The sequence below is a fragment of the Zingiber officinale genome, chromosome 1A (genome assembly GCF_018446385.1).
Source record: "Zingiber officinale cultivar Zhangliang chromosome 1A, Zo_v1.1, whole genome shotgun sequence".
Taxonomy (NCBI): Eukaryota; Viridiplantae; Streptophyta; class Magnoliopsida; order Zingiberales; family Zingiberaceae; genus Zingiber; species Zingiber officinale.
This window is the reverse complement of record NC_055987.1, coordinates 26,258,207-26,330,295: the sequence shown is the minus strand read 5'-3', so window position 1 is coordinate 26,330,295 and position 72,089 is coordinate 26,258,207. Positions and strand designations below refer to the sequence as shown.

Here is a 72,089-nt window from a genome sequence, read left to right as displayed (position 1 = left end):
CCAAGAAGGGTGACCGCACCACTGCCCCATGACGAGTCGGTCAAATGTATGGGAAGAGCTAACGCCTGGGCGGCCTTTAGACCACATCATGCCGCACCGGCACCTCCGCCAACGCGAGAAAGCCTTATGGAGAAAGGAACAGGCGAGCGTAGGCGAGCCCGAGACACAAAGTCGCTTGACCGGAACTCGTAGAGGATTGAGGCGAGCCCTTGGCCTTTAACTGCCTGACCAATCCTTGGACAGACTTTCCCAACGCATTGCAGACTAGCTGTGACGAAACCGCCACTCCTGCTGCAAACCACCATGGCAGCCGCAGCTCTGATTACCAAAGCGCCACCGTTAGCACGCTTCCCTTTCCGATGGCTTCACTCTTGTTTGGAGTTTCACAAGATCAGTCTGCCTCTGTTGCAGGCCGGCAGTGGCGTCGACCAGAGTGTCGACTAGCAGAAGCGTTCGGGCGTCGATTAGGAGTGAACTGCCCGTCGTGAACATCTTGAAAGGTTTATCGATGGGCTTCAGCTATACTCGCTGCCAGAGGCCGCGGCGAAGACATGATAAAGCCGATGCCCGGCGATAAGCATCCAAGCCTTCGCGGAGAAGGCTCGGGAAGAAAGCGGAGAGAGCCGAGTGCCCAGCCTTCTCACGAAGCTTGAGCTGCCGCCTGCTGCTTTGGCTCTGTGAGTGTCTCGGTTCTACCTAGTAGCAGCTGCCGCACTGCAGACTCCCAATAGGAAGAAGAAGAAAGGTCACAAAGATACACTAAAGGAAAAGAAGAGAGAAAAGCTACCGCCACTAGACGAGCATTTGATCAAACTCCCCATGGAAACGGCCCCATGAAACTGCAGGTGCTGCCGTGGAGATGGCTGTGTCCCATGAAATCAACTCTGAAAGATGGACGATGAATCTCCCACAGCCGGGCGTCATGACAAGGAGCAAGAGCCATGACGGCAGCCTCAGAGGGCAAGGGGATTGGGAGTGCCTCGCAGCATGCCTGGTGACTTGCATGGCAGGCGGCCGATAAGAGAGGAGCGGAGGGCAATCCTAAGCCTGATCGCCGTGGGACAAGGGCTGCGCAAGAAAGCAATGTACTCACAGATCAATGGCAAGGCAGCAGTCAGCTCAGGGGTCTGCATCACTCGACGGGAGGCTTCCCGCCAAGCTTGTCTCCGGCAAGCTCATGTCAAAGGAGACTGTGGGAGAAGAGATGCTCATCTGCGCTGACCAAGGGGAGGTGGAGGAGAGGTTGCAGCGCCGGTTGGCCGTCCTGTTTTCCATGTGTCAGGACGTCGCGCAGCCTAGTCGAAGAAGACACTTGTGTCGCCTTGGGATGGTTGGAGAGAGCCGAGTTCCGAGAGATTGGTCCGCGCCGATTATTCGCTTCAACAAAGCAGGAGCCTCCTCCCGGGTAAAGCGACCGTTACCGCCGTCTTGGACCGGGACTGATCATGCGTAGCGGAAGTAATAAACCTCATGTTAGATCCTCATTCGGGTAGTAGCCACCAGCTGCTGTCTCTCTGTTCGCGGAATGGAGGATTATTATGCGCGGCCAAAATAAGAAGAAAAAGCACTTCAGTTAGCGAAGAGCGGCATATGAAAAATAACTTACCAAAAGGAGCTCCAATTTCGGTAGGGACAAGACTAAGGCCAAAAACATGCGCGGATGCGGCTCGCCAAGCAGCGAACAGCGAGCGCTTTTCTCACTTCCTTATCCATCCGGCAGAGTTCATGGAGATCTAAGGAAGTCCGGTTGACGGGCGCCATTGGAAGGCCAAGGCGGGGGCTTGAGGAAGAAAAGCGAGACCTCCACTTTATTGGAAGAAGGTAGTCATCAAAACCTATGGCCCTTACTAGCAGACATTGAATACTTCAGCTAAGGAATAAAAGTGATGGAATAGTCTGGCGGTCAAGGGAAATGTCAATGCAAGCATTAAGATGATGAACGAAAAGATGGTTGTTTTTTAAGATACTACACCACGAGCTATACCTCCAACGACAACATCATTGTTTGGGCGAATGACACAAGTATGCAATTCATCAAGTCTTTCTGTTGCTATGAGAATTCTGTTGTAAATCATACATGGTTACTGAAACAATTCTTCTGAAATTGTAAAGTTCATCAACTCCATTTCTTATGAAATGTGTTGCAGGGGTTTCGCTCTTCTTCAAACCAGAGCAAGCAGGCGAGGGGGATGAAGATAAGAAGGGTCACAGGTCAGGCGTAAGCAGAAAGATGCGCTGCTAGAAACGGCCGCGAACGAGAGGAGGATAACGAAGCATTGGAAAGAAAGCGACAGATTGCCTTTAGGGTTTATAAAGCCCATTCATTCCTAGGAAATAGAGTTGAGTGCCAATATCTTGGATGGGGGGTCAGCTGCCGCCTTGAGAAACAGGCGGGTGCAAGAGGGGCAAGGGGCATGCCGAACATATCTTTGGCGTCGGCGCAGCCAGTAAAGCGCCCAGACGGTGTGTCATCGCGAGAAGAAAAGCGCGATTAAAGGTCGAAAGGTAATCATGAAAGGTGTGGCCTCGAAAGAAGTTCTTCGTCGTGAAGCTCGAGCTCGAGCTCGTCTCGTCATGAAGTCCTTGTGAAGAAAGGCAACCAACCAAAGGTTCGACGTAGACGAAGCGAGTACTCGAGTGCAAGTAGCGTTTGTGTGTCTGGGGATGTTCAGCAGCAACTGACAGGACGACTCTGCTCTGCGATTACACGAAAGTGACGGTAGAACCATGTCATCATCATATAGATGGCAAAGGCGGCTGGCCCAAGGGTGGAAGTAAGGTTTTCACGCTCCCCTCTTATTCTTAATTTATCTGCGCATGATGCAATTGCAGTGTGAAAAAGACCTTGAAATGAGTAAGGCCAAAGCTATAATAGCTACATTAACAATAAAGCAGAGAGAGCGGTGCCCGCGGAGACGATGATTTAAGGAGTACATCTAGGCCTCTGTTGTTTGAGTCTTTCTGGTCTCGACATCGCCATCCCGGTCTAATGTACCGTCTCGAACGTAGCGCGACGAGCCATTGCACGTGCGTATATCGCCTGCTGATCTTAATACACTTGAGATCGGTAGGCCGGTCTCGGTCTCTTCAGAGTTATAGCGAGGCACGCCGGCGCACTCCAGTTCCATGATGAGTTATAGTGAGCTCTGTTCTGCACCCTCAGAGCGTTGCTTCTCTGCGGTCACGGTGGCTCTCGCCTCCTGTCGACGACCTTCGCCTGCCAGAACTGATTATAAGTGAGCTCTGCACTGCGTCCCAAAGCCTTCGGTGCCCCCGTCGAACTGAAGCTGAAGAGCTAGCAGGTGAGCTGCACATGTCGGTGGCTTCAACGCAGCCGTGTCACGCCCAACGATGAGCGGTAGCTCCCATCGAGCGTGATGAACTTCCGTGCCACTGCCAGTTTCACAACGCTGCGCTCATGAAAGTGAACGTTATAACCACTCGGTCGCGCACGGCTGCGAGGTCACGAGTTAAATGAGCTCTATACGCTCATCACCGACCTGAGCGACCCACTCTACTGCCTCGAAATTGAAGAAAGTGAGTTCACCTTCGCTCGGCGGTCTCGCTATGACTTCCCATGACAGAGTATTCCTTCACGGTACCACTTCTTCAGACCAGCCGGGCATCTTCGGTAGTCACGCCATTACCCTTCTTCCAGCTGTCGAGTTATAAGAGTCGAGAATTAAGGAGCCCGTCGCGGCGTCAACCACACCTTCTTCTGTGCTGGCTCTCCGAAAACGGAGCTCTTCGGCCTACGACTACCTTCAGTGCCCCACGAGGTCAACCCAGTAATGTTTGTGCCCTATCACCGACCCCACTGAGCCGGGGATGTGGCTTGCATGACGGCCGTCAGGTCCCCTACCTATGAGACTCCGCGCCCAGTACTACTACCCTAGATATGATCTGCAGTATCTGTTACAGCTCTAACAGCTTTTAAGCACCATTTCGATTTTATTATCCAAAGTTCATACATGAAAAGGAATCATGATGCGGATCAGTTCCTAAAAAATACTTGCTAGATGAAAAGAAAGACCATGTCTAAAGGAGATGCATGATGCAAAGGACCCAACTTAAGAAGGCATAGGCTGTACGTGGCAACACTGGAGCGTAGCCGTAGACAGCCCTGACCGACACTAGCGCACCTCGTGGAGGAAGGAGCCATGAAGAGCACTATCACACGGGAGGACTCCGCATCGCAGAGAGAGCGGAGACTTGGCGGGCACGCCAAGGCTTCTCAAGGTCAAGGCACGCGTGAATTGGCGCGATTCGTGCCTTACGGTCGCTGTGCCGAAGCGAAGCTATCGCTCTGGCTCTCTGTCAAGCGCTCGACATTCTTTCGCTTTTCCGCTCCGCTTGTTCCGCAGCCGAGCGCCGGCCTTCGCCAGATGACCTGCACGATCTTCCATGGCACTATACTGTCCGCATCCGATCCCCGACACACCTGGCATGGCAAGTAGCGAGGTGAGCTGATTTATCTGCATTTGGGAGGGCGGTTGATCAACTTCGTCAGAGGAAGGAGAATGCATATTAAGGGGAGAAAGAAAGCAAGTAGGAGAGCCAGAATGGAGATGGATAGGGTAAAAGAGTGACCGTGAGGCTCTTTATAAAGAAGGTGGGTGCCCGAGTCAAAGCAAGTGTGTGGGGACGGCGCCCCAGGCGACTGCCGATGCAATTAAGGAGGCATGGTATCCCAGGCGACACGACACAAAGGTTGATGTGAAAGCCCAGGCGACGCGACACAAAAGTTGGTGCGTGACACAGGAAGCAGAGCGCGCAGAGATATGCTGAGGTCACAGAGATGCGCTGAGGTAGAAGCACGGAGATATGCTGAGGTCTCAGAGATATGCTGACGTCGTAGAGAGGTGTGAAGGTCTAGCTAGTCAGACTATCGTCCTCCTTCGACTAGACTTGTGAGGGAGGCTTGTGATACGGTTGGTAATGGAGGGGCCCATGAGGAAAGGGTTAGAAAAGTCAAGGCCATATAGTGGTCAAAAGTCAAGAGGACGTGGTGGTCAATAGTCAAGGCAGACGGGCAAAATGGACAGTCGGAGACTGATGTGTTAAAGGCAAAGTGTGTGATGAGGTCGTATCGGCCGATCAAGGGCAAAGCTAAGAAAAAGAAGACGCCGAGCGGAAACAAGTCTGCCCAGAGCTGGCCGGCCCAGGAAGTCCGAGCCATGCCTGATTGAACTGAAGTATAGGCCAATGGGTGACGGAAGCGTAGCTACCGTAAGGCACCCGCCATGACCGAAGCTCGAAGGCAGGGATGCAAGCCTGGACTGCAGAAAGCAACATGAGGCAGCTCAACTATGACTCAGATGACAGGAAATACAAAGCGCAGATCAAAGTGCAAAGGTGTAGTTCAGACAATAGGCCCAGGTCGTAGTCACAGTTGGAGGTCTTCAAATGCGAAACCATGGGTGTGATTGCGGCAGAGCATAATGGTTCTAAGAGCTATAAAGACGCAAAGTGAGAATCTCAACGGTCCATAAGGAGAGTCAATACATATCAACAATGCAGTAAAACGAAGGTTCTAAAACGAAAAGATGCTCTCCTAACCAAGAGTAGCCCCGCTGGCCTCCCACTACAAGACAAAACCCATGTGCGGCGGCATGAGGTTCCTAGAGAAAGATGCTTGTATGATAATAGTGCACGACAGTGTGTGTCCGAAGGAGGCGACAAAGCCTGGCCCATAACGATGGAGTGTTCCAAAGGGAGGCATAAAGGCGAAATCCATGCTGCAGTGCAGCGTGCACACTCTCGCCACTTTTTCCACAATTGCTTTCCTTCTTCTTCTTTTTTTTCTTTCCGGGAAAAAGGACCGACTCGCGCCTGAGGGCCCGATCGGACTTTTCCCCTGGTTCTCCCAACGGAAGGGGAGATTGTCCGGTGTGGTCCTCAAGAGACAACCACCCGTGGAGTCGAATCATCTTCTACGACCTTTCACAACCATCGTGACACACTGACCAGCCTCCGTCTGACCCGACGGATCAACTCAACCGCACCTCTCTTCTTCTCTTCTTTCACACCTTCTCTTGCCTCTTGCCGCCGGCCGACCCTCCACAACCACCCTCCTTCTTCTTGATTTCCAGCGACGATGGCAGCAAGCATCCTTGGCAGAAGCTGCGAGCGACGACAATGATCTTCACCTCGTCGGAGAGGGTTTCTCCAGCTAGACCTCCATCTTCCGACCACCTTCCGACAATTTCTTCTGACTGGGGTTCAAGCGACAAATTTTAGAGGAGCGACGGTTCTTCCATTTCACAGCAGTCCATCTTCATTTTCAATCCACTTCCAACAAAGGGGTTCTTTGTTGGAAGATTCGTTCACCATCACCATTGTCGAAGTGTGCAGCAACCATCAGAGTGCTACTGTTCACCAGAGTTCGGGGTTCAATCGTCGGGTCTTCGTGTGACGACGAGGATAGTCATTAGTAATTGAGAGTTGATGGGTGAATTGTGGTTGGATTAGCTTAGTTTTACTCATGTTAATGTTTGTTAATTGTGTCAAATTACTTGTGTTGAAGTTTCTTATTGAATGTTTGTATTGAATATGATTTTCCATGTTTGAATTGCACTTATTATGCTTAATTAGATTCACACCTACAATGTGTTCGATGAATTGCTTCAACCAATAGTTAGATTTAATTTGATGCATTTTAATTTGGTTAATTCTTGATTTATCTTGTTCTTTCAATTTATTTAAGTTCTAACTTTGATTTAATGCAATTAGGTTAGGTTAGATTAGACTTCTTTAATGCTTTAGGGTTCGTTAATTGCTTACTTTATTTCATGTTGCCTTTTATTTTCTGCAATTATAGTTAGGTTAGACTTAGCTTTTACTACTTACATTGTGTTTCATTTGCTAGATTATGTTTTATTTAATGCTTTGTCATTTCATTCTTTAGTTTAATTGTGTTGATAGTTAATGAATAGCATAGTGTGATAATGCGTTGTGGATTAATTATTCGCACTTAGTTAGATTTCATTCCAGCATTAGATTAGTTTCGTACTTGCTTTGCTTTTCATTTGTTAGTCTTATAATCAAAAACCCAAACCCCCATTTCCATAGGAATAACAAATAGTCCTAGATTACCATCCTATCGTTGCTTTCATTGCTGGACGACCCGAGTCATTTCTATGCTACATTATCATAGGAGAGGTTTGGTACTTCATTGTTTGATGCCCAAGTCACGATAAAATTGGGTCATAATCAACGATCAGGATAAAGTTGGACCTTCTCTCAGGGAATGAGTTCTTCCGCTATAGGTCAAGGCTCCTCTTGAATAATGTGGATTCCCCCATCCTGTGTCTTCTGAGCTTTGCGGGACTCGACCTTCTTCATGTCCACATAACACCTGCGGGAGACCAGTTGTTCGCCTCTAACTTCCCTAACTTGGTCTCCCATCAAGAATTTTATCTTTTGATGAAAGGTGGAGACTGCCGTTCAAAATTCATGTAGGGCGGGTCTCCCTAAAATAACATTGTAGAAAGATGGAGAATCCATCACGATGAAGGTGCTTCTCTGCGTCCTCACCAATGGCTCGCTACCTAAAGATATGACTAGCTTAATCTAATCCATTGGTCGTCGCACTTCGTTACCTGTAAACCCGTATGATCCTGTCCGAAAGCTGAATCAACGGACGCTGGGCACGTGACGCCTCCAGTGGCCGGGATTTCCTCGGCCCGATCAGACGGCCTCCTTGAACCGAAGCAAGTCGGGCCAGGTTCCCAACACGACCCCTCGACGCCAAGTCGTAAATGGGAGCAAAAGGTGGTTCAATATCAAAGAACGCGTACTGTGAAGTGCAAAGCCCTTATAGAGATTGGGAGAGCTGCACACATACCACCACACAGTCCTCACCATACCCCAAGAAGGGCTCGCCAAGAAGCTCACCGACACCATACACTGCCATGGGCCTAAGCATATCTCTTATGGACATCGAACCCTTTGTCGTAAGATTGAGTATGGGATTATGAGTATGCCCGGCACGAAGATGTCCTTGTCCTTTCTCCTCACTCGCCGGAAGCCGACATCACCGCCCCACGTCCACCATAGCATGACTCACTTGGGAGATTCCTGAATGTGCCTGTGGAGAGACCACAGAAGATTCTACCCAGTTCTCGCCGAGCTGCCATCCGCCCCTACGATCCCCTCAACGAAGCGCCGAACTCTTTACCCGCCGGTGGCTTTTGCCATCGCTGACTACGGCCGCCGTACGACCACCATTCTCGTCATATCAATCCAACCTTTCTAAGGCGTCCCGTCGCCATCCTTCTTCGACGGCCACCGCGACTTACCGCCAAGCGTTGACTCTGTGACGGGGTCCCTCTCATCACGGATCACTTGCCTCCCTTCAAGTCTAGTCGAGCGATTAGTCGACCATCGATTGCGATGGCGGCTCCCCATGCAACCACCATCCGCTTCGGACACAAAGGTAGTTGCCGAAATAACGCCAACATTTTTGCCCTCTTCAATTCGATCTCTCCTCATTAAGGTCGAGTCGCGCGCATCGTGCGCTGGTGAATGCCACATGGCGCCGCAGACGTACGGCAGCAGCGTTCGGAGATCAGGCGTTCTGAATGGACGGGCTATGATTCTCGTGACTGAGAACCGGCCGCCTCCACCCTATAAATTCTTCGCCTCCTGCCTTCACCGATTTGCGATTTCACTGCCGCCTCGTGTGTTTTGGTGCCTGCCATCCCGCCTGCCCTCCTCCGCCCCAATCCTGCCTTCCTCGATCCTTTCTCGTCGAAGACTCCTCCTTTCTTTTCCGCCCGCCTTTGCGCCGCACTTCTCACATCGCTACTGATACTATTCCGCGCATCTTCTTTGCTTTCTCGCCGTTCGGTGGTTTTATCCGATCGGACAATGGCCCAATCTTCCAAACCCAAGATGAAATCTTGCCCATGGTACCCACCACGGAGTCACACTTGATTGATCGCACATGATTGATGTTTTGATTAATAGCCGACATCCCTCCAACCTTGAAATCATCCAGCCTCGACTCTCTACTAAACAAAACTCCAGACGAGTGCTTCATAATTAATTTGCACAAATCGCTTCCCATCTATCCATTCTCAGAAGTTTGCAACTTTTTACATCTCGCTCGAAGCCTAGTCCCCAATACTTTCGCTTTTATGTGGTGTAGTCGTCTCTTCAAAATCCATAACATTCCCTCTCGAGTAGAGTTCTACTATTTCTACTACTCCTAAGCAATACCGAAATGGCACTTATATGTTCCAAGCTCGGCCTTTACTTGGTTTTCTTCAATAAACTTCCTTCTTCCAATAAGCATTGAAAGAATTCTTTTATTCGCTTCCTGCCCTTCCGAACCCAATGGCGTGTCTGGATCGAAATCCACTCTCCCGAACTCAAAAGATTCAAGACCGACCGGATTACTTCCACCGCCAACATGTCAGTCCCGCTTGACATCAACAAGTTTCTTCCGTATAAGGGTTATGTACATATTCTACCCGAGTCCGACTTAAGAATTCCACTTGGTAAATTCATTTTAATTACTAACTGATTTTCTCTTCCGTTTTGCAGCCGAACACCGCCATGGAGCTGTGATGGCTAGCATCCCTAAGAGAAAGCTAAGGCTACGGCTGGGCATGAAGGAGATGGAAGCACTCAATCCATCCGGCCGGCTCTGCATGAAGGGGAGAGCGGACTCATGAAGGTGCCGCCAGCCTCTCATCAAACGAGGAAAGAGGAGCCACCCCCAGCAGAGGACCAATTGTCCAGAGGAAGGTTCCGCTAGGGAAGACGGCAACCTCACCACAAAGAGACGCCGAGTGAGACTCCTCTTCGATTGTCCAACTGCCTCGGAAGCCACCGTGACGTGGGTAAGCTCCAGAGGTCGGTTTGGCTGGCTCGACCGCCTATGAATGGGATCACGAGCCGAGCACTATCGAGGCTATTCCACAAGGACCTTCCTTCCGCCCAACCACCCGTGCTCAACTATCCTATCTCAATTTGTGCCGACCTCGAACATCCTCTTCCGCTACGGCTACCCCTGGCCGGCCACACTGGCTACAATCAGACTCTTCATCTCCTAACCGGTGGATGTCGCTGAGGCTGACCGCCCAACCGCCTCCCGAGCACAATTATCATTTTGAAGGCCTCATAGATGTGGGTCGCGGTGCACATCACACGATCCTCCTCCAAATTTGGCCAATAGCCATGCGGAGGGGTAAGTTCGCTTTCTCCGGGTTTTGTATGCATTCTTCCGATCACTACCAATACTTCTAATTTTTGCCGTAGATGGGTGGAGGAGATAGTCGCTCAAAATCACGCGCGTATGGTGGACGCAGGAATTAAGACTCAAGGCCGAAAGCGGTCCGTCCGGCGGTCTGCCCTATGCAGCGGTCTTAAAGTGGAAAGTCAAGATTTGTTAACAATGAAAGCAAAGACAGACGATCGTGCTCACCATCCGCCGAGCTCGAGCAGTGAAAAATCTCTAGATCACAAGGTGTTTGGCGACTAAGTGGGAAGAACACGCTATCTTCGACCGAGAGAAAGAATGGCTGGGGCCTGAAGGTGAAAGTAAAGGAGTCAGTAAAGGGTGAAACCGGCGAGAAAGGGTCACCTACTTAACGACTCAAGCATATATAGAGAAATAAACTCGGCAGAGTCCCGCTGCCCCAATTGGCCTTCAAAGAATACCAATAGGCCGAGCCGGTCGCTACTCGAGATTACATCCGCCACCCGAATTTCTAAAAGTTCATGAGCGGTAACCCCTGACTTTTCACCGCCGCCACCCACTACTATGTCCAGGCAACTTCCTTGAGTCCCTCGCCATCCTGCAGTATCAAGTGGTGCTCTGACAATATCCCAAGGATCTTATGATTATTTAGAGTAGAAGTTAATGTAATCTAGCAGTTCTATTATAAACTACCCCTTTTTGTACTCCACTCGCTCGGCCTTATTTTCTTTAATGTAATCTCCTTTTACTCTGCTTCTTTCGATATGATATCTTGAATGGAAGTTTATCTATGTGTCGTCTGCCTTTTATCACACCTCTAGTATTTTATGTAATCTTTTTCCGCTACAACATGTAATGTTCCGCTTAGATAGCGTAAGTCGCTCGCTGAGAGTACCTTGCAGTCGCTTGTGATATGACGAGCGGGAACCAACGATATCGACGCTTTGATAGCAGAAGTTCCTGACACTTGCATTCTTATCCCCATCCGCTTTGAGGTTTTTAACGCCGCTCGACTTCTATTAGATTCCGCCGGGGTTGATATGTACCGGCCGCCTGCCTCAATTTTGAACGCCGGAGTCAACGGTATTCCGGCCGTGAGGGTTTTATCGCCTGGCCCTCTCGATTTTTAACGCCGGAGCTCGCCCCTCCGCCTCGGAGGGTTTATGCAGACGCCTACGCCTCGATTTTAACGCCGAGCTCGACGGGTCTTCGCCTGAGGGTCGATAGACGCCCGCCTCGATTTTAACGCCGGAGCTCCTCGACGGTCCGCCTTGAGTGTTTTAGAGGACTAATTGCCTCCGATTTTTAACGCCTGACTCGACGCCGACGGTCTCTCGCCGTAGGGCCGCTCCCGGCCGCCGTGCCTCGATTTTTAACGCCTGCCGACGGTCTCCGAAGGGTTTATAGGACCGTTGCCTCTTAAATTCCAACGTCTGAGCTCGACCTTTAAAGCTAATTTTAACACTCCGCCTGAAGCTATTTGTCATCCTTAAATCATTTTTGCTTCCTGCATTAAGTTACAAGTAAACCCAAGTGTATGTAAACATTACATTAGCTACTTTCTCTCATCCAAACGCACCGGACTGATTTGCGCCCATGGTCGATCCACCCGTCAGTCTGGCCTTCATCCTCCAAATAATAAGCGCCTGAGCTGAGCTGATGATTTCAAGGGGCCCGCCCAAGGAGCCGCTGACGCCGACCTGGCCATTCTTCCGTGACAAGGTTGCCCACCGAACGCCCGGGATCACGCCAATAGTTTTACTTCATCCGTCACGCACGCCATCACCGGATTGACACTTGGCTTGCTCGTCGATCAAATCCAGCTCCATGTGTTGGTCACACTTAAAAACCTAGAGGTTCTCCACACAAAATTTTGTACAAAAGCCGAACCTTTTCCTAGCTACCATGTGTTCTTTTAAATTAAATTTTGATCGTACCATGAACTTAACACGCTTGATCCAAAATTCAATCTATTTGTTCTTTAAGGTTAGACTTGGATCGCAAATTTTCGCTTGATTCAAATCACCTAAGTTAGTTAATTCCATTAAATATTAATTTAATTGGTTCTCAAGATCGACGCATGAGGCACATGGCCTTCTCGGATATGGAACAACCACCACCGACTAGACAAAACCTTTTATGGAAAGCTAATATTTAATTTCCTAAAATAACTTTAGGTCAACCAAAGGAACAATCAAATCACAAGGAAAAGAAAAAAAGAACACTACTGAAAACATATTCAAATACTAGAATCGTAGCCTTGTATTTGGTATTATTTCCATAAATAACTAGTATGATGCGAAAAAATTACTAGTTATACCTTAGAAAAACTCTTGATCTTCTACCGTATTCCTCTTCTAACCCTTGACGCCAGTGTGCAACGATCTTTTAGAGACGAGAAACCACCAAAGCACCTTCTTCTCCTTCTTCAAGTTTCAGCCAAGCACTATGCTTCCAAGAGATGAAGATCTTTTCCATCAATCAAGCCCAAGGATGTAAGCTTTCTCTCCTTCTTCTCCAAGCTAAAATCCGCCACCACTTGATCTTCAAGGAGGAAGAGAGGTCCTACCACAAGATGGAGAGAAGAGAAAGGAAGGAGGCCAACCAAGGAAGAAAAGAGGGAGAAAATAATAGAGGTTGCTCACCGAAGCCCTCTACCTCTCCTTTTATAATCCTTGGTCTTGCAAATAAGGAAAATAAAAACTTCCTTAATTCTTTGCCATGAAAAGGAAAATTTATTTTAATTAAAATAATTTTTCTCTCACTAAAACATGACCGGCCACTTATTTCCTCAAAATCAAGGAGAGTTTTAATTAAACAAGAATTAAAATCTCCTAATTTGTTTCGGAAATTTATAAAATTTCTCCAATAATTTTATCCTTCATGATTGGTTTATAAAAAGAGAAATTTAATAAATTAAAATTTTTCTTTTTAAACATGTGGATAAAAAGAAAGTTATCTCTAAAAATTAAAATCTCTTTCAATCTACAAATAAGAAAGATATCAAATCTTTCTCTTTAGAAACTTATAAAAGAGAATATTTAATTTTTAACTCTCTTTAACTACCAATACGTTTAAAAAAGTTTTAAAATTAAAAACTTCCTTTAATCAACAAATAAGGAAAGATTTCAAATTTAAACTCTTTAATCATGAGACGATTTACAAATAAGGAAAGTTTAACAAATTAAAACCATCCTTTTAAACTATAAATAAGGAAAGAGATTAATCTTTCTAATCTTTGTAGAAAGTTATAAGAAATTTTAATTTTTTAACTCTTTAAAAAATGATATCCACATAAGAAATAATTTTAATAAAACCTTTATTCTAGTGGCCGGCCACCTTCATGGCTCATCCACTTGTCTCAGCCGGCCTTAGCTTGGGCTCCAAGCTAGCTTGGCCAGCCCCACTGGACGGGTAAGAAGGTGGGTATGTGGGCATAAACTCATATACTAGAGGCTACGATAGAACCTAGGAGGAATTGGTTTTGTCTCCCGATAAAATTAAGCATCCCGTGTTCACCCCTAACACAACTTAATTTTATCAATAATAATTCATTCCACTAGAGAACTATTATTGAACTACCGCACTAATCCCAAATTATATTTTCTCTTCATTGAGGTAAGAATCTTCCGTGTTTAAGATAACAATGTCCACTAATTAAGTAAGTTACTGATACAACTCACTTAATTAATATCTTAGTCCAAGAGTAGTACCACTCAACCTTATCACACACTAGGGTCCACCTAGGTTTTACCAATAACCCCATGAGCTCCTCGAGGACATTATCAACCCAAGATTCTAGGATTACAGCTTCCTTCTATATAATAACACACACTATAAGTGATACCATTTCCAACTTATCGGGCTTATTGACCATCGAACTAATCTCACCATCGATAAATTAAAGAAATAAATATCAAATATAATGTTATTATATTAGGATTAAGAGCACACTCCATAATAACCCAGGTCTTGTCTTTATAAAATCAAGATAAAAGAAACGACCCCAAATGGTCCTACTCAATACACTCTAAGTGTACTAGTGTAATTATACAACAAGATAAACTGATTACACTACGACCTTCTAATGGTTGTTCCTTTCCATTTTGGTCGCGAGCCACTGCTTATAATTTAGGCAAGGCATAACATGATCCTCAGGTGTGACACCTCACCATGTTATCTACAATATAAATTAATCGAATAAATCAACTTATTTATCACAAACGTAGACATTTGACCAATGTGATTCTTATTTCTAGATAAATGTTTATACCAAAAAAGGCTTTTAGTATACACTCTAACAATCCACTTATACTAAAACTGACGCTATTCGCCGCCATACATCCAACTATTCCCATCTTCAACGCCCATCAAAAGCTCTTGCCTTAAGGACCTAGTGAAGGATCTAGGTCATCACCGATGCTTTCTAGACGGCAACAACTTCTCCCCATTTATACGATTCCTCAGATTGGTGGTATCACTTCATTGTGTTTACTTGCCTTTATAGACTTATGGTTTCTTCGAGTTTGTTATTGCACCAACATATTACAATAAACTGTAATACTTTTTCAGACAAACCAGAAATCATATCTAAGTCCATCTCGAGGTTATTGAGTCATTCAATTTTATGGCTACCTCCAGGGCTCGTCATATTATAGCTTCTTTCTACGGTGGAGTCCAAAACACCCATATGCTTATCACTTTCTTCCATAGTTATGACTTTACCTCCCAAGTAAACACAAACCCCGTGGTTCTACTTATCGTTCCCATCCGATTGAAGTCAAAATCTTAAACCAAGGACTAAATTAATCGCCTATGTTTAGCATATAACTTAGTGCCCTAAGGTACTTACACAGCGCTTTATCAACCACCTGTCAGGTTCATATTGCTAACTATCCTTGCAAAGATCATCCGCATAGGTATACATGGCTTCCAACAAGGCAGCATAAAGAACCCTTTATTTCCTTCCTTGATGTCTACAGAGACATATCTTTAGATAAAGTTATTCATCCCTAAAAGGTAAGAAACCTTTCGAGTTTGTATGCTTAAAACGAGCAAGGATTTTTCCTATGTATTGGGATAAGATATTCTTCGATCCATCCCTTTCTGATCTCAAGAATATATACATTCTCCCAAGTCCTTTATATCGTAATTGTTTCAACAACCATACTTCCTTACAACATTTTGATATTAGTTTCCACCAAAAATTATCTAAGTATATATGAAATACCATGCTTCCAACACATCTTTTCATACACAAGACTTATCCTTACTAAATCCATAGATTCGATTACTTTATAAATCGATGTTCCTGGCGCTTTTGGCCTCACCATAGACTCCATTGAGCTTACACACAAGATGCCTCTTAGCCTCACGAACCTTCGTCGCTGAGTATGATGTTTTCCAAGATCCATTAAGGAACGCTGCCTTGATATCCACTACAAATAGATAAAAAGAATCTGTATAAACTTAAGATGACTCAAAGGAAAGTTTCCTTCATCAAGCCTTTCAAAGAAGTTACTACCTTCCGCCTATCCCTCTTCCTATTATAGACCTTTTTTTATACCCAACGGCTTTAACTATTCGGGTGATTCAAGATTTTATTAGAATATATATTCTAATTCTTTTATTCATTACCTTTGCCAAGTATCGCCGTGATCTTTATCTTGGAGGTTGCTTCATCATACGACTGAGATCGTGTTCCATGCCTCTCAGATCGAGTCCAAAAACTCTCCCAAAACACGAACCTATTTAGTCAGTCAGATAACAACCTCCACTACTACAATAAGACACTCTCTCAGAATTGTGTATCAACTTGTGACACGAAAGGTTGGTTTTCTTGTATATCTCATCTGTATGCATTGGTACTAGGTTAGACATGTCCTTTATTATTTCCTAAGAACAAATTTTATGAGCACGTGGTTCATTATATAGTCCTTTCTAAAATCAGTCATTTAGCTAACAATTTCTGATTTTAAGACTATAAACCTACTTTTACTATCTAGGATATCTTACAAACAAGAACTCCTATCCAATTCTATCATTATCTCTCTTAACACAGGTCGGATTACCCGATCCGACACGCTTCAAATAGCTACACCTATTCGGCAATTCTGAGTATGCGAACAGAGTTAAGACTTTGAAAGTTCTTACTCTGCTTCCAGCATATCCTTAAAACAAATTTGTAATTTTCTCGAATAACTCATCATCTATCTAATTATTCCATAAGAGTCCTATACCTCTTCTACTACACCATTCGTCTGGGTGTTCCAGACAGCAGCGCTTAGCTGAACTGAACTAACTTCCGATAAGGACTCCTAAAAATCTCTCCAAGAGGCTTTCAATCACTTTTCCATAGTGACTTTCTTATATTCTCCACAGATCAAAATTTTGTGTACTTTTTGAATCAATCAAAGCACTTAATTACAGACATTAAGTAAATGTATTCAGTATTCAATAATAAAATAGACTAAATATCCGATACCAGACCCGGATTTCGTCATAGATTCTATACAAATTGAACCAATATATATCTTTGACTGGTCTTAGACTTAAAAGCTCTTGGTTATTTTTTTCAAGTAAGACCAGTTGAAAGATTTCCACTAATGAACACAAAAGTTCATCACCACCAATGAATCCTACTTACATAATATAACCTAGCTTTAGATGCCAGATATACTAAACCATTTCCCAAGGTTGCTTTCTCTGTAAAATTAAGATGTGACTAATTTCCATTTGTTGCATCGTGGGAGTTATCGGATTATAAATTGTCAACCATCATACTGAATGATAACTTTCTATTTTCTTGATAACTTTGGTTATCAAAATAGACAGTTAATATCTATAATAGTTTAGACTGAAATCAGTTCTTCAAACTTGCATGTAAAGACAATTACTTAAATCCATATTTTATTTTATCAAAGGATAAACATCTCCCACCCAGTCAAATGTACCACTTTACAGAGGTTTTGCCGGACGATTTACCTTCATTTAGTTGTTATTTCCTCGAACCGCATGATTCCACACATTTAATTATAATCTGTACCACACTGTAATCGTAGATAACTAAACATGTGTTTAATTAATTAATGAAAATACACCTATATTGTTTTTAGTTCTAATTTATCTTAATGTCCAAATTCTATTTCCATCAATTATAATTGGGACCACTAAGTCTATCCTACAGTATGCTTAGGCTCAATATCTTCCAGAATCACAAAAATATTTGGTTACATCAAGACCTTAAAATCTCTTAAAATCTCCTACGCTTTCAGGATTACAAATTTTATCATTTAATTTTATTATCTCGCCAACCTTACTTTATGACAAATAATTAGTTGGTCTATCTTTTAATCAAATATTTGGTCAAGACTCAAATTTAAAATAATATTGATTCTAACAATACTATTTAAATTTAACAACACCTCAAACAATCGCCGTGAATTTCGTACGCCACGTTAGCGCGGACGTATACAAAATCAACATTTGTAGAGAGGAGGGTTTTGACTCTGATTAACTATCTTGTCAACGAATTTCCTTTATGACAACAAAATTATCTCAACAATTGCTAATTTTGTATGCCACGTTAGGTGTGAACGACAATAAATCAATCATTTTATGCTTTAACCCTTTAATTTTATTATCTTGTCAACCTAGTTTCAGCGACAAATTAGTTGGTTCCCCATTTTACCACACAAATAATAGCAAAGGATCATGGGAGGATACTATTAGATGTCTAAGTGTATATCATTACTTGACACTAAGTAAGATTATGCCCCTTCCAAAGATCACACTTAATTAACTTCCTATACCATCCAAAACGAAAAGTCTCGTTTTAAGTGATCCTAAAATTCCATCCGTTATTGAGAAGGCATGCAGCCAACAAGCCAAGCTGTTTGCATCACTTATAAACCAAATGGAGACCATGAGATTTATTTAAAACCTCTCCACTTAGGGCTTATTTATTAATGAGAATTTAACTACGCCAGCCTTACTACTAAACTCAGAACTAACACGCATTATTAATAAACATAACATAAAAGTACCAAATAGAAAAATCTAATTCTCAGTTCACAGGCTTTTGTATCTCAGCTGTCCTCCGTGTGTTGTCATCCCAAGTCACGCCATTCGCCACCTACTAATCGGGGTTCAAATTTCGCCGCATCCATCTGCCTCCTTGTCCACCGCGCCTCCGGGTCCTTAGAAGGTTCCACGCTTGCAAGATTCCTGACATCCGCGACATAAATAGAATTTTACACCTGATCCTATATCTATAAAAGAATGCCACGTATCTAGATCAAAAAATAAAACTTAATAAAACTAACATAGCCTCCCGTCAGATTTTATAATACAATCACGCACACATATAAACGCCTCGATGTCCAAGGGTCCAATCACACACATAAAATTATAAGCCATACAGTTGGATCCGTGATCCACAAAAAGTTAGTACATCCTGGTCATTATCCCCGCCTAAATTACGTTTATACAGACAAATTAAACTAATACCAAATACATGTATAAGAAACCTACCGATACCAAATCATGGTCACACTGAAAACCGGTGTCCACTCATACAAAAATTTTGTACAAAGGTCTGAACCTTTCCCTAGCTACCATAACTTTTTAAATAACTTGATCGGTCATGAATCCTAACACGCCGATCCAAAACTTAATCTATTCGTTTTGCTGTCAGACTGATCTCTACCAACTTAACAACATCGCTTGATCCAAATCACCTGTTATTAATCTATTAAACACACCTACAATTGGTTCCCGTGATCGACGCATGGAAGCGCCATGGCCTCTCTCGATATGTGTCAACCCACCACCGACTAGACAAAACCTTTACGGAAAGTTTCACGCTTCTAATTTCCTAAACCTTTAGGTCAACCAAAAGGGAACAATCAAATCACAAGGAAAAGAAAAGAAGAATACTATTGAAATATATCAAATACTAGAATCAGAAGCCTCTTGCATTTGTAGATTATTCATAAATAACTAAAGATGACGGGAAAAGAAAAATTACTAGTTATACCTATAAAACCTCTCGATCTTCTGCATCAGATTCTTCTAACTTAATACAAAAAAGAACGATCTCCGAGATTTGGTAAACCACTGTGCTAATTCTTCCTTTCTTCAAGTTTCGCCAAGCACCAAAGCCCAAGAGACGAAGACCCTTTCCCATCAACTGCCCAGTGACGAAGTTTCTCCTCTCTCCGTTTAAAATCCTACCACCACTTGATCTTCAAGGAGGAAGAGGAGGTCCTACCACAAGATGGAGAGAAGAGAAGTAGAAGGAGGTCACACCAAGGAAGCAAAAAAGAGGAGAAATATTGTGAGGTTGTTCAATTCAGCCCTCTACCTCCCTCTTTTATAATCCTCGTCTTTGCAAATAAGGAAATTTTCATTAAAACTTCCTTAATTCTTTTACAAGTGAAAAGGAAAATTTTATTTTAATTAAAATAATTTTCTTTCTCTCACTAAAACATGGTCGGCCACTTATTTCTCAATCATGAGAGTTTTAATTACAAACATGAATTAAAATCTCCAATTGCTTCCAAATCTATAAAAAATTCTCCAATACCTTTCCATCCCTTCATGATTTCAGTTTATAAAAAGAATTTAATAAATTAAAATTTTTCTTTAAACATGATAAAAGAAAAGTTATCTTGCACCAAAATCTCTTTCAATCTACAAATAAGGAAAGATATCAACCTTTCTTAATCTTTCAGAAACTTTTATAAAGAGAATATTTATTCTTAAACTCTCTTTAAATCATGAACATGTTTAAAAAAGAGTTTTCTTAAAATTTAAAATCCTCCCTTTAATCAACAAATAAGGGAAAGATTTCAATTTTAAACTCTCTTTTAATCATGTAGATGATTTATAAATATGAGTTTATTAAAATTAAACTATCCTTTTAACTACAGTCATGAAAGAGATTAATCTTCTTCTTAATCTTTGTAGAAAGTTATAAAAGGAAATTTTAATTTTTAACTCTTTAAAAACATGGTAAATAAGACACAGCTTGGGTCTATGGGACCCAAGACGTAATGGGACACAGCTTTGGCGACCTTGTCATTGGTCATTAGCGGCTACTGTCAACTGCTTGTGGCTGAATAGCCATTGATGGTAAGTATCATGGGGCTCACGGTATCATAAACTCATATACTAGCTAGGGATGAGAGGAGGAAGGGGAATTGGTTTGGTCCCGATAAATTAAGCATCCGTGTTGTGCTGACACGGCAATTTTCATATAATTAATCATCATTCCAAGAGAACTATTGTTTGAACTACGCTATCTGCTTTATCAAATTACATTTTGGGCCTCTTTATTGAGTGTTGTTAGTCTCCACATGTTTAAGATAAAAATGTACAAGTGTAAGTAGTGTTATTCTGCTCCATCATGAAATTAATATCTTGTCCAAGTAGTACCACTCAACCATTGTCATGTCGTACTAAGTCCACCTGTAGGGTTTACATTATAACCTCTTGGAGACATTATCAACCTAGTATCTCTAGGAGACAGCCTTCTATAATCACAACACATACTATAAGTGATACATTTCCCAACTTATCTAGCTTATTGATTCAGCGAACTAAATCTCACCCATTGATAAATTAAAGAAATAAATATCAAATATACGCATATATTATTAGATTAAGAGCACTTCACTTCTTACTTGCCGCAGTCTTTGTTCTTTATAAATGGTATAAAGCCTCCTCCTCAATACACTCTAAGTGTACTAGTGTAATTACGGTAGTCAATAAGACACTAATACACCTACGACCGACCTCACGACCTAGTTTGGTTCTGTTCCTTCACTTGGTGGTGTAGGTTATAATTTATAAGAGGTACTCTTATAACCATGATCCTCCGGTGGTGCACACACACACGTATATTACTTATAAATTAATCAGCACTTATAAAATAAATTATGACATAGCGTTTCTGCTGAATGGTTTATATACAAACAAAAGTAAACCTAAGTGCCATTGGCTCACGGCATTGGCATGTTACAGACTCCGACGTGTAAACGGAGACAACCGCCGGATAGGCGTGGCCGTTCCATACACCAGATACGGATAGAAACCTACGTCCGTACGGAACGTGATAGTTTCTCTGTGCGCCCAGTGCCAGGACATCCTCCTCCGATCGCGGAGGATCACGTAGTGTTCGCGATCTGGATTTCCTCCCAATATGGTCGAGATGAGCGGGCTTGTTGACTAATATCGTGAAGAACCAAGTACGGTTGGAAAGCCGGGGTACTTGCTTTGGGGATCGCCACGGCCGTGAAGTGTTGCTCGGGGATAAACTCAACTCGATGGTGCAAGCCGAACCTCGATGAATGTTCCACCCACGCGAAAAATTTCGCCACGGTGATCTGCGCCGCTCGACCCGCATTGTCGAGCAGACCACCACAACAGTATCATTGCACCAGTGTGAACTTTTGGCGAAGAAAACACCCACGATATCCTCCCCAGGTTGGCGAATCCGTATCGGGTAAATCTTGCTACGCGGGAGATTCGGGATGCCCTCCGCCGAAGAAGCAAGCGCCAGTCAACATGGGCTTGTGGTGCCGTACTCCGGTGGGTATGGGAAAGATAGCTGTATAGCTAGCTGGATCAGATGAGTGTGAACGACCGGCTCGTCCTCCCATGCGTGATGTATGGCCTCATGTACCTGCGTCGAAACTGCTACAACGGCTCGGTGGGAAACTCTTCTCTGATGTTGTCCGACTGTGATCGCTCAACGTGGCGCCTCCTCTCCTCCGATGGATCGAGCTCGGACTGCTCCGAGATGGACGAGACCAATGGGTGTCGCTTGTAAACCTCCTCTCGTCCATTTTCGCTTTGACGTCAGCCACACAAGATTTCGATAATGATGATCTGAGATATTGGCTGGCTTTGGATTGATGGCCGGACTTAAGTCTTAGTGTAAGCTCAAAATTACCTTGATCATTTTCGCTCCGTGTCAGTATTATGATAATAATAACCTGAAATTCACGGCATCTACATCAAACCCCTGTCCACATAAACCCGGCTATAAGGGCCTCATACTACCTTGGAGTGTTGTAGCTCAAAAGTACCCGAGTTCTTTGTTGGTCATCGAGAGCGGTGTGTGACAGTCCTGACAGAGGGCGTAAGGTCATGCATCTGGTAAAGGGCCTGCCTCTGCACTATTACATGGTCCGCTAACCGCGCACCTTCGGTTTTCCAGTAGCTACTTACAAGAAGACGATGCTCAGGTGGTCCACTGAGCTCGAGCCAGTGGACGATGGAAGCGGCAGGCCGAATGCTCCGGCCTACTAGCCTTATCGCCGAATCCCTTTACGAACGGGCCCGAAGGGGTGGTATTGAATGGTCCTAATCGCTCAACCTGTCCATTCGATGAGCCGCTTGGGGCTTGGGGGTAAGACGTCGAGGTCGTTAACATCGCAGTTGACGTGACAATGATGATATGATGCCAAGAAATAGAGGGCCGGGCGCAGACTGAGCGCGCCAGGCAGACCAGTGAGGACCACCAGGCAACCACCTCCAAGTAGCGATGTGTATGTGATCTTTAAATATGGTTTCGAAAATATATCTAATAGCTCCTCTCATGCCACTCATCACTGCTTTAGATAAAGAGAATACAAAGTGGCTGCACACTTGGCTAGCTAGCTACGTGAAGAGTTCAAATGTCGATCTTAGACTTGGCCAGATCATTACAGAGAAACTCGCAATTTTGCAAGATTTTGGTACCTGACGCTGAGAGAATGAATCCGAAGATGCGCCAGACCGAGTCTCATCCCTCCCTCTGATTTCTATGAGAGCTCGTATCTTGCAATGCTTTCACTGTCGATTTTTGCCTCGATGCCCGCCTTGCCCGCTTTCCTTTGCATAGTTACTGATGTCAATATCCCACGCGCCTTCAGCTTTTATAGGAGCCAACTGCACTTCTTAGCGACTCATACCTCCTCAAGCCAGGTGGGAGGTCTCTCCATATCTTTCACAAGAGGTGGTGTCTTAACACAATCGACTGATAAGAATGTCATCCATACTATCTACAGATTGCTGACCGAACACTGTGTCAAGTCAGCCGGCCGATAAAGGGTCCCTCTTCCTCCCGGATCCAAGACGAAACCGAGTCGTCGGGCCTGACTTTTTTCTTGATCTTTCTGCTCGGTGCCGGCATGATGGTAGCCTTGATATGTACGCCGAGATGCATATCAACATGATGGCACCGTAGGTAGAGTTCCATCGAGTCGATCAGCAAGGATAAAATCTGCCACTGTTGTTAAGATCCCGAAACGATGCACTCCATTTGTTGCTCGACTTGAGACTAGTACCGCTGTTTGGCCAATATAGGACTTCGGGGTTCCGTTTAGCCTGGATTCAGCATTGTGCATGCATTCGTCGACTCTTTGAGTCCCTCTCTTCTCTTCTCACCGAGCGTCGTCGCGTGGGCATGTGCATGTGGGTGAGATTCGGTGACCGCATTTAAGACATGACAACTGAGTGAAAACAGTTTCCTGGGTCTCTCGTCGCTTCTCTTCTCCTCTTGGCCGCCAATGCCAGGCGTCATCGGAAATTCTTCCTCTCATAAACCAATAGGACCAAAGAGGTTTTCAGGATCGGTTCACCGTCGGCGATCCTCGGTGGCTTAGGGCTTCTTCCGACCATCTCGATAACGATGTCGCCAGCCAGTTGTTGCTTCGCTGATACGCATTCTTTGTCTTCGTGGACTTGATTTACGGTCGTGGAAGGTACGCGATCGCTGGTGGTGGCGATTGCTGGTCGTGCCCCAGGTCGATTCCAGTTTGATGGAGTACCACCACCGACCCGAGTTTGTGGTCATGCGCTGGTTGGCCAACCGAAATCTGGCATGGGTCATTGCAACCATATGTACCCGTCAGGGCCAGGTTGAACTGAAGCCTCGCAACCTCAATTTTGTAGTTGATCGATTGAATATTGACCAGTCTCCGCCGATAAGAGTAATTATAGTGATACGAGATGTGCGTCGTCAACTAACTCAACATTCACAGGCGGTTTGGTCATTACCGCAATGCGGTCCGCCACTGCTGATCCGATCGCCGGACGCTGTGGGTGTGACGCTTCATTAAAAGAACATGTAACGCGGATAGATGACCTACCGACGACTTCCCGATCCTGCCGGATCGCCGCCCAGCTAGAGTTACCGGGAATGTTGATTTCGCCGGAAGTCACATCACATTTATTCTCTTCGGCCAAGGCGGAGCGGTGGCCGGACGGCCGGGCCGCCTGTACATCCAGGAGATTCTCACGTCGCTTGAGTGTGAGTCGCGCTGAGTCGGTTGTTTCGCCAATCGCCGGCCCGGTTCACAGATCGAAGCCTTATGCACTCTCCATGAAGCTCACACTCTTCGCCATATTGCCGGGCGGCCGACTCGCAATCTATGTTATGTAAGAGAGCTAATCGGTGAGTCTATCCGTCCGTCCCATGGAAGGAGGCATTGGGTCGCCGCATGCACTCTTTTATCGGGACCGATCCTTGGAGCGGCGGTTCTTGGACCTCTATTCTGATCGCGGATGGCGAGTACCTGGACCGCCGAGGGGGGGTAGTTTTCTTGGTTTCCGTTCGGTAGTTTCCTTTCTTGGTGCTTCTCCGCGTTATATTGTGTTGATGCATATAGTGAGTTCCTCGGCGATTTTCCAGAGAGCGAAGAAGAAGTCCCGAAGTCCACAGGTCTGAATGGCGTTGTCATCATAGTTCCCGGCAAGTGCCGTGGTTGTATCCACAACGTATAAGCGGTCGATAATCTATCAGCCCTGGATGCAACGAAATGCGCTAGTCTTCCTTGATACCGCATGTCTTTGGCGAAGGCGGGCCGGCTCGTCAAGCGGAAACTTTGGGCGCACCTCGAGGACCGTTGGGCACACGTGGCAGGAGGGTGGGTGAAACCTCCGATCTCACAGGGTGAAGATGAAGAAATGGTAGCTCACACTACCTCCATCCGTATGAGAGCTATGTTGTGTGTTTACAAAATGTATTCACATCGGTGTCCGATTCACCCACAGCAGGTCTCTCTAGTGAGGTCTCAGGTGAACCAGCCCTCTGATTCGCTGACAGCTGCTGATCCGCTTCAGCATCCATCCCGCGGCCGGCGCGCCTGCCTTTTTACGCAGATCAAGACAAGTATTTCATCTCGACGATCCTCGATCTCGATCGCGATCCATCCTGACGGCCTGTCCAGAATGAGGCGCGTCCAGAATGCCGGTGGTGCACGCGAACTGTCGCAGCCGCCCCAATCAACGCGATATGCTCAAACATCGTCCCGGCTTTCGACGAACCTTCATTGTTCCAACACACACTCGATTCGATCGGAGGAGTTCCTCCAGAGCGCCATGGAAGCAATCTTTCGTATCTCATTGTTCCCTGTCATGCAGAGCGAAGGTTCAGACGACGTTGATTGCGGGATGAATCTGCGGAAGCGACGATCCTGGCAAACGCGCACAGTCCCGAGCTCTCGAGCGAGGACGCGCGTGACTCGACGGTCACACGTGAACAGCAATCGGGCGCCGAAGGGGTTCTGGCTCGATCACGACCCTCCGCGGGCCAAGCCAATGATGACATGCAAGGTGGCTCGAATATCAGTAGCGTGTGGTTTTGGTGAAGTGCAAAGCTCCTTATATAGAGCTAGGGGACTCGAGGCCGTCGCACATGCCACCAAGCTGGAAACGTGTCTCTCATTGGGCACAACCGCCTAGGGCACAAAAGCCAGCTGCACATACTCTCAGCATGTTCTTGATGGACATCGAACCCTTAATCGAAGATTTCGGATTTGGAGTATGGTCGATTGAGAGCCGCGGGCCGTCGGAAGATGTCCTTGTCCTCCTCCTTCCTCCTTACTTTCCTCGTCTCGGGCTAACTCTAGCATATATGATCTACTTGACGGAGATACATCTGCAGAATGGAAAGATATTTTACTGTCTTGAGCGTGCCGTGCCATGCTCCCCTACGATCTGCTGACGAAGAACACGCCCATTTCACCGCCGCCGGCGATGGTTCACCCCACTCCGGCTGGCGCATATCAATCCAACCTTTCTAAGGCGCCCCGTATTGTCCATCTTCCTCCAGGTATGGCGCTCGGACCACGCCCGACGCTTGTGCTGTGACGGGTCCGTGCTCTACACGGATCACCGCATAAAGAGGTGGCTACGGGTTGAAGTCACAGCCGATCTTCATGTCATCAAACGATGATAACACATTACAGAGCTTCCAATTAACACCAACCCACGGCGCCATGCGATATGCATTTTGATTTTGAGGGCATCATCACGAGCGCTGACCTCCAAGTCTTGTGGTCCGTTGATTAAGGGCCTGTGTACCTTACTGTGTGTATCTCTAAGCGACGTTTATGAGACTTCCGGACTCTAGAAGAATCTCCATCCATGGGTCCTTCGGAGATCATGTCGATCTCCTGAATGGCGATATTTCTCCTATTCTCTTCCTCAGGGGATTCTATCCGCTCCTTGCCCTGTCTTGCCTACTGACATCCCTGACCTCCTTTCTCGGGCAGGGGTTTACTTGATTGTCCTACGGTAGTAGGTGGATTGTCTAATAACCTTTACAGTTTGGGCGCGATCTCAGGTGGAGACAGGCCGAGTTCGGTCGCCCGCTGAGAATCTTGGGCGAACTGGACACAATCTCCTGTGTAATGGGTGTGAGACCTATGGTAGGTGCAATAACAAGGCCCCCACTAGTTGGGTTTAGTAGCTTGGATAGCCTCGACTCGCTGCACCGCTTTGGTTTCCTAAACGGGTGGAAAACCAGGTCGGGCATCCCTGGTATGGGTAAAGGGTCGAGCGGGAGGTTGGGGCGGTCTTCTTTTCGCCTTGTTGACAAGAGCAGGTGCTTTGGCTTCTTTCTTCTGAGCAGCCTGAACTTCCTTTATATTGATGTAGCTTGCGGCCTTTCCAAGCATGTCATCAAAATTCTTCACGGGCTCTCGAATGAGAGCTCGAAAGAAATCTCCCTCCACCAAACGTTGGGAAAAGGCGCTCATCAAGATGTCAAAGGTAGTAGATGGGGCATCCAGAGCTTTCTAGTTGAAACGTTTTATGTATGCCCTCGGGGGTTCCGTGGATCTCTGTTTGAGAGCAAATAGGCAATGACCCGTCTTTTGGTACCTCCTACTGCTAGCGAAGTGGTGCAGAAAGACGTTCTTGAAATCTTGAAAGCAAGTGATGGATCTGACAGGCAGTCTGTCGAACCACCTTTGTGTCGAGTCTAATAGAGTGTTTAAGAACACTAGGCACTTAATGTCGTTGTTGTATTGATGAAGCAACAAAGCATTTTGAAATTTGTGGAGATGATCCTCTGGGTCTTTACTGCCTTCATACTCCCGAATAGCTAGGGGCTTATACCCCTTCGGTAGCTTTTCCTCGAGCACCCTTGGAGAGAAGGGTACTTGCAGTTCCTCGAGTACCTCCTAGGGCTCTTCCTAGAGGACTATAGCCTTTCCCTTTTTCGAATCTCTTGGTGGGAAGCTTTCAACCGTGGAGGCCTGGTACTATTCCTTCTTATTGTTGCGATCCCAGCCAGGGTAGCGATAGAAAGCTCGGGGGAAGTCTTCTGGTTGTTTCCTCTTAGACCCTCTATCGGAAGTGTGGGGTTGGTCCTTCGAGACCACTGATCTCTTCGGTGGTTGTGAGTTTACAATATGCCTCTCGGAGGCTGTTCGCCTCTTGGCTTCCTTGAATAGTTCGTACTCTTTCGCTGTCATGGTCACGTTGATCTTACTAGTATCCTCCATCTTCACGTTCCAGAACATGTGGAGAAGATTTCCACAAACGGCGCCAAATTGATCATGTCCGGAATCTGAGTCGGACGGAGGCTGGGAAGGTGGTGTCGATGTTGACGGAAAGGCAACTTTGACATACCCTGCGTATGTGCGTCAGAAAAGCGAACCCTCACATGGTACTAAAGGTCTATAGTAACGAAGTTGGTATAGTACTTGAGCTCTACACACTCACACAAGTACACAGAGTGTTAGAGACCATAAATCAGGGAAAAAATCTCCGGTGCAGGTCCTCCAATGCTCAAGTCAAGTCTTTTTTCCCCGGAAAAGTAGTGTACGAATGAAGGAAAATAGAACTATTTAAGATGCGTGTAAGTGTGCGCATGTCTGGCCAAGGAAGAGGATCTCCTTTTTTATACAACTCTACATACCTTTAGAGCCTGACCGTTGTCAGAGAATGTTAGATGTCAGGGCCTATCAAGTGAGAGAGGATGTACGACGACCTCCTATTGGTAGAAGGAAGGTTCCACTTTCAGGGAGTCGTAGATCACTAGAATATTCCCTAGCTAGCGTATGACAGTTATTCTCTAACCGAAGGTTATGATTATCTGATATTGTTGTCGCTTAGTGTCTTCCATCTCGCCCAGGTTCAGCTACAGACAACTCGGGATGACCGCTCAGATGTGCTACCATGATTGAGTCTTGATAAATAGGATGAGCTATGGTGAACCGACCGGACTTTATCTGATACCGTGGCGAGAGACCCATCTTTCACGATTTGACCGTCGAAGAGCCGATTGGGAGTTGTCTTAGTAAAAGTACCAAGACTATCTATAAAGCCTGAGCTAGAAAAATTCGATCAGTCAGGGGCAGGCAAGGAACTAGTCCAAGTTTCGTCTTATGTCTCAAATCTGGGGACCTGCCCTGACTGTGACCGACTAGGAATTATGCGGCTGGTGATGCGAAGCAGCCCTGATTCTCGTATTTCCTTAACTGTTGACTGTCACGCCCTCTTGATTATTGACTGTCACGTCTTTTTAATTATTGACTATCATATCTTCTTAACTTTTGACTTTCTAACCTTATCATGCTCCTTCTTTACATACCGTATCAGTATCCATTTTTTTTTTTTTTTTTGGTTAGCACACTTAGAACCCGCAACAATAGAAACTAGTTTTCTTTCTTAACTTCCTGTAAGAATACTATGGGAGGTAGCAATCAGCTTTACATGATTTGAACATGATCCGTCTCAAATGGGTGATGCAACGCATATAAACAAAGTGTTTGATATTAGAAACAGGTTAGTCTTTCTTCCTAGGTATAACGAGACGCAAATGCAATCAGTACACGTTCATCTAAAATTTTAAATAGAATTAAAAATTTGAGGCAACAGGAAGTGGAGACTAGCAAAGTACGATACTGAACCACATTTAGAAAATTATCTCAGCTGGTGCAATCATTTAACCTATCGTTTCATACTTTTATGTTGTTTAATTTATATTTTTATTAATTATTATTTGTTCTAAGAATTTGAGACGTTTGGAACCAAGTTTTCCCATCGTATTTCCAATATTGCCATTCTCATTTTGAACAGTTCGGTGAGGAGAATTTTACTAATGAGCTAACTCTCAGGGGCAACATGAAATTTCACCAAATAAAAATATCTGGTTTTCCCTCTCTCATCCGACAAAAGAGAAGCCCTACCTGGTCACACAGGCGTCGTTGGCTCAGCTGCGCTACTAGCGATACCCTCTTGCCGAACAGCCCGGCACCACCTCGCTCTCTGCGACGCAGGTTGATGCCTTTCTTCTCTCCCTTGGTCACCTTACTTTATTCTGCGCTAGCTAGTAGTTGAACTTTCGCTAACTGTGGTTGTTGCAGAGATGGAATCGTTGTGCAAGGCTGAGAGCAGTGGAGTATGCTCCGTGTACGTGGTGAAGCTGCTAATGTCGGAGATCGTTTTAGCGGCCCAAAATCCCATATTTTGGCTTCTTCTTGCGGTGAGGATGCTTTACCTTTCCACTCGCTTTGCTGATGATAACACTAACCTGGATTTCGTCGCTGGTGTCTTCAATGTCATGATTTTGTTGATTTTGAAGCTTGGGACGGTGCTTTTCCTAAGCTTACCGGAAAAAGTTTAGTTACTTCTGGGGTTTATTCGTTCGTGTTGGGTCAGTGAGACTGTGGGATGCTAAGAGATTGTGTCTATAGCCTTATACTTTTCTTCACACTCTTTTGGGGATTTATGTCATACATCTTGTACGACGCGAGATTGATTAGCTGTGATGCTTCTTAGTTTCGTTTTCATATAGGTTTCCTCAGCATCAGATTTAAGCACAACTCGTTAAATCTCTTGAGCTCAAGACAGTTAGTGAATAACTTCCTGTTTGATTAACTTTAAGTTCTGTAAAAGTAATTGCTTTATATAACCAATGTTATTTGTATTGCAATGATATTTCTCAGCCTATGACCAACAATGGATTTTTTATTGTTGGGTTTTAGGTTTCATTAAGTTGCCATTGGGTGTGCATTTATCTTGGATCATAGATAGTTCCCTTGTTGAATTGGAAGTCATATAAATTTATTGTGCTGCAAAAGATCAGTGATATTGGCCTTTTTAGCAAATGTGAAGCTATAGACTTAGATTAAGGTTTTGACATTTGATCCATGGTTCAAATTTGAGATAGATTATTTTCTGATGCAATTTTTTGCCTTTTAGAATCATCTCATTTTGATGTTGAAAAAAATAGTAGCTATGGGCCATCTTATGTTTCAAATCAAGTATGCCAGGTGAATTAAGTTGATGTCTTCCTTTTGCTTTTAAAAAGATGTTTAGTGTTGATATTGACAATGTTTACCTACTTTATGGTCACAAAGGCTAAGGCATTATTCTGTGGATAAACCATACCTTGTATATATGAATATATGACAAGTTTCCATTGTAGTGCAAAAGAGTATTCAAGTTATTTAAGATTAACCAGTTTAATTCGAGTAACCCTTATACTTGCGTAGCTTTAAATTTGTTCAAATCAACTTTCTTAATTCATATTTACTACTTCTGTCTGATGGTTTTTGTTTCTTGTGATATCGAATCTTTTCAGGGATCACTGTCAAGTAAAATCAATGCCTTGGGTGAAGGATCTGACGTGAGACATATGTATGTTTTACATTTAACTTATTCTTTCAATTGCTTGTTTGCCTGGAGAGAAATGAAAACAGAAAATACAGTAGATGATTGAAAAAATTATTCTGGTTTGTTATTTCTTCTCCCATTTTACTTCAACTAAATACTACATGAGCTTATAATTTCGTATCTTGTTTGGTAGTTCATCAAATTTTTATGATATGCTTTCATGCTTAAGGATATTGAAAAGGAGCAAAGTGGAAACAATGCCTGAGAACAAGGATGATGGTGAGTCTGATGAAGAGGGCGATGATGATGAAGATTCTGGAGATGACGAGGAAGATGATGGTGATGAAGAATTCTCAGGTGAAGAAGGAAATGATGAAGGGGATGAAGATGACAATGACAATGAGACCGATGGTGGAGGAGGGAGTGAAGAGGAAGATGACGATGAGGATGATGGAGATAATGAAGACAACGATGATGAGGATAACGAAGATGAGGAAGATGATGATGAAGAAGAACACTCGCAGCCACCTTCTAAAAAGAAAAAGTGAGCTTCCTTTTGATTCTAGCTAATGATGATTAAGCGTCAGTGATCTTTTATTTAGTAGTTAGGCAGCTGAGCTAATTACGTTTGAATGCATTCCAGTGTTTCTTTCATTTTAATATTCTTCCTGTACTGTTATTTTATTCTAGTCTGAATGCTATTAAGGTTGTTACCTCTTAGAACTTAGTTGGATTATATTAGATGAGATTTCATTGTTGACTGGTGTTGCATTGTTGTTTCGTTATCCGAATGGTTTCAAAAAAATTTCAGGGTTTGATGGTGCTTTATGACAGTAATTATGGTTGACATATATCTACGTACATCTTAAGATATGGTGTATCTTAAGATATAGACGTAATAAAGTTGAACTCAACAAATTGACAGCTAAAGCTTTCATCTTTTCTTAGCGATTATTTTGTTATTGATAAAATTAGTTAGTCTCATTATTTATTTTGAAATGATTGATTCAATTTTATAGAATTTTTCCATTAGCTATCGTAAATTGGGAAATTTTCGTGGCGGACGGTCAAAAAAAATACAGCATTCTTTGAATGCCCACCTCATTGTGATTATTTCTTCTAGTTAATTGGACGTAGGGATGAAAAAAATTTGATTAAAATTAGGTTTGATTTATTAGAAAATTTAGTTTTTTTTTAAAAATAGTTATTTCGGTTTCATTGTGATTTTAAAAAGTTTTATGCTTGAACAAAATTAATATGAATTTTTCATATTAATCTTTTTATTTCTAGGTATAATCGAGTTGTTTATGACATGATAAATTTTATAGTAAGGATTAAATCTGGATAAAAAATTTTATAGTAAGGATTAAATCTGGATAAAAATTGAGGAATTATTCTCTTATGTCATAGTCAATTTTAATTTTTTTTAATTTACTTTTCTTCTAAGAATATGGGATAGTCATATTGCAGCTCAGATTCTCTGGATCGTTTTTTACGATCCAGGGGATGACCCTTGATATGGATTGGTGGAGATGAATGGCCCCTATCTATTTTATGAATGAGGACTATTCATTTCATCAATCCATGCCAAGAGACTATCCTTTGGATTGTAAAAAATGATCTAGAGGATTTCATCATATTGGGATAGTCAGTGGGACTCTGAGAACAATGAATTTTATCTTTAGCACAATCTTTTATAAATTTCTTTGTATGAGATTGGTTTGTACTATTGTGGACTGAGTAAAATATTATTTAAATTAAAATAATTATTTTTAATTTATTCAGTTATATTTTAAATTTTGAAAATTGATTAAATTGATTGATATTTTTTAAAAAAAATTCTTTGTTTTAAATTGATTGATGCAATTGACTGATATGTTTAAAAGAAAAATAGCGATTTGATTTTCATTCATGTGCAATTGATACATAAAAATTAAAAATTGATTAATTCAATACTATTTAAAAATGTTTAATTTCAAAACATCTGGACTTGTGATTCACATTGGTCCAACCCTTTTGCTTAGTTTTCTCATTTGAAAATATTTGAGATTTTTAATTTCTATATAATTTGACAGACAAAATATAATTATATGCATTATAAATTTATAATATCAGATAACTTCTACGCATGAGATTGAGATTAATTTATCGGGTACGGTTATAATGACCGACCCGAAACCCGAAAACCAGATCCGAGACACATTAGAAGTCCACTCCGAATCTCCGATGCCATGCCTCCATTCCCCTGCAGCGACTGGGAGGAGTCGGAGAACACAAGGAGCGGGAAAGGTAGACCTCGAAGGATGCCGGAGTTGCCGGAGGTGGAGGTGGCGCGGAGGGCGATTGAGGAGCATTGTGTAGGGAAGAGGATCGTCCAATGCTCGGTCGCCGACGACCCTAAGGTCATTGACGGCGTCACGCCCTCGGATCTAGAGTCCGCCCTCGTTGGCAAGACCATCGTAGCAGCCCTCCGCAAGGGAAAGAACCTATGGCTCCGCCTCGATTCCCCGCCCTTCCCTACATTCCAGTTCGGTCGGTATTTCGTCACGCTAAAATATTTGCCCTTTAGATCATTGCGCCAACTTTAGTGGTGTGCTTTGTTCGGTTCTAGGTATGGCGGGGGCTATCTACATTAAAGGCGTGACGCTGACAAAGTATAAAAGGTTTTACATTTTTCCTCGCATCTGGATCATCGTATCGAAGCAGCGACGAAGTTTGAAGTTGTTATTACTTTACGTCTTCTTTGTTGCATTTAGGTCTGCGGTGAGCGATGCGGATGAATGGCCTTCAACATACTCTAAAGTGTTGCTTAAAGTATGACTTCTTCCTCTCCATCATTTTCCTCCTACCTTGATTATTCTGTGCATTCTCTCTTTTGCTTTGTGTGAGTAGTTAAACGAAGATGTACTTCCTATTTTGTGTAAAGTAGAGCGCTCTGAACTGCTTGATGAACAGTTTGGGGCATAACTTCTGCAACCTCATCAAGATAATTTAGTGTTGCTTAACTGTATTACGTCATTGTCTTCATCGACAAACAACTGAACTAGAACTGGGATGCTCATTAAACTCTTGTCTGTAAAGAGAAGAAATTTCTGACGAGCCTTTGAAGTGATATTATTTGACTTGATTGGTATATATACTTCTTAAAACCAAAATTGATATACTCATGTCAACTTCAGTACAAAGTCGTTTACCAATCCATACTAACTCATTGTGCTCTAACAAATTGTTATAGCAAAACATACGGACTTGCTTGATAACTTTCTGATCAACTAAGATATAATCCACTATTAGTACAGATATTAAGTAATTTTCAGTAGGTATTGTTCATTCTGTTCATTCAAAAAAGGAAAAAAAATATAACTATTAAGGAAAACCATGCCATTGAAAATGCAACAAAAAAACTAGAATTCCAGTTTCTAGTATGATTGATTTTAGCTAAGGCATAGGGTCATTCTGTGTTGCTGCATGGTTTTGGCACCTCGATCCACTGAGGGGTCTACTTGTATCGATGGATCCTTTTTCATTTTGGTCTTTTAAGGACAATTCCATATTGAACAGGTGACCATGGTGTTATGAGTTGATTTTGTTTCCCTGTTAAAATGTACTTAAATCAATATATATTCTCTCTTTTTATTTACTGTTAAAAAATGCCATGTTTCTTATCTGGCTACATCTTGTTTGCTAAATTTACAGCTTGATGATGGATTGGAGCTTTCTTTTACCGATAAGAGACGTTTTGCCCGGGTTCGCTTACTTGAAGATGTGATCCTCCAGCATTAGTCACACCCTAAATACACTTATTTCAGTTCTAATAAATGCTTCACTATTCTTAATGTTTTGTTTTTGCAGCCAAAATCAGTAGCTCCTATTTCTGAACTTGGCCCAGATGCATTGTTAGGGCTTATGCCAATCGATGCCTTTATGGCATCACTGAGCAAAAAGAAGATTGCAATAAAGGCTCTTTTACTTGATCAGGTCTTAAAGTTTGATCTCCAATATACCTTATTATTATGCTATCATGAAAGACCTGTGACAACCCAAAGCAACCAGTCTTGAATTGACAATTGCAATAAATCTGTCTAGCTTGATACTCATAGAAACAAAGAATTTTGCAAACTGCTTTATCCTTTTTGTTGATGACATTTTTTATCAGAAGGCGCATTCCATTGAGGATATCCTTACTACTGCATAAGTTATAAAGAATTAATCTAGTAGTTGTTTATTGATCATCAAAAGAAGAAACATAATAATATGATGATTTACTGATACAAGTAATTCAAGTTTAAAGCTCTCTGTTCATTAACTTTACTAAACACAATCAATTAAGTATATTAGAAGTGGCGCCTTTGATAGTTTGGCACTTCGCATCCTTAATTTTATCATAGTTGATGCAGATAAAATCCTGTGCGGTTATTAATAAAGGGAAATATTATCTTGTTTGTCTGTTTTTGACATAATATACTACAACTAAACACGATGTGGGATTAAACCAATAACTCATCTATTATATTCTCTAATAACTACTAACAGAAAATAATCACTTGGAAATTACAAGGGGCTATATACAACATACCACTGAGTAGATAAGCCATTTGATGGTATAAAGCGGAGATCTTTTAAAAGAAAATTGAAGTAGACAGAATACTAACAAACAACAAGGATGTGCATTTTCCACAAACAATATTTAAATTCATCTTGTAACATGAAGCAAAAAAGCTAACCAAAAAATTTAAATCAACTAAGGCACATAATGATGAGTGATGAGGATAAGTATACTGAAGCAACAAACTAGGAACTTTGATGATGTAACACTTTAGATTAGAATTTGTGACAATCTTTAAGATTTTATATTCAAAAGACAACTTTGATGATGATCTTCAAAATATTTGGTGCAATCTTCTTCCCATGGCCTCCGAATTGAAGATCCTATGAGATGCTAGGTGCATGAACTGGCAACTCGTGAAAAATTTGAGAGTAATATATAGATTATGATTCTACTATCTACTCTTGAGATGAAGAGTTAATATTCCAAGAGGGTTCTGAGACATGGATGTCAGATAAGACTGAGCAAAGTTTTGATATCTACTTGCGTGAAAATGGATACTAGAAGTGTAACAAAGATTAGACTATCTTTCAAAGTTGTAATTCATGCAAAAACTAGTAAAAATTTTGCAAATAAAATTGAGATTAGAGTTCTGGCATCTAGGTGTTAGAAGAGATGGATGACAACTATTCTCATATTAAACAAATGATAAATGTTGATGTAATTGAGAGGGAAGCAAGAGAAAAATGAGGAAAGTGGAAAACTTGAAGATTTTGTAGAACAAATGTATTGGGTCTACACTATCTCTCTTGTTCTCATTTTTTTCTTGTTCTCAATTTTTAGTCTAGTTGGGATACATTGGTGCTGTAAGAAAAGCAATAGGAACAAGAAAATAAGATAAATGACGGAAGAAGCACATTTGAACAGACAAACAACATGGCAAGAGATGTGGATTACAATTTGGGTAAAGGTTTTCTCAAGGTAAGGGATAGGGATTGACTCGAGTTTATATGGTGGTCGAGATGAGAAGGGATGTGGAAGTCACACAACACAGAAATAAGATACTAGGAGATCAGTGTATGAGACATGGAGAAAAGAGAGTGTGTGGTAAAATTTATATGCCAGTTGATGCATTGATGACCTGGTTGTCTTGTGATTTTGTTGTAAGGCAGGAAGAATACAAGGATTGGGTGGGGCTTAAGGAGGCACAGAGGAACATGCAAGAAAAGTGGATGTATTGGTTTATCCATAGCTTGTGAAGGGAAGTGTAGCAGATGGAGATGATGCTTAGTGGGAGGAAGAGGAGGTTGTGGAAGTGTTAGAAGATGAGGCTAGAGGTAGGGGGTATAGTAATAGGCATTGTGAATTGCGGGTTTCACATGGGCAACTGAGAGGGGCAAATTGAGAGGAATTGGTGCTATGGATAAAGGTGTCAGTAGGTGTGCATGGGCCTGAGAACGCCTGTCTCCATTGGGCATGCTTGGCCCAACACTGCTACAACATGGGTGGAGATGGTCCTAGTCCAGGCCAGATGGATCTGGCTACAACTGTATTGTGCCCCACATGGACCTCCTGATGGACTAGCTCACTGGGCTAGAAATTTAATAATAAAAAAATATAAAATAATAAAATATGTAAATAATAAAAAAATAAGGATTCATTGATATTTTTCAGTTTTCTATATTCAGCTTTAAATTCAACATTTGACTTCATATTGACACCAAATTGTCTGTCTAGTTGTAAAAAGGCATCAGTTAGTTAACTCTTTGTATCAGTTTCTAGCATAACATTATTGTTCAGATATAACTTTTTTCATCATGGCAGAGTTACATTTCAGGCATTGGCAATTGGATAGCAGATGAAGTGCTTTACCAGGTATTTATATATGATTCTATATGCCATTGTGTTTTAATATGTATGGAAACATTGTCTTTTTCTTGTCGACCAGAAAATTGTTGGTGCACTGCTGCTTAACATGAAGGGGTTTATGTTTGATTTTGCTTGTAATTGTCTCTACTGAAAAAAGTGACAGCATAAAAATAGAAAGGAATAGGAGGGGAGCCTTGGCACAATGGTAAAGTTGTTGCTTTGCGACCAAAAGGTTACAGGTTCGAATCCTGGTAATATCCTATTGCAAAAAGTAGGGTAAGGCTCCGTACAATGCATCCTTCATCGGGACCCCGCATCACGGAGGGAGCTTTGTACACGAGGTTGCCCTTTTATAAAAATAGAAATACTGTAGTAAATCAAACTTGAGAACAAACATTGAATTTTACCTAGAGGGAAAAACAAAAAGAAAAAGTGTGTTTTTGTCTTTCCTGATACAGTTTAACTATTAATCTAGTCAAACAAACAGCATGTAACATTTAAGTCCAAGTTGGGGAACTCAACCTCACTACCAAGCATGAAATTGGGTAAAATTTTCCATGTTTATTCATTCCACCTGACAGAACCTCATTCTTTGATTGATAATTATGATATTTTCTCAATTTTATATGAATAATATCTTATATTCAAAAACTAGCCAGTTGTAATTATGATTCCCTATGTTCAACAATCTAGGCAAAGATTCATCCTAATCAAATTGCTTCAAGCTTGTCAAGAGAGAGTTGCAAGGCATTGCATAATTGCATCAAGGAGGTGAGTCTTTTATAATTCCTTCAATTGAAAATTGAATTCAGGTTAGTGAAACTATGTTTAAAAAAAACTGTTTTTTGAGTAACATTTGAAATTAATGCTGATTTCAGCTCTTCAATTATTCTCTGGTTTAATAATATTATCTTTTCTATAGCATGAGGAGAGTGCGTGTGAAGTTCAATGGATAATACTAGGTAGTGATAATTTTGACTAGTTAATCAATGTATTTACAGGTTATTGAGAAGGCCCTGGAAGTTGGAGCTGATAGTAGTCAATTCTCCCAGGACTGGATTTTTCATTCTCGCGAGAAGAAACCTGGGAATGCTTTCGTGGCTGGTTTGCCCTATTATAAATTGAAATGCTGTTATTTCGATTTACTTATGCGTTCTTTAAAGCATTATAAATTATATTTCGGTTGGTTTGATGTTTATGTAACTGATCTTGATTATTAATTGCTAAAATTCTGTCTTAATTGTAATACACTTTACCTTCCTTCTCATTACAGTTTCTGTTAGAACTAAGAATACAACCCTGGGATTGGGTAGTGTGCTGACTTCTTTTTCTTAGATTTTCTATCCACCTTTTTATTTCAATCATTTTGGAATGCAAATTTATTTTGTCCTCAGTTGTAAGCTTAAGATATTGATGAGAGGCAACCCTTATCCAGCTGTTACACTCAACTTTTCTGCTATGTATTTAATAATTGAGTTGTAGTTTAAGGTTCTCAACTTTTTGGTGAAACTAATGGCTAAAATATATACTTGTTCTAAACCTTATCAAGCCTTTAATGTTTAATTTTGTTTCGTCCATCCTTCTGATAGCAAATCATGAATACTTGTATGTTCCCCATGTCTTGGCCATTTGCACTAATGGCTAGTAGCCACCCATGATTTACCTCCTTCATGTTGGCCTAGGGACAGGTTGGCGGGGGCGCTGGGGGTGAGCGAATCGCCTTTTGCCACATGAATACTTGTATGTTCTTAATACTTGTATGTTCTTGGGGTCAAAACTCAACGCATCCGAGCATGCCCTTCCCCATGCCTTGGCCACTTGCACTAATCGCTAGTAGCCACCCATAATTTAGCTCCTTCGTGTTGGCCTAGGGACGGGTTGGCGGGGGCGCTGGGGGTGAGCGAATCACCTTTTGCCACATGAATACTTGTATGTTGCCCCCACGGGCTGACACAGTTGGTTCATGCAAGGGTATTGCTGCCAATATGCATAGGCTCAATTCTAGCGGGCATGGAATACCCCAAGTGCCTCAACCCTTCCTTGCATGCGCTGTTGTTGCTAGGCAAAACCCCCCGTGATTTATCTCCCTTCCAGATAGTAGGGGCCCACCCTAGAGGGGTTGCCGAGGTGACGTTTTACCTTTGCTGCCAATGAATACATGTATGTTGCCCCACAGATTGGCGCAGTTGGTACATTCATGAGATGAGTGGTTGCTCCAATAAGTTTAGTGTCAATTCTCAGCGGATGTAAAATTCCTCGTTGGGTGCCTAACCTTCCCATGCAAAGGATCGCTGCGCTAAGGCAAATGTCTCTCGTGATTTATCCTCCTCCAGAGAATGTGGGCCCGCCTTGGAAGGGCTGCTAAGATAACGGCTTCATCTTTTGCTCCAATAAATACCTGTATGTTTTCAACTGCTAATTACGGTCATGTATGTGAATCGTTCATGCTGGGAAGGGCAAAGGAAGCAGAATCATGAAGATATGGTTTTAATTACGCATCAAGAACTGGATTAACACTGAGCATTTCCCAGAAAAGATAATAAAACAGTGTGATTATGAATTAACATAAGTGCTGGAACAATATTACATCAAAATGATCGGAATTTGGATGCGCTTGTGTTGATAAGCCACAAGAGACGATGCAAGATTGTGTCATATGGTAGATGTCAGAAAACGTTTTGCTGCTTATACAGCCAAACTGCATATGCCTGCAAGTGTTTGCATACTGCCAAAAACAATGAATTGCTTTGATTGATTGATATGCATTTTTCTATCATAAGGACCACGTAGTTTTGACATATAACCTTATATGTCAAAATGCTATGCATTTTTGTGACTTCATTGAGTTGAACATTTTTATGACTGGGACTGCATTTGTGAGTCAATCATTGATTGCCTGGATATGCTTTTTTTAACATTGTATATTATAAGCACATTAGTCGGGAATTTAGTATTGTTATTTCTCATCTCCACATCTTACCTTTGGAATTCTCTCCTTGTATTGGTGCATCTGTCTTTCGAGAAAATACGTGTTCCTTTTTTCTACATGTTCAAATTTAATTATTCAGGGCAATGTTCAAACGAACTAATAATATCAATATGCTATTCTTTGACAGGGAAGAAAATAGAATTCATCACAGTAGGTGGTAGAGTAAGTTCTTCCACTTAACTCGTTACAATTAATCAATTCATGTAAGTTATGAATCGTGCATTTGTGCAGACTTCAGCATATGTACCAGAGTTACAGAAGTTAACTGCAAATCAGTTGGAAGAGGCCTCTTACAAGAAATCAGCCAAGACAAGGTCCATCAAAAATGTTGACAAGGAAGAATCAACAAGTGAGAAAGAGGAGTCCAACAAAATCTCAAAGAAAACGAAAGATCCCAAGAGGCAGGCAAAGAAAACTGGTGAAACCAAAAACACTAGTAGTTCAGGCAAAGGGAAGACACAGAAACAAGATGAATCTGCACTCGGCTCGCTGAAGAAGAGAAAAGAATCCAATCAAGCTGAAACACGACAGAAGAAAGCAAAGAAGTAAGTTATCTTAGAGGGCTATTTTTCTTTTGCACCAGGAAGCATCTTTAGAAGAAGCATATACCTATAAAATACTTCCGACCTCATTTTGTTTTAGGATGTAGATCTGTCGACTCTGTTAACTTTGCTTGTAAATATATTATGGTAACTGCCGCTGCCATGAAATCTTTTGCTATTAACTTAACAGCGTTCAGGCAAAGAAACAGTTTAATCAAATGGCCAAAGCAGATGCTTTTGTGTAGCTAACAGCATTAACAAGCCCTAACGCACTGATCTCTGTCGTGTCAATGGGCGACAGATTCCCCATTACAGCCTAAAGCTTCATCAAACCTTCATGGAGGGACCTCTAAGCCAGCTTTAACTTTACTCTGCCATTATAGGAGGAAGAACATGCCTACATGGTTCCCTAATTGGGCTTTGTCCACATTCCAACTCACCCACGTTGCATCAGTTCTTACAGCTCGGATCAGTAGAAGTAATCCAGTGATTAAGCATGCACAAAGACAAGGAGGAACAAGGAGGCGAGGTGACTGCATAAGACGCATGTGGCTGTTGCTACATAAAGCAGATCCAAGAACTGGGTGCAGGGATTGTTGGGGAGCAGATGGAGCGGAACAATTCCTGTGCTTTGATTGTTTAGGATGGCGTGCACTCGAAGTAGCCCAGCACAACGCACACATTAAGGTCACACACTCTGCTATGTCCACACATCAACAAGGCAATGTAGAGAGAGATGCATCTGTTTCAGAAGAAGACATTTCCGCCCATCTCATTAACCAGATTCAGATCTCGGTTTCACTTTGTCAGTGAGGAAGATTTAGACTGAGAAAGTTAGATTTAGGCTGAGAATTCAAATTTGTAGAGTTCATTTATCAAACACTCTCTAAATATGCACCAAAAAAAAAAAAACAGGGAAAAGCACACTGTACTACATGATGGGCGGCAAGTGACAGCTCAGCAATGGATGGAACCCGAGGAAGATCTACACGTATGCTTAGGAATCCAATTACTGAATAATTGGCAAACTAAAGCCAAAGTAGCTACAGGGTGTCACAAAAGCTTCCAACAATAGCCAAACCCTTTTGAATTAGGACAACACAAACTGTGTCTGTGGCAGCAGCTCTGTCACCTGTCCACAATGTGTTGTCTTGCCATAACTCAAAGTTCTTATTTTACAGAGTAGAAGGTGGTGACTGCACTGCTACAATTAGTGAGGAGGCCGGAGAAGTAGAAGGACAAGGTAAGAGTAGTTTCAGCTGTTTTTGTTGTTTTTTTAATCTCCCTATTCTTCTTGGGATTGGGTAAGGTCACATATCATTCTTACTCGCCCAAAAAAAAAAATCCTCTCCTTTTTCTTTTCTCTTCTCTCTTCTCTCTTATAAGTAGGCAACCATATGTTTTTATCTACTTCCACCTCCAATTCTTCTTCATAGTGTCTGCAGATGATGGCCCTCCTTGTAGTTTTCCACAGCTTTCTTGAACTGCATGCAGTAATCCTTTGTGCCGGCGAAGGTGCATGCGATAGTACGGACTGTCGTCGCACACGCCCTTTTTTCTTGTAGTGTGGAAGAACTGAGTGTGTGACTCTGTATCTAAATTGCAGTTCAATAAAGCTGTGGGAAATTACAGTGAGTGGCCTAATTTAAGACTGAGAGCCGGCTTTATACAATCTCCTTCTCTTTGTTTGTCAAGGTCAGACTCCAAAGGAAAGAGAAGATTTCGATTTCAGATCTCAGCTGTGTTCTTCTTTTTCTTTTGTAAAACTTTTTGGTAGATTTATGAGATAAATCTTTGTTCTCGGAAATTATGTCTTAGTTTGTTCTGTATTTGGATGTCAATGATTTATTTTTTTGTTTATCAACTGAATTATGGTTGGAGAAGCAAAATAATTAGCGAGATCCAAGAAACTTTCAGCTCACTGCTACATGGTTGATTGGGCAAAGATTTCCCTTCTATTCAAATATCATATCTTTTTTTTTTTTTTTGAGTTTCTTCTTGAGTTATTTCTATTTTGATTATTTTTCTCTTTTAATTTAACATTTTCAGATAATCTAGGAATACGGCATCAGCACTTTCTTATAATTTGAATTTTTCATCTTTTTGACTGCCATAATTTTGATGAAAATTTCACAATTCAATTTGTGTTGATGGACTCTATGAATTAATTTTCATGGACAGGAACTCTAATGAATTAAACAGCTGATTCATTAAGAGAAAAATACATAATTAATTATTTAAGATCAAATCAAGAAATCTCATTTATTTTCCAATCTTCTCTCCACTTCCATCATATTGACTTTAAAGTCAGATTGCTTGAATTAAAGTCATGAAGGAGAAAGGAGGGAAAGAGTTATAAAATTCCATATGAAGCTTCATTATTTATGTATATTTTATTTGTTACATAAATGTAGAGACAATCATACACATGATATTAAATGATGAAAAGAAGGAATGCACGTGAAATTGAGAGAGAAAATTGTATATAATAAATTCCATTATTCATGAATTACAAAAGTAGATCGACTTGAAATTCTATATTTTTTTTATATGATCCATACTATTTAGACTCACATTTATAATGAATTGTCTATAAGATGCTTTTAAGATATAGAATTTCTTTTCGACACATGATGTTTATACAATATTACTTGTATAAAGAAATTAACAGCATATATCTAATGCTTACAAGTATTATTATTCTTTTTGTGTGTGCGCGCGCTTTTTTAAGGATGAAATTACGAAATCTATTTTTCCTTTTTCTCTTTCTTTCTCTTTGAAGAAACAAGTACGGAAAGCACAGGAAAGGAAAATAATTTTACATGTTCCTAGCTTTCAATTCTCTTTTCTATCTATTTTCTTTATCAATTACACAAAACATAACTTCCATTTAATGCATTAATCAGTGTTTCTGTCTAAAGTGCCAATCATTGAGTGCATCCATATGAATATGAGAGAGTGAGAGAGAGAGATCGAATTGTCACGTAGGGAGGTGCAAATTGGAGAGTCGAATGCAAGATGAGCAGAAGAAGGCAGAGCAAGAACAAGAGCAGGAGCAGGCTTTTTGCAGTGGAGGGTATGGCCATGGCGAGAAGAAAGGGTAGCTTGCTTGGTCGTGGCGTACGCAACGCCAAAAGCAAACTAAAGCCAGCTGACTACACAACCCAAAACAGTAACCTACCAATCAGCTCACCTTTCTTTACTTTTTTTTCTTTTTCTTTTTTTCAATAAATAAATAAATAAGAGGGAAAAAAACAGAGGGAGAGCTGTAAAGGTTTGGTCATCTATGGTTTTTTGGAACTTTTTTTTAATGATTCAGGGATGATCCTTTTATATATATTGATGAGAATAAATGGTCTCTATCTATTTTATAAGTAGAGGTTATCTATTCCACCAATGCATACAAAAAAATCATCCCCTGGACTACAAAAAATGATCCGAGGATCCGGCCTCGCACATGAGCTGTTGAAAAAGTGATGAATGGAGCTGCACGCCACCAAACCATGCAATGCATGCTTGAATGAATGCCTGTGCTAATTAAGTCGCGAGGTCAAGCATTAACTCTGTTGGGGATGTAGCTGAACATTGATAGTTTAGTTCTTTATGGGGAGATTATATAAATGGGCTGAAGAAATGGCTGCTCCCGTTTTGGTTCCGGCCGGCTTGTTGAGATTTAATTACTAGTTCGACCCATCCGATTGAGTTTGACACTGTTGAGTTTAGTGGGTTGAGGATGGTTTGACACACAGTAGCACAGTAGAGAAGCAGACGAATTACTCGCAGTCCAATCTAAGAAACATAAACCATCATTAGAGGGCCAATATTGCAAGACTCACTGTATCCATAACACGACCAATTAACTGCCGTCACTGACTTGTGTTTCAACTTGGTTAGCCATCTGGACAAAATCCCCCCTGTCAAGGATTTGATCTCCACGTAGATAAAAGAAAAGACAAAAATGACAATCTTCTCTCAGTGGATGACTGCGACAAAAGGTTGCTGTAGAGGCTGCAGTGGTGACAACTGTTGTAGAGAGAAAGACCATCGTATGGCGTCTGTTCTCACGTTGCTGCAGATACACATTCGCAACTATTCCTAGATCATCTACAGCTCTAGCACTTGCGCAGATCGTTCTTATTTTTATTAAATCCAGGTGTCTGATTCGTCAGATTAATTATTCCAATTTTGATCCTTTGCTTTGCCACGGCAGTTCGTAAATTGGTAAGCACGATGATTCTGACTGATGGTGCCCTGGGTGAATGAGATTTGAATCCTAGCTAGAAGTTGGAGGAGAGATAGAATACAGCAATAGTGTGATTTTATTAGGAGTGGAATGGGATAGGGACTCGTCTCATAATTATCTTATCCAATTCCCGTCTCGATAATAATTGAGAATTTTTTTTTCTCCCGATCCCATACCTGACATGTGTCGGGACCCGAATGTTCGGAATCCCATCGGGTAGGGAGATGATATCCCGAATGTTTTCAAAAAGAACCAATGAAAATATGACGCTGATCTTAAATTTAATAAAAAAAAATCAGTTGGTCATTGACTAAATTATGAGTTGCATTTCATTATGCAGTAGCATTTTGCCTCCTACTGGATTCACATTGCTTAATGAGTCCGTGACCAATTTGCATGCAAGAAAAAGTCCGTGACCAATTTGCATGCAAGAAAAATAATAGAGATACATATCAATAGCTCGCTCACACAATAAAATGGCTCAAACTATCCAATAACAGTGCATAAGTAGTGAAACACAATGATATCCGCATATGACTTTGAGTCCAAGATAACAATCATTATATATTGTCAAACTCCATTGTCAAGGAAGTTAGCTCAATCAAACTACTCCAGTCTAGTGTTTGATGTAGTTTGTATGCCAATGATGTAGTTTGAAACATGAACTGGACCACTAGTTTTATGGCATGGAGCTGGTAGGAAAATCAATCTGCTTCACCTTAAACACAAATCGAAACCTGCAACCAAAATAGAGGACATTGATCACTGAGCCTGTAGAGATTGAAGTAATACTTATGGACAAATTGAAGTCTAAAATGATACATTTGATTACATCCAAGACAACGACCTTAGAGAAGGCTATGCGCAACAGGACAAAAATGCAACAATTCAGATACGTTCAGAGAAATTTCTTAAGCTGACATGAGCTTCAATTTCTACAATCATAATTTACATGGTACAATAAATCTGAATACAGTCAATGCATAAGTATCCAATAGATTAGATGGCCCATAACTTCTATAATACCATATCATTTTGCATATGTTTAATGAACCACAAACTGCAAAATGTTTAACATGCAAAACTTGAATGCATAATACTAAGGAAAGCACCTGATATGGGAAATAGGTAACAAAACATCCTTATGCATTGGACTACCAAGGAAATTGCACCGGTGTCTCTTCATATTCACAAAAAAAAAAAAAAAATGAGCACCAACCCAGAATGATTCACAATGAAAATCATTGCAATGATAAATTCAAGCAATAATGAGTAAATATGTAAAAAATTTACTGATCTTCAGCTGATGATGATAGCACTAAGATGAAACAATTTTTTAGTTAATCACTTAATCCAAGCAAATCTAAAATAAAATTTAACATATCAAGTCATTGTCTCGTTAAACAACTATATCAATTAGTTATTCTTTTACCATAACTTCATGAGACCTTTGGACTTTGGAGTTTACACTTGAGAAGGATGCATTACTTTGTCGTGTCAATGAGGGTACCTACAAACAATAACTATCATATAAGCATAATCTATAGTCTATACCAAGATTAAAAATTACAAATGAAAAATTAAAGCAATTATCTGATCAAACAATAAATCCAAATGAACATGTCATCTTTTATAGTTACTGATTACTAGGTTTACCCAACTAAAGAGTAGCTAGAAATACAACAATTACATAAAACCATAAATATATATTATATACCAAGCACCAACAATAAATCAAAGTACTCATAAAAAATAAAATTAATAAACAAGTTAAATATTTACTTACTTGTGACCACTTCTTCACAATCCTTATAAAAGTTGAATTCATCTTCTGTCGGCTCCTTGTATAAGTTAATTTCTTCACCTCTAAGCCACACACTAGTGCCTCCACCATTTTAGGATGCAATGATGTCCTAAATGGATCTACAACTCTCCTCCCAAGGCTAAAAGCATTCTCACTAGCAACAGTAGATGAAGGGATTGAAAAAATATCCTTGGCAATCTTAGAAATGACTGGAAATGCCGTTGTATTTCCTTTCCACCATTCCAAAATATCAAAACTTGAACTCCATTTCACAAAAGGATCTGAGAAGTACTTGTCCACCTCATTAGTTATCTCTGCTTGTTTTTGAGTTTTTCTTACTTGAGTCATTTTCAAATGGTAGTTTAGTTTAATGGGATCATTCTTATACATTTCCATCAAATCTTTGTCTATATCACCATCATCAATCCCATTAATATCATCCAAAGGCGAATTCCCTTTATATGCATGATACAACTCCATTAGACAATTATTTAAATAATAGCAATTATTTAAATAATCATCAATCCCATTAATAGCATCCAATTTCATATCTCCCAAATGGATTCCAATCATTTGAAGTTTATAACGAGGATCTAGAATGTGACCTAGGAAAATAATCTTGTTCACCTTCTCAAGATTACCCCAATACTTCTTGAATTTACTCTCCATTCTCTTAGCAACTTCTTGCAATGAAGGATCAGTAGTGTCAAGTATTGTCTCATCAATAACTGTTCTCATTGCAACTATTTCCTCCCAAATCAAGGGTGATGTAGTTTTCTTGGTAGCACTAAGTTGCAATGTAGTATCATGAAACCTCTTAAGAAAATTCACAAAGACTTGTGTCTTCTCCCAATCTTTTTCCATAGGAGGCCCCACTCTCTTTTTCTTCTCCAAACCATCTACCTCTTCAAAGTATTCAACAAATTGAATATTCTCTGTCATCCTACCAAACACTTTCTTAAACTTGTATGCAACAAAAAGCATTGTATATGTGGAATTCCATCTCGTAGGCACATCCATTGGAATGGTTGACATTTTATCCATCTTTAATAGGATAACACACTCTCTAAATTGGTCCAACCATGCCCCAGAAGAGTGAATATACTTCACATAGTTTCTAATGGACTCAACTGATTCATTAAGAAATTTCAACCCACTCTTGACAATTAAATTTATAATATGACAACAACATGTCAAATGCAAGTACTTACCATCAAATAATAGAGTACCCATTTCCTTTAGCCTCTTTCCCATGTACTCCACTGCTTTATCATTCGTGCTAGCATTATCAACTATGATAGTGAAAACTTTATCTATCCCCCAATTGCTCAAGCATGTTTCTAAAACTTTGCCAATGTCATCTCCTTTGTGAGAGGTAATCTTGGTGAAATTTATTATTCGCTTATGCAACTTCCAATCATTGTCTAAGAAATGAGCTGTGATTACCATATAATTGATATTCTGAATTGAGATCCAAGTCGTGATACTTACCCTTTGATCACCAATGACACTCTTTATCTTAGCCGCTTCCACTGCATATAATTCCCATACAAGAGATGCAATTTTCTTTCTGTTGGGAATCTTGAATCGAGGCTGAGCTCCCTTCATCATCTCTACAAACCCTGCCCCTTCCACTACCCTAAATGACATCTCATCTTTAACAACAAATGCGACAACCTTTTCTTCAAGCTTTTTTTGGTTAAAGATGTGGGTGTCAAAGCATTATTCATGGATGACTGTGTTAAGATTGGTTGAGAAGAGCCTGGCTTTTTCCACATTATGAGGATTCTTTTTGCATTTCTTCACATGCCCATCAATGCCATTATTCCCATGTGTTCTGCTATGGGCAGGAACTTCAGTTTTGCAATAATTGCAAACAGCAACAACAACAATTACCTCATTTTTGTCATTTCTCACTACAAGAAAAAAGCCTAACAATAACGATTTTTCACCGTTGTCATAGCCCCTTTAGAACTGTTGTTAAATGTCGTGTTATTAAAAGGGGTGCCCAAAGACAACAGTTTTTAACCGTTGTCTTTGAAGGCAAAGACAACGTTTTTACAACGGTGAAAAATTGTTGTCTTTTCCTTTAAAGACAACAGTTTTTCACCGTTGTCTTTGAGCGTCTACCTTTAATAACAGGATCTTCAACAACAGTTTTAAACTATCTACGACAACGGTGAAAAACCGTTGTCTTTTTTAGATAAAAAATTAATACACAATTTTCCAATATTATAAATCATTCAAAATACTAAATTTCAAAATAAAATTTAATATACAATTTTCTAACATTCAAAAATAATATCTATAACATTCTGAAGAAATTTCATAAGCAACCAACAAAATTTCATAAGCAACCAACAAAATGATAACACTATTAAAACAAAGGTAGAACAATATAATACGAGATTTTCTACTTAGATGTCGGTGAAGAGGAGGGATTGCAGCTCCTAGTGCTCCCTAATTTGTTAAAGTCTGTCCATTTTTTTAGTTTGTCGACATTCTTCTCAATACTCTTGAGGACACCTATTCGAATAAAAATATATATTATAAATTAGAAACTAAACTGTACGCATGATTCTAATTGAACTGCATAAATGTTACATAACCATAAAAACCATTTGATATAGTCATCTAACAGAAGTACAAAAAGCGTTATCTATGTAACATAAATGGTAACCTCTTGAAACAATATGGTGGCTCTTAAATTTCTTATTAAGCAGAATTTTCATTCTATGTCATTGCATACAAAACTTCTATTATAAACCATGCAAACATTATTTTTCCCAGTGATCAAGCAGCATTAATTCTAAAAGGTACAATCTAATGCAAACGTTCCCACACACTCCATATGATGCTATGGAGTAAGTCATACATTAAATTCTAAAAGGGACCATTAAAGGAAAGAATGCCTTAAATAAAAATGAATCCAGAAAGTTACCATAGGCTTTGGATTAATACTTTAAGTTTACATTGATTATGAGCTAAATCATAAAAAGAGAAGTGGAGTGACATGTTACATCAGTTGACTTTCTAATCTTTAATTTAAGTTTCACCATTTAAAGAAACAAGTCTATTTCTTCCTCTTGGAATCTCAAGATCTATTACATCATCAAGCTGATGCATAGGATACCAATTTAGATGTTAACATCTTATAAAGTATATTTCTCATTAAATTTGTGTCCTTACCTTAAGAAAATCTGGAATATACTATTTTAAAGTCATGAACACGTTAAGGTTTTCACCAACTATAGTAGGAATGACTGCAGTAATTACCTGAAACAACATAAATCGTTAGTTTTGAAGGCAGAGTAGAGAGATGTCATGCAGCTTTTAGAAATCAATGCAACATAATCTTAAAGAATAACATTATAGTAGGATAAAGATGCTAAAAAGAGCAGTAGATTGAAACTAAAAAAACTACCAAAGAGTCTTTAATATGTACAAAACACCTTTTAGCTTCATGTTGAATACAAAGTGAACATAATCGAATGAATCGAGATGCAAATATTGCAAATGTAAGTTAAGAAAAAAAAACTAAGAAATGATAAAGTAACTGTAATTTAATCTAACTTACGATTTAATTCTAGATTTGGAGAAGTAAGAAGTGTAAGCTTTTCTAGATCACCATGTACAGAAACTGAAATATTAATAGGGCCATTACTTGTCAACACATGATGTTCCTAAGAGGAAGAAATGGACTTTAGAAATAAGACCAAAGAACAAATACATTAACTGCAAGCATTCATTTGGCTGTGCGTGGGTGATTAAACCAGCCTGCGGAGTTGTGACAGAAGCAGGCACCCAGCTATTGAAGTGAGTGACTTTGGCTGATAGCTTTTGTCTAACCTTCCAATTATGCAATGAGTTTGAAAAGTCACGACATGGCTAACGCTGCCCAAGAAGAAAAAGATATTTCTCATCTGTCATGTACTCCTGCGAACAAATTAAATTAATTAGTGAAATTACCAATAACTTTTCTTGCACAATAGTATTCATTTTTAGCTATTGTATTATGAAGTTTCAATACATTAAATGTATCGACAAATTTAGCTAAATACATCTACATTATATTTTTAAAAAGAACTATTCCTACGTGCCTAATAAAGGAGTTTTTACACAGAATGAAAACAAATTAAAAACAAATAGGACTAAGTAGAGGAGAAGAAGAATAGTTTAAGAGACATGAATATTTATGTGGTTAAGTAAGATGCCTCTTATGCATAATATTTGTGAATCAAAGCACACATAGACATTTACTTCAAACTTAAGTAGGAAAGGGTGTTTAATAGGATTGATTGAATTCAATTCAAAGTAATAATAATAATAATAGTATTACAAAACTCATTTGACAAGTATATATTGTGAATTTTTTTTGGAGACTAGAATAATACCTGGCTCAGTTTGGGACAAGCTTCAACAATCAGATTTCTCAGTCTCCCCTCGACTTTTAATCCCTTCGGAATGGATGACAACACAGGGCAACCGGATATCCACAAGGACTCCAAACTTAATTTCTGTACGAGCCAAATTGGCAAAGCCTCCAATTTATTGCAATTTATTATTGCTAACGCCCATGTTGGTTAGTCCTAAGAAAAACGTACCGGTTCCACTGTACAAAATTTTTTTGTACAAGTGTCGAAACTTTCCTTAAATAACCTATTGTGTTCTTTAGAAGTTAAATTAGGAATCGCAGACGGAACTTAACATCATTGATTCCAAATTTAACTTATCTGTTCTTAATGGTTTAGATTTGAATCGCAAGCGGAACTTAACACTATTGATTCAAATCTACCTAAGTTATTAATTCCATAAATATTAATTTCCAAAATTGGCTTCCAGGACTGCATGGTGAGGCACATGGGCTTCTTGGATATGGGAGCAATCACCACCGCCTAGGCAAAGCCTTTTAAGGAAAGCTAATATTTATTTCCTTAAATAACTCTAGGTTAACCAAAAAGAACAATCGAATCATAAATTCGAAAAAGATGAAAACACAAACTCGAAAAAACTATTTCGAAAACTCTAGAATCATATGCCTCTTGTGTTTAGTATTTCCATAAATAACTATACAAAGAAAACTAGTATGATGCGGAAAACAATTACTAGTTATACCTTTCTTTGTAAGCAAAATAACCTCTTGATCTTCTACCGTATTCCTCTTCTTATCTCGGACGTTGTGTGGGCAACGATCTTCCGAGACGAGAACCACCAAGCTCCTTCTTCTCCAAGCTAGATTCGGCCACCATTAATTCTCCATGAGAAGTAAAGGTCCGGCCACCACCACCAAGCTCCAAGGGATGCTAGAAACGAAGCCTTCTTTCTCTCCTTCTTCTCCTAGCTAGAACCGGCCACCATGAACTTCCCTTAAGTTGATGCCGCCGGCCACACAAGAGGAAGAGAAAAGAAGGAGAAGAGGAGACCCTAGGGCCAGCCACACCAAGGAGGAAAAGAGAGGAAGAAAAGAATAGAGTCGTTAGCCATTAAGGCACCTCTACCCCCTCTTTTATAATCCTTGGTGTTGGCAAATAAGGAAATTTTAATAAAAACTTTCTTAATTCTTTTGCCATGAAAAAGAAAAATTAATTAATTAAAAATCAATTTTCTTTTTCCAATTTTCTTGGCCGGCCACTTTCTCCCCAAAACAAGGAAAGTTTTAATTAAAATAAGAATTAAAACTTCCTAATTTGTTTCCGGAAATTTATAAAAAATTTCTCCAATAATTTTAATCCCTTCATGATTGGTTAGTAAAAAGGAAATTTTATAAATTAAAATCTTTCTTTTAAACATGTGGATAATTTCCAAAAAGGAAAGTTATCTTTAAAAATTAAAATCTCTTTTCAATCTACAAATAAGGAAAGATATCAAATCTTTTCTTAATCTTTTGTAGAAACTAATAAAAGAGAATATTTAATTTTTAAACTTTCTTTTAAATCATGAACATGGTTAAAAAGGAAAGTTTTCTCAAAATTAAAATCTCCTTTCAATCTACAAATAAGGAAAGATTTCAAATCTTTTCTTAATCTTTTGTAGAAAGCTATAAAAGGAAATATTTAAATTTTAAACTCTCTTTTAAAACCATGATATCCACATAAGAAATAATTTTAATAAAAAATCCTTTTAATTTTCTAGTGGCCGACCACCTAAGCTTGGGACCCAAGCTTTGGCCGGCCACCAACTTGGCTCATCCACTTGGTCTTGGCCGGCGCTAGCTTGGGTTCCAAGCTAGCTTGGCCGGGCCCATTAAGATGGGTAAGAAGGTGGGTATGTAGTGGGTATAAATCTCTATATACAAGAGGTTACGATAGGGACCGAGAGGAGGAATTGGTTTTGGTCTCCCAATGAAATTAAGCTTCCCGTGTTCACCCCGAACATACAACTTAACTTCATCAATAATAATTCATACCACTAAAGAATTATTATTGAACTACCGCACCAATCCCAAATTACATTTTTGGGCTCCTTCTTATTATGAGTGTGTTAGTTTCCCTGTATTTAAGATGTCGAATGTCCACTAATTAAGTGAGTTACTGACAACTCATTTAATTAATATCTTAGTCCAAGAGTAGTACCACTCAACCTTATCGTCATGTCAGACTAAGTCCACCTGCAGGGTTTAACATGACAATCTTTATGAGCTCCTCTTAGGGACATTATCAACCTAGATTACTAGGACACAGTTTCCTTCTATAATCAACAACACACACTATAAGTAATATCATTTCCCAACTTATCGGGTTTATTGATTTATCGAACTAAATCTCACCCATTGATAAATTAAAGAAATAAATATCAAATATATGTGCTTGTTATTATATTAGGATTAAGAGCACACACTTCCATAATCGAGGTCTTTGTTCCTTTATAAAGTCGATATAAAAGAAACCATCTCTAATGGTCCTACTCAATACACTCTAAGTGTACTAGTGTAATTATATAGTTAAGATAAACTAATACCTAATTACACACGACCTTCCAATGTGTTCATTTCCATCTTGGTCGTGAGTGAGCTTGTTATAATTTATAAGGTGTTGATAACATGATCCTCCGTGTGACACCACACACCATGTTATCTACAATATAAATTAATTGAACAACTACATTTATCATAAATGTAGACATTTGACTAATGTGATTCTTTTATTTCTAAATAAATGTTTATAAAGCTAGGCTTTAGTATACACCTCTAACAATCTCCCACTTATACTAAAAAAGTGTTGCCATACCTGCCTACATCTCGATTCCAACCCTTCAACATGCCCATTAAAAGCTCTTGTCTTAAGGGCCTTAGTGAAAGGATCTTCCAAGTTATCACTTGATGCAATATATCTAAGAATAACTTCTCCGTTATCGATTTCTCGTATTGGTAGTACTTGTGCTCTTGTTTATTTGTTTACTTGATGGTTTCTTCACCGCACCAAATTATTTGCAAACCGATCATATCTAAGTTTATCTTGAAGTATTTGAGCATACAACTTCTAGACTACCTCAGGTCCATATCTCACATACTATGGAGTCTGAAAAAGCACCTATGCTTATCACTCTTCCATAGTTATGACTTTACCTCCTAAAGTAAACACAAAACCCCGAGGTTGACTTAATATTGTCCCTTTCCGATTGGATGTTAAAATCCATGCAACCCACAGGGAACAAATTATCTGCCTTGTAAGCTAGCATATAATCTCTAGTGCCTCTAAGGTACTTCAATATATACTTTATCGCAGACCAATGTCTTTGTCCAGAGTTGCTTTGATATCTACTAACCATGCCCATGACAAAACAAATATCCAGTCTCGTACACAGCATTGCATACATTGGACTTCCTACAGCCGAAGCATAAGGAACTGCCTTCATGTCCTTTATTTCTTTTGATGTCTTCTGAGACATCTCTTTAGATAAAGCTACTCCATGCCTAAAAGGTAAGAAACCTTTCTTGGAATTCTGCATGCTAAAATGAGTTAAGATTGTTTCGATATATGAAGCTTGGGATAAGTAAAATATATTCTTTTCTTGCGATCCCTTTGATCCCAAGAATATATGCATTCTCCCAAGTCCTTCATATCAAATTGTTTGGACAACCATACCCTTACTTCTGACAACACTTTGATGTTGTTTCCAACTACCAAAAATGTTATCTATGTATAGTACAAGAAATACCACCACGTTTCCATCACACTTCTTGTATACACAAAACTCATTCGGTTATAAAATAAATCCATAGGTCTGGATTACTTTATTAAGCCGAATGTACCAAGACCTTGAAGCTTTACTTCAGTCCATAGACTGTTTGAGCTTACACACAAGATGCTCTTTACTTTTTGCAATGAACCCTTCTGGTTGCTTTATATAGATGTTTTATTCAAGACTTCCATTAAGGAAAGCTGTCTTAACATCTACTTGCTAAATCTCATAGATAAAAGAATCCGGGTAGACTTAAGCATGACTACCGGTAAAAAAGTTTCTTTTTTTTTTTAACAAGCCTTGCTTTGAAAGTTTCTACCTTCCTGTCTATCCCTCTTTTCCTATTGTAGACTTATTTTTACCCAATGACTTTTACACCATTTGGTAATTTTATAAGCTTCCAGATTCTATTAGAATACATATATTCTAAATTTGTATTCTTTGCAAAGATATTGCATCTTTATCTTGGAGTACTTCATCATATGTCCAGAGATCAGGTTCATGTCCTCCAGGAATCGAGTCCAAAGACTCTCCCAAAACATGAATCTTTTTAGGTTGCCTAACAACCCTCCCACTACAACGTGGTACTTTCTGCAATTGTGTATCATTTGTGATACGTGTTGCAGTTTCTTGTGATATTTCATCTTGTACAGTTGGTACTAGGTTAGACGTGCCCTTTATTATTTCTTTAAGAACAAATTTACTTATGAGCTTATGGTTTATTACATAGTCCTCTTCTAAAAATCGGGCATTGGTGCTGACCATGACCTTCTGATTTTTAGGACTATAAACCTTCTTTCATTTTTCTCGGATAACTCACAAACAAGTGAACTCATGTCCAACTTATCAGTGTCTCTCATGTGCTAGACCACCCAAATCCGAATATGCTTCAGATTAGGCTCACGTCCATTCTGCAATTCAATGGGAGTAGAGAGTTCTGACTTAGATGGTACTATGTTTATTTCCGTTTCCAATGTATATCCTTAAAACGAATTTGGTAATTTTCTGAATAACTCATCATCGATCTAATTATTCCATAAGAGCCTTATACCTTATTTCTACTACACTATTATGTTGGGGTGTACCAGGTGCAGTTAGTTGGGATTAAATCCTGACTTCTGATAAGTGACTCCTAAACTCTCCTAAGAGGTACTCGTTACTACGATTTCACCGTAGTGTCTTGATACTTTTACTTTGACGTTACTCCACATCAGCCTAGTACTCTTTGAACTAATCAAAGCACTTAGTCTTGTCGTGCGTTAAGTAAATGTATCCTTATCTCGAATAGTCGTTTATAAAAAGGGATGAAATATTCGAAACAACCTCTTGCCTGGATAGTCAAAGGTCTACACAAATCAGAATGAACCAATTCCTAACATATCTTTGGCTCCATACCCCTTAGACTTAAAAGCTTCTTGGTTATTTTTCTTTCCAAGTAAGACTCACAGGTTGGAAAGATTTCCACTACCAATGAACCCAAGAGTTCATTGGTTATTATCCTTTGAATCCTACTCAAGTTAATATAACCTAGCCTTAGATGCCAAAAATATGATTGGTTCATTTCCGAAGGTTACTTTCTCTTATTAAAGTTAAAAAATGTGTTATTAATTTCCATTGCATCGTGGGAGTTATTGGATTATAAATTGTCAACCAACGTACCAGAACAGATAACTTCCCTATTTTTCTTGATAACAAGTTTGTTATCAAAATAGACAGAATATCTCTTCTTTAATAGTTTAGAAACCGAAATCAAGTTCTTTCTAAACTTAGTACGTAAAGACAATTTCTGAAAATCCATATTTTATTCCTATTAGAGAATAAACTTCTCCCACTGCAACAGCTGCTATTTTTGCAGCAGTGCCTATGTAGTTGGTGATTTTCCCTTCTATAGTTATCGGATTTCCTGGAACCCTTGCAATGAACTGCAGACATGATCAGTGGTTCCTGTATCTACACACCAGGTACCGGTAGATAACACCACTAAGTATGTAACTACTAATGAATAAAAACACCTTTATTGTTCTCAGTTCTGAGAAGATAGTTTATCTTAATGTCCAAGTCCTATTTCTAATCATTACAATTGGGACTACTAAGTCTATTCTATAGTATAACAACTAGGGGATTGCCAAACATTTTAAATCCTAAGAATCACAAAAATATTTGGTCAAGACCAACACCTTAAAATCTCCATGAATTTTGTATGCCACGATAGTGTGGACGTATACAAAATCAAAAAGGAGATTTTATCCATTAATTTAATTATCTCGTCAACTTTACTTTATGACGAATAAAATTAATAGTTGATCTATCTTTGATCAAATATTTGGTCAAAACTTTTGAATTTAAAATAATATTGATTCCTCAAACAATATTATTTAAATTCACCAACACCTCAAACACCGTGAATTTTGCATGCCACGATAGTGTGGACGTATACAAAATTGAACATTTGTAAGAGGAGGGTTTTACCCATTAATTATCTTGTCAATAAGTCTTTATGACAAATAAAATTTCTTCAAACACCGTGAATTTTGCATGCCACGATAGTGTGGACGTATACAAAATCTCAACATTTGTAAGAGGGGGTTTTAATTTTATTATCTTGTCAACCTATCTTCATGACAAATTAATAGTTGGTTTTCTTCGATCACACAAATAATAGCAGTGACTCCGATGAGGAGGATACTATTAGATGTGCCTAAGTGTATACCATTACTTGACACTAAGTCCATTAATAAGATTATGCCCCTTCCGATGGGGAAGATCACACGCTCTTAATTAATTTCCTATAGTCATCCTAAATAGAAGTTTGATCTAGTGATCCGCAAACAAACTCATCCGATATAGAGGAAGGCACTTAGAGCCAACGCGCAAGTTTGTTTGCATCACTTACAAACCAGTAATGGAGACCGTTGAATTTATTAAAATAAATCCCTCTCCCACTTAGTTATTTAAAGTGAGGAATTTTAAGTTATCCTAGCATACATCACATGCATACACACACATCATAGTAAATAAAGCAATAAATATGGAAATTATTTTCCAACTATTATGGCCTTTTCCTGTTACTGCCCTCCATGTGCTCCAGCCCTAGCTGCTGCCATCTTTAGCCACCGCCATTAGGTCGAGTTGTCGCATCCATCTTGCTTCTTATTCCGCTGCGCCTCTGGTGCTCCAAAAGTACCACGCCTCACAAGAATCCGATCCGCGACAAAAATAGAATTTTACATATATCGATTCTATATTCCACAAGGGAATGTACATGTATTCTAGATCGAAAATAAAATTTTAAAATCCTAAGGCTAATACAGCAGGAGCTGTATTAGTTACATAGAATCATGCACACACAAAAATAATGCCCTTGACATGTCCAAGGGTCCAATCACACATAACATCTATAAGCCATAACAGTTGGAACCTGCAACCACAAAGTTAGCACATCATACAATTATCCTGCCTAAATTATGTATGGCATGTGCATAACCTAATTTGAAAACCAAACACACAGAGGCAAACCCTAGCTCTAATACCAATTGTTGGTTAGTCCAAAGAAAAACGTACCGGTTCCACTGTACAAAAATTTTTTGTACAAGTGTCGAACCTTTCCTTAAATAACCTATTGTGTTCTTTAGAAGTTAAATTAGGAATCACAGACGGAACTTAACATCATTGATTCCAAATTTAACTTATCTGTTCTTAATGGTTTAGATTTGAATCGCAAGCGGAACTTAACACTATTGATTCAAATCTACCTAAGTTAAAAATTCCAAAAATATTAATTTCCAAAATTGACTTCCAGGACTGCATGGCGAGGCACATAGCCTTCTTGGATATGGGAGCAACCACCACCGCCTAGGCAAATCCTTTTAAGGAAAGCTAATATTTATTTCCTTAAATAACTCTAGGTTAACCAAAAATAACAATCGAATCACAAATTCAAAAAAGAAGAAAACACAAACTCGAAAAAACTATTTTGAAAACTCTAGAATCATATGCCTCTTGTGTTTAGTATTTCCATAAATAACTATACAAAGAAAGCTAGTATGATGCTGAAAATAATTACTAGTTATACCTTTCTTTGTAAGCAAAATAACCTCTTGATCTTCTATCGTATTCTTCTTCTTATCTCGGACGTTGTGTGGGCAACGATCTTCTGAGACGAGAACCACCAAGCTCCTTCTTCTCCAAGCTAGATTCGGCCACCATTAATTCTCCATGAGAAGTAAAGGTCCGGCCACCACCACCAAGCTCCAAGGGATGCTAGAAACGAAGCCTTCTTTCTCTCCTTCTTCTCCTAGCTAGAACCGGCCACCATGAACTTCCCTTAAGTTGATGCCGCCGGCCACACAAGAGGAAGAGAAAAGAAGGAGAAGAGGAGACCCTAGGGCTGGCCACACCAAGGAGGAAAAGAGAGGAAGAAAAGAATAGAGTCGTTAGCCATTAAGGCACCTCTACCCCCTCTTTTATAATCCTTGGTCTTGGCAAATAAGGAAACTTTAATAAAAACTTCCTTAATTATTTTGCCATGAAAAAGAAAAATTAATTAATTAAAAATCAATTTTCTTTTTCCAATTTTCTTGGTCGGCCACTTTCTTCCCAAAACAAGGAAAGTTTTAATTAAAACAAGAATTAAAACTTCCTAATTTGTTTCCAGAAATTTATAAAAAATTTCTCCAATAATTTTAATCCCTTCATGATTGGTTAGTAAAAAGGAAATTTTATAAATTAAAATCTTTCTTTTAAACATGTGGATAATTTCCAAAAAGGAAAATTATCTTTAAAAATTAAAATCTCTTTTCAATCTACAAATAAGGAAAGATATCAAATCTTTTCTTAATCTTTTGTAGAAACTAATAAAAGAGAATATTTAATTTTAAACTTTCTTTTAAATCATGAACATGATTAAAAAGGAAAGTTTTCTCAAAATTAAAATCTCCTTTCAATGTACAAATAAGGAAAGATTTCAAATCTTTTCTTAATCTTTTGTAGAAAGCTATAAAAGGAAATATTTAAATTTTAAACTCTCTTTTAAAACCATGATATCCACATAAGAAATAATTTTAATAAAAATTCCTTTTAATTTTCTAGTGGCCGGCCACCTAAGCTTGGGACCCAAGCTTTGGCCGACCGCTCATCCACTTGGTCTTGGCTGGCCCTAGCTTGGGTTCCAAGCTAGCTTGGCCGGCCCCATTAAGATGGGTAAGAAGGTGGGTATGTAGTGGGTATAAATCTCTATATACAAGAGGTTACGATAGGGATCGAGAGGAGGAATTGGTTTTGGTCTCCCGATGAAATTAAGCTTCCCGTGTTCGCCCCGAACACACAACTTAACTTCATCAATAATAATTCATACCACTAAAGAATTATTATTGAACTACCGCACCAATCCCAAATTACATTTTTGGGCTCCTTCTTATTATGAGTGTGTTAGTCTCCCTATGTTTAAAATGTCGAATGCCCACTAATTAAGTGAGTTACTGACAACTCATTTAATTAATATCTTAGTCCAAGAGTAGTACCACTCAACCTTATCATCATGTCGGACTAAGTCCACCTGCAGGGTTTAATATGACAATCTTTATGAGCTCCTCTTAGGGACATTATCAACCTAGATTACTAGGACACAGTTTCCTTCTATAATCAACAACACACACTATAAGTAATATCATTTCCCAACTTATCGAGCTTATTGATTTATCGAACTAAATCTCACCCATTGATAAATTAAAGAAATAAATATCAAATATATGTGCTTGTTATTATATTAGGATTAAGAGCACACACTTCCATAATAACTGAGGTCTTTGTTCCTTTATAAAGTCAGTATAAAAGAAATCACCTCTAATGGTCCTACTCAATACACTCTAAGTGTACTAGTGTAATTATATAGTTAAGATAAACTAATACCTAATTACACTACGACCTTCCAATGGTTTGTTCCTTTCCATCTTGGTTGTGAGTTACTGTTTATAATTTATAAGGTGCTGATAACATGATCCTCTGTGTGTGACACCACACACCATGTTATCTACAATATAAATTAATTGAACAACTACATTTATCATAAATGTAGACATTTGACCAATGTGATTCTTTTATTTCTAAATAAATATTTATACAAAAGCTAGACTTTTAGTATACACTCTAACAGCCCATAGGTAGTGGATCTCCCTTATATCATCTGGTAGACTCCTCAATTCTTAGTTACGGCTAGCCTCTTGTGACATGTCCTGATTCATCTCTTTATGCCACATAATTCAACAAGGATGGGAAGCTATGCCCAACAGACATTATTCCATGATATAAGATGCTAGTATATATTCATCATTTATCCAAGTTTACATTGGTTCCAACAAAAATTATAGTTTGTAAGCAATGATAAACTGAGATTATGGGAAGAAACAACAGTTCTGCTTTAAGAGTTTATTTTAGATACCCATTCAATCAAATGTAAGATAATTAACATCTAAACTAAAGAGAAAAAAAACATAGTTATATTTAACAACCGATTGAAATGTAGCCATCATATACAATGGATTTATAGATGGTAAGGTATAGATCAAGTTATGAACATCAAAGTAGATAGGTCTACGGGATCAATGCATTACCACATTCAAGTCTAGACAAAGGTCATTCTCTTTTTGGAAGTACATCTGTATACAAGTAATCTGATGAAATCTGTTGAAAAAAAATTTGGTATCGATCAGGATCAACATGAGAAACTCTTTTAACATTCAATTTTATATATGTTATATAGGTTCTTCATGTTGCCAACATTGGAGATTCTAGATTCATTTTGATAAGAAATGGAACTGTTTTCAAAAAATCCACTCCAATGGTTTATGGTTTCAACTTCCCTTTACAGATTGAGAGGGGAGAAGATCCTTCAAAGTACATCGAGGTAATAATTTCTTTCTTCCCCTTTCAACTACCATCAACCATGAATCCTAAATCCTAATCCATTGGTTTCATCTTCTTGACTTGTAGACCTACAAAATTGGCTTGTGTGAAGGCGATGTTATTGTGACTGCAACCGATGGCCTATTCGACAATCTATATGACCAAGAAATAGTAGCCATTGTGTCCAAATCTCTGCAAGCAAGTCTGAAGCCAAGGGTCAGATCCTAACAATTAATGAGCTTACAAAAATAAGAAACTTTTCGTGTTCAACTTTTCATATATTTACGATGATATATGATATTTTCAGGAGATTGCAGAATACCTGGCGACGAGGGCACAGGAAGTAGGGAGATCAGCATCGGCCAGGAGTCCATTTGTAGATGCAGCTCTTGTATCTGGATATCCTACGTTCACAGGAGCCAAAAAATCGGCTGGCCATGGATCGATCAGCTAGGGAGAGGTGAAGCTTGCTCTCCCACGGACAGCAGCTGGATCGAAAGGGAGGAGCTCGATGTCAGCAAGATCGGGAGAGGAACTCGGCGTTGGCTTGGAGAGGAATGCGGCGACACTGCCAAGCTGGGCTCGACACCGTTAACATATGGTGATGCCCTAGCGTGAGGAGGCGGCGGTAGTCGAGTGGTGCCAGCGTGATCTGCGATGGCGGCGGTGAGGAAAATGGCGGGCGGGAGAGAGGGAAAGGCAGGGCGAGATTGGAGAGCGGGGAGTACCTGCAACGTCGTGATGCAGTGTTTGCGGAAATGTAGAGAGAGCTCTACGGAGAAGCTCAAATGAAGAGGAGATCGCGGTGACGATGAGATGGGCAGGAGAAGAGGAGGAATGGGGGAAAAAATGAGATTGTTTAGATTTATATATGTAGATTATTAAATAAATAAACTCCCACTTTATTGATACTCAAAATAGGCTTTCTCTAAGTTTAATCGATTTACCCTATTAAATGTGTCATACCGACTCTGTTTATATTCTAAAAAATTTCTAAAAATTTTCAAAAAATTCTACCTCCCAAGGAAGCGCCGAAAAGTCGATGCGCTAACACTTTAAAGGCAAAGCAGCGAGAGCGACGAGGAGCGTCTTTCGCGGAGGAGTTGCGAAGGAGGAGTTGGAGATAGGTTTTTGTTCGTTTGAAGAGTCATAGAGAAGTGGGTTTTAGATTTTTTTTTCATGAAGTTAAAAAAACTGTTGTGTTTTTAGGATTCAACAACATTCAATAGACAACAGTTTAATAAAACTGTTATTTATTATCACATAAGCAACACCAAAAGACAATAGTTTTTTAAAACCATTGTCTTTGACACACATTTGACAACAGTATTTTGAAAAACTATTGTTATTTAAAAAATATTATGGTGAACAATAACAGTTTTCAATAAAACTGTTGTTAAATGGAAAAAAGACAACAATTTCTTAAAAAACTGTTGTCTATTAGGTGTGGTTAAATCCAAAAATTCTTGTAGTGTCTCTTTATAATTTTCTTGGCATGTGACCATACATCTGCTACTTTTTTCCATTTGCCTCCAATATCTACTACTTCCTCATGAATGATTGGTGTTTTGGATGGAGATGATGTGTGAGGTTGAGTGGTAGAAGGAGAGCTACCACTTCCGCTAGATGCATCCATGAATGAACGATTTTGAACGTAGTTGAATGTGATGTTGATTGATGTTGAACGAGAGGGGATGTTGTACAGTTGTTGAATGGCCGTTGAATGTGGTTGTTAAGTAATAAGGTCTGCAGTTAGACAAAAATAAAACCAAGATCTTATCTTCTGCAAGTTCATATTTTTTATTTAGCACAAAAATTATCAATTGCTAGAGTGCAGATTCACAATGGTGAGATGGAGATCGAGAATGAGATAATGATGCCTGAAGAATGGTAGGGAGCTTTACCTCAATTTTCAGCAGATCTGTATTTTGTGGCTTAATCCACGATGAGGAGGCCGTGAAAAGCAACCTGTTGCAGTCGATCCAGTGGGAAAACAAAGAGATCGTAAGTCCAAACTCTCTATTCCTCTTACCCTTCGTCTTCCGTGGGAGATCTGGTCATCGTCAAAGGAAGCGATCCCGAGCGAGACCCCTTCGGTAGTTAGAAACGAGTGCCACCATCACAATATGGATGCAGATCTTAAAGCCTTAAACAATTGAACGGCGAAGGCGTGAACGACGAAGGAGTGAACGGCGAAGGCGTGCGGCTGTTGAACCTTGAACGAGAATATGAGAATCCAGATGTGTTACACACTTACACGTCTTTAACCCTAGGCAATTTTTAAAAAGTCAAATTAAAAATATTAGTAATACTAATATTTCCAGATGTGTTACATGTCTTTAACCCTATGCATTTTTTAAAAAGTCAAATTAAAAATATTAGTAATACTAATATTTTTTAATTATATTTGGGTCGGGTCGGGTCAGGAATCCCGTCGGGTAGAGCTAGGGTCCCGATCCTTTTCCCGATTTTGATCGGGTCGGGAAAAATCCCGATAACTCGGGTCGGGTAAAATTTGGGTCGGGAAAAATTCGGGTCAGGAACGGGTTGGGATTCGGGAAGGGTCGGGAATTTTGTCTCAAATGTCAGCCCTAGATTTTATGCAAAAGCTTAGCAGTCTTCCTGTAAGATTCTTGGTCTTCGAACTCGAGTAACTTCTCTTTTGAACTCCTTGGAGCGAATCAACCATGCCCATGATCAACCTGGTAATATCCAGTAGTTAGAACATAAGTTATTGTTAAGCCTACCTTAGGTTATTGTGGTAAAAGGCAAAATGCTCGCCCCCAACGCATCCGTCGTACTCGACCCAAAGTCATCACGAGGGAGGTAAATCGCAGCATCTGAGCGAGAAGCCTACCTTAGGTTATGTGTTTACTTTAGGAGGTGGAGTCATATCATGGAGGAGTGTTAAGCAGAAATACGTTTCAAACTCCACCATGGAAGCTGAGTATGTGACAACCTCTGAGACAACCAAAGAAACTGTATGGCCCAGGAACTTTTTGATGGACTTAGATGTGATTCCTGGTTTGCCCAAAATTGTCACAATTTATTGTGATAATAGTGGCGCAGTAGCAAACTCGAAGGAACCACGAGCCCATAAGGCGAGTAAACACATTGAGCGCAAGTACCACCTGATACGAGACATCGGAAAGCGAGGAGAAGTTGTTGTCGCCAAGATTGCATTAGCAGATAACCTAGCAGATCCTTTTACTAAGACCCATCCGGCAAAAGCTTTTGATCGGCATGTTGAGGGGATGAGAATCAGATGTATGACAGTATTTATGGCAGCATAGTCTTTTAGTATAAGTGGGAGATTGTTAGAATATATACTAAAAGTCTAGCTTTTTGTATAAACATTTATTTTGAAATAGGAATCACATTGGTCAAATATCTACATTTATATGCTAAATGTAGTTGTTTATTTAATTTATATTGAAGATAACATGGTGTGTGGTGTCACACAGAAGATCATGTTATTAGTTCCTTATAAATTATAAATAGTTGCTCACAACCAAGATGGAATGAGACAAACCATTGGAATGGTTGTAGTGTAATTTGGTATTAGTTTATCTTGATTGTAAAATTACACTAGTATACTCTGAGTGTATTGAGCAAGACCATTTAAGATTGTTCTTTTTATATTGACTGTAAAAAAATAGGACCTCTGTTATTCTGGAAGTGCGTACTCTTAATCATGATATAATAACAAGCACGTATACTTAATATTTATTTCTTTAATTTATCAAAGGGTGAGATTTAGTTCGTTAAATTAATAGGCCCAATAAGTCGGGAAATGATATTATTTATATGGTGTGTTGTTGATTATATAATGAAAATGTGTCCTAGTGATATAGGTTGGTGATGTCCCCTTGAGGAGCTCATAAGGATTGTCATGTAAACCCTGCAGGTGGACTTAGTCCGGTATGACAATAAGGTTGAGTGATACTACTCTTGGAGCTAAATATTAATTGAGTTGTCAGTAACTCATTTAATTAGTGGGTATTTGATATCTTAAATACAGGGAGACTAACGCACTCATGATAAGAAGGAGCCCATATTGTAATATAGGATTGGCGCGGTAATATAATAATAACTCTTTAGTGGTATGAGTTATTATTGATGAACTTGAGTTAGATATTCGGGCGCGAACATGGGAAGCTCAGGCTCATCGGGAGACTAAAACCAATTCCTCCTCTCGGTCTTTGTTGTAGCCTCTTATTTATAAAGCCTTATATCTACCCAAAGCCCAGCTTCTTAACCAAGCTTAGGGGTCAGCAACATCCTTGCTTGGAGCCCAAGCAAGGGGTCGGCCAAGCCAAGCCAAGCTTGGAGCTCAAGCTAGGGCAGGCCAAGCCTTACTTGGTGCCCAAGCAAGGGGTCAGCCATATAAGAAGAGAAAAGGAAAATTTTATTTAAAATAAAATTTTGATGCTATCCATATGATTTTTTGAAAGAGAGTTTTAAATTTTAAAATCCTTCCTTTTATAGCTTACTACAAAGGTTTAAAAGAGAGATTTGAAATCTTTTCTTATTTGTAGTTATCTTTAATGTTTAAAAGAAAATTTTTAATTTTTTATAAAACTTTCCTTTTTTGTAACCATGATTTAAAAGGAGTTTTATTTTAAAACTTTTCTTTTATAGATATCCACAAAAGGATTTAAAAGAGAAGATTTTAATTTTATAAAACATGTCTTTTATAGCTATCCACAAAAGGGATTTTAAAAGAGAGATTTTAATTTTTGTTTAAAATCTTTCCTTGTTTGGACATGATGTGGTCGGCCATGTAAAGGAATAAAAGGAAGTTTTAATTTTTTTTATTTTAAAACTTTCCTTTTTTACATTCACCGAGGATTATAAAAGAGAGGTAGATGGTGCCTTCATGGTAGAATAACATCTTTTGTTCCTCTTCCTTTTTCTTTGGTGACCGGCCCATCTTCCTTCTCTCTTCTCCTTTTGTTTTGGAGGTCGGCGGCATCAAGCTTGGTTTTCTTTCGGTGGTTGGTTGCTTGAAGGAGAAGAAGAAGAGAAGGAAGCTCTCTTGTCTAGCATCCCTTGGAAGTTAGTTGGTGGCCGAAACTTGGAAGCAAAGGAAGAAGCTTGGGAACTTCTGTAATATGGTTTAACTTATGAAGAACACATCGGTTAAACTTGGAGTAAGAATGTTAAGTTTCGTTTCCAATCCAAGTTTAATTTCTGAAGGACAATTTGGATTAATAATGTTAAACATCGTTTGCAATCGAAATTTAACTTCAGTAGAGCACATGAGTAGCTAGAATAGTTCTATGCTTGTACAAATTTTTGTACAGGGAAACTAAAACGGTATTCCGAGTAGCAACCAACATAACAGTCTAACTCAAGTTTTGATGAATGACAAAATAGGTTAAGTTAGTTTCTTTGTTATCTAAATTGATAAATCATCTTATTAATTGATAAATCACTCCCACTGGTTAACTAGATTCAAATATCTCTCGTGATACCTCGTCCATTGATAAAGAAGCATAATCCTCCTCCTCTATTGCAAATAAAGGAATTGTCTTATCAACTTCGCCTCTTATTAGGAACTCAATTTCGAGAAAAGTAACATCTCTTAATTATATTTCAGAGATATTTTCATCTTATTGCTCACCAAAGACATAACCCATAAAAATATCAGAATATCTTATAAAGATACAATTTTTACCTCTGGGTCATAATTTTTCATATTTATGAGTTTTATCATGAACATAAGCAGCTAACCCCCCAAGATCTCATATTACTTAAATACGATTTTCTTCCTGCCCAATGTTCATATGGAATAGATAGAACATATTTAGAAGGCACTCGGTTAAGTATATAGGTTGCATATAATAATGCATCTCCCCAATAGGAAATTGACAAATTTGCTTGAGCCAACATACACCTAACCGTATCTAGAAGAGTTTGATTTCTTTTTTTAGCTACCCTATTTTGCTGTGGAGTTTAAAGGATAGTTAGCTGTTTAATAATCTCTTTCTTATTATATATTATCTTGAATTGATCAGACAAATATTCACTTCTACGGTCAGTGCGTAAGATTTTAACCTTACGTTCCAATTGATTTTCAACTTCGTTCAAATAATGATTAAAGCAATCTAATGTTTCGGATTTATGAGAAATCAAATGCACATAATCAAAAGGTGTGAAATTATCAATAAATATAATGAAATAAGAAACTTCATATCTAGTGATCCGGTAGTAAGAGTGGAGTCCCGTGCGGGATAGAGGTCAATGACACGTGGAGGTCAAAGCCAAGATAGTCAACCTAAAGGTGTGGCCGATCGGAAGACCACCTGGTTGATCGGCCACGACCGCGCTCGATGCGGCGCAGAAACAGCTTGGCCGCGGGCCGGGTTTCCGACGCTCATGAGTCCGCCTAGGAAAGTTGAGGCGTCGGGCGGCCTGTTCGCCCGGACGAGTTGTGAATCAACGAACACTCCCGTCCGAGTATGTGGCCGAGTGGCCTTCCCGCTCGGACCAATACACGTCCCCTCCTGGACGGCAGTGAGTCCCTGCATCTCTCCCGGTCAAGCTAGTAACAGACAAAGGGAGCAAAAGAGGACAAAGGGGGCAGTCGGTGATATCCTTCTCGAGACATGTGTCGTCGACAAACAGCATGGTTGGTAGCCGAACCGGACAGAGAATCGTACGGTGGAAGTTTCCACTGTCATGTCAGAAATATGCTCGGACGGTTGAGGTATGGCGTCAGATGCACTTTTCTGACACAACCATTTCTAGGTATGCTTTGAGGAGTGTGCACGCTTCGAAGAGCATGCACGCGCCTCCGAGGAGCCCTATATAAGGGCCCCCAACCTTCGACGGAGGTATGCATTCTCATCTACTGTAGCTCTTGGCCTCGTTACGCTGTTTCGATTTCTTCTCGCCAGAGCTGACTTGAGCGTCGGAGGGTCGTCGCCGGGAACCCCTTCCCGGCTCGGTTTTTTGTTTGCAAGTTCTCACCGGAGGCTCACACCAGTCGGAGGTTCATATGTCGTCAACAAGAGCGTCACGTCCCCAGCGTCTGTCGACTCAACGCCCGGAAAGGATCAAATTGGCGTTGTCTGTGGGAACGCACCTGAATCCGGAGCCGAGGCGATGGAAGAAGCTGGACGTCAACATACCGTGACACTCTCCCAAGAAGAGCTCGACGCGCTCATCCAGGCGCGACCAGCGAAGATAGTGGAGCAGCAACAAAAGGCTTACGCCGAACAGTTGGCACAGCAGGCCACCTCAGCATCAGGGGGCTGAGCGGCACTAGAAGATCAACCGGAGCAATTTTTTATGTGGGCACAAAATAGAGGGCAGACCGGCACGCTAGGAGAGTCCCCCGCTGCCCCTATTCCCTTCCATCGGGCCCTGTTCCAGACTCCGTCCGAGTTGGCCCAAGCCAACCAGGGATCATCCGATGAAGCGCCCGTGCGGGAGGCTAGGAAAGGAAAGGCGCCTCCGACCGAGTCATCCCCCGAGCGGATCAATCGCCAGTTCTCTGAGGCGATTCTACAAGACCCACTCTCGAAGCATTACGCACCGCTAGCGATCGGAGAGTACAATGGTACAACCGACCCGGACGACCATCTCGGTAAGTTCGACAACGCCGCTACTCTTCATCAATACACCGACGGAGTAAAATGCAGGGTTTTCCTCACCACCCTGTTTGGCTCCGCACAACATTAGTTCCGAAGGCTGTCGGACGGATCGATTCGGAGTTTCAAGGATTTCCGAATGGTTTTCCTCCACCACTTTGTGAGTAGCAGGTGCTACCAAAAGACCATCATCAGTCTGTTCTCCATGAAGCAGGGGGCCAAGGAGACTCTCCGAGCTTACATCCAGCAATTCAACCAGGCCGCTTTGGACATTCCTGCAATCTCATCCGAGACCTTGATGCACGCCTTCACCCAGGGGCTGATGGATGGCGACTTCTTTCGCTCGCTCATCAAGAAGCCGCCACGTAATTATGACCATATGTTGAAAAAGGCGAGCGAATACATCAACGTGGAGGAGGCGCAAGCGGCCCATAAAAGGAAACATCGGCAGAGTTAGCATCACGGGCCGAGCGGAGGCCTCAAGCCATTCATCAACCATCCAGAGGACCCCGGGTCGAGGGGATGAGGCCGCATCAGGAATCAAGGCCGCACGCTGCCCAACATGTGGAGGCCGAACGGCCTAAGCCGAGAGGAAAGGTATGTACTCCCATGTTTTGTTCACTTCATCAGTCGGCAACCCACAACACCCGCGACTATCGGAGTCTCACCCCGGTCACTAAGCCAAGGAACTATCATCGTCGGTCGCCTTCGCCTGACCGACATCATAATCATCAAAACGTCGGACGGCGAACAGCCAGACAGTCACCCGAGCAGCGACATCCACACCAACCAAGAAGCAACCCCTGAGCCTCCCAAGAGCGAGCCAGACCGTCTGCTCAGGAGGAAGAAAATAGAAGCAACACCGCTCGGGGGGAAATCAACATCATCGCTGGAGGGCCAACCAGCGGAGACTCCAACACGAGCCCGCAAGTCGTGCGCCCGACGGTTGGAGATCCATGCCGTAGGATGCAGCCGAGAGAAGGCAAACGGGCCCGAGATCAGCTTCGGCCCTGGCAACCTCGAGGGAGTTGAAATGCCTCACGATGACACCCTCATTATCCGAGCAGCAATAGCAAACTACACTATTCATCGCATCTTTATTGACACAGGGAGCTCGATCAACATCATCTTCAAGAGGACGTTCGACCAGCTTCAGATCGACAGGGTTGAGCTGCTGCCTATGACAACGCCCCTGTTCGGATTCACTGGTAACGAGGTTCATCCGATCGGCCAGATGAAATTGGCCATTTCGCTTGGTGAAGAGCCGCTCAGAAGGACGCGGACCACTAACTTCATCGTAGTGGACGCGCCCTCGGCGTACAACGTCATTTTGGGCCAACCATCCCTTAGTGAATTCTGGGTTGTCGTCTCGACATTCTATCAGAAGATTAAGTTCCCTGTCGAGGACTAAGTGGGAGAGGTCAGAGGTGATCAGTTGGCAGCGCGGAGCTACTATGTGGAAATGGTCCGAGCTGAGTCGAGGTCCGCTCGGAAGGCCCCCTGGATCGAGGTAAATGCTATAACTGAAAGGCCTCCCACCTTAGTTTATGAAGAAAAAGAAGAAGTGCAGATACGGGATGGCCGACCGGAGGCCACCACCTTCATTGCATCCGACCTGGAAGTCAGCCCGAAGGAGGAGCTGATCAGATGCCTACAGCGCAACAGTGACGTCTTCGCGTGGTCAACACACGAGCTACCAGGCATCTCGCCGAGCGTCGCATAGCACGAGCTTCATGTCCAACCGGACGCTCGACCCATTAAGCAGAGGAAGAGAGACTTCAGCGCGGGGCAGAATGTCATCATCCGAGTGTAAGTCGAGAAGCTTCTAGAAGCTGGCCATATACATGAAGTGCAATTCCCGAGCTGGATAGTGAATGTCGTGATGGTCTCCAAGCCGGGTAACAAGTGGAGAGTCTGCATCGACTTCCGGGATCTGAACAAGGCATGCCCGAAGGATTTTTATCCTTTGCCCTGGATTGATCAAATGGTGGATTTGACGGCTGGGTACGAGCTGATATGCATGCTGGATGCATATCAGGGGTACCATCAAGTGTCGCTCGCCCGTGACGATCAGGAGAAAGTAAGCTTCATAACTGCGGACGGCACTTACTGCTACAACATGATTCCTTTCGGGTTGAAGAACGCAGGTGCTACCTACCAGCGACTCATGAACAAAGTGTTCTGGAAGCAGATCGGGCGAAACCTGGAGGTATACGTTGATGATATACTTATTAAATCACTTCGAGCAGCGGATCTTTGTGCAGATATAGAGGAAACTTTCCGAACGCTGAGGAAGTACGGAGTTAAGCTAA

The 72,089-nt window shown here is 40.6% G+C and overlaps 3 protein-coding genes across 6 annotated transcripts; all 3 read left to right on the top strand.

Moving 5' to 3' along the window:
- Positions 1 to 29,609: 29,609 nt before the first annotated feature.
- Positions 29,610 to 31,832, top strand: LOC122021527 (glutamic acid-rich protein-like). Its single transcript, XM_042579652.1, has 4 exons — positions 29,610 to 29,766; positions 29,854 to 29,972; positions 31,074 to 31,129; positions 31,335 to 31,832. Exons 2-4 carry the CDS (start codon positions 29,856 to 29,858, stop codon positions 31,651 to 31,653), a joined length of 492 nt encoding a protein of 163 aa, XP_042435586.1. The 5' UTR covers positions 29,610 to 29,766; positions 29,854 to 29,855; the 3' UTR covers positions 31,654 to 31,832.
- Positions 31,833 to 33,321: 1,489 nt separating this feature from the next.
- Positions 33,322 to 42,861, top strand: LOC122021510 (formamidopyrimidine-DNA glycosylase-like). Of its 4 annotated transcripts, none has more exons than XR_006122565.1 (11): positions 33,322 to 33,637; positions 33,717 to 33,768; positions 33,862 to 33,919; positions 34,802 to 34,870; positions 34,958 to 35,083; positions 37,476 to 37,526; positions 38,214 to 38,291; positions 38,522 to 38,624; positions 40,637 to 40,671; positions 40,741 to 42,294; positions 42,658 to 42,861. XR_006122565.1 is itself a non-coding variant. In XM_042579637.1 (10 exons), exons 1-10 carry the CDS (start codon positions 33,337 to 33,339, stop codon positions 41,056 to 41,058), a joined length of 1,191 nt encoding a protein of 396 aa, XP_042435571.1. In that variant the 5' UTR covers positions 33,322 to 33,336; the 3' UTR covers positions 41,059 to 42,861. The 4 variants fall into 4 exon arrangements, 1 of the variants encoding a protein (XP_042435571.1); XR_006122564.1 differs by having other exon boundaries at positions 42,497 to 42,861; XR_006122562.1 differs by having other exon boundaries at positions 42,488 to 42,861.
- Positions 42,862 to 62,088: 19,227 nt separating this feature from the next.
- On the top strand, positions 62,089 to 62,633 carry LOC121997068 (probable protein phosphatase 2C 71). Its single transcript, XM_042551291.1, has 3 exons — positions 62,089 to 62,180; positions 62,267 to 62,395; positions 62,487 to 62,633. The coding sequence occupies exons 1-3, from the start codon at positions 62,115 to 62,117 to the stop codon at positions 62,631 to 62,633; spliced, it is 342 nt and encodes a 113-aa protein (XP_042407225.1). The 5' UTR covers positions 62,089 to 62,114.
- The last annotated feature ends 9,456 nt before the right edge of the window (positions 62,634 to 72,089 follow it).

What these genes read in the sequence shown, in the direction of transcription:
- LOC121997068 (XM_042551291.1), top strand. Translation starts at nt 62,115, where the DNA reads ATGGTTTATGGTTTCAACTTCCCTTTACAGATTGAGAGGGGAGAAGAT. An exon ending in ATCCTTCAAAGTACATCGAG is followed by an intron (nt 62,181 to 62,266) that starts GTAATAATTTCT and finishes CTTGACTTGTAG; the next exon opens with ACCTACAAAATTGGCTTGTG. An exon ending in AAGCAAGTCTGAAGCCAAGG is followed by an intron (nt 62,396 to 62,486) that starts GTCAGATCCTAA and finishes TGATATTTTCAG; the next exon opens with GAGATTGCAGAATACCTGGC.
- LOC122021510 (XM_042579637.1), top strand. Translation starts at nt 33,337, where the DNA reads ATGCCTCCATTCCCCTGCAGCGACTGGGAGGAGTCGGAGAACACAAGG. An exon ending in ACTCTAAAGTGTTGCTTAAA is followed by an intron (nt 33,920 to 34,801) that starts GTATGACTTCTT and finishes CTAAATTTACAG; the next exon opens with CTTGATGATGGATTGGAGCT. An exon ending in AGGCTCTTTTACTTGATCAG is followed by an intron (nt 35,084 to 37,475) that starts GTCTTAAAGTTT and finishes TCATCATGGCAG; the next exon opens with AGTTACATTTCAGGCATTGG.
- LOC122021527 (XM_042579652.1), top strand. Translation starts at nt 29,856, where the DNA reads ATGGAATCGTTGTGCAAGGCTGAGAGCAGTGGAGTATGCTCCGTGTAC. An exon ending in TATTTTGGCTTCTTCTTGCG is followed by an intron (nt 29,973 to 31,073) that starts GTGAGGATGCTT and finishes GAATCTTTTCAG; the next exon opens with GGATCACTGTCAAGTAAAAT. An exon ending in GGATCTGACGTGAGACATAT is followed by an intron (nt 31,130 to 31,334) that starts GTATGTTTTACA and finishes TTCATGCTTAAG; the next exon opens with GATATTGAAAAGGAGCAAAG.